Raw genomic sequence first — 72089 nt, 5'->3', positions numbered from 1 at the left:
GTGTGTCGCTATGGGCATAAATAGTGGCAGTCGTTTTAATAAAGTGTAATCATAATATTAATAATGATTATGGGTGCGATAATAAAGTGTAAAGTGATATTTCTCGGCCTGTTTACGATCCCTATACGATTACGGCTCGCGCGGCGGCCATCTTAAATTCATTAATGGTCATTTGGATTCACGCAGGGACAACCGAAGAACACTGCTCGTATTTCCATGGAAACCTTTTTCGCTCCGGTAACGCATCGCCTTCTCCGCGACCCTCGCCAGAAACAGAATCACCCCTTCTTCATTTAGAAATTAAATCAAGACAGAATCTTCAATAAATTGTTCACAATAAATAATTTAGTTGTCCTACTATTTTACCATGAATTAGGAAAAAATACAAATTCTTTAAAAATGCATTTTTTAATTAATAAACAATTTAGGTGTTCTATTTTTATAATGCAGATGGCATTGTCAATTTACTTTCATTATTTTATTAGTTTTTTGAAAATCATTTTTCCTTATTAATTATTTCCGTTTTTCAAAAGTTAGTTAACTCGCCCTTTGTTTTTACGAAGAACGAAAATTTCGTTTTTTTTAGTATTAAATAAAATTATTCTTTGTGTACTTTAATCAATTATATATTTTCCATTTTCTCCGAAGACATTTTGCCATCTTTCTGCGCTCATAGATCTTCTGGTCCTTATCAGAAAAAAACTAAACCTTGTACGATTTCAGGTCATCATAATTAGTTGGACACCCCAACCTAGCTACACAAATATGTAAGGATTTGTATTTTTTGGCCATTTCTCTTTGATTGCTTCGTTCCATTTTGTTCATTAGATGCAGCTCTAAATACAGGTATCCCCCGACTTACAAACAAATGTCTAAAAGCTCTAACTTGTTTCAAGGAATTATTAATCAATTTAGCTTTCGATGTACATGCTCATTGCAAATACTTGCACTGTTATATGTCAATCCGATTCAATTGTGACTTTCATTTAGTCATCTTCATAAACTTCAGTAAGTTGATCAGAACGTTGGTCATCTTTGAGTGAATAATCACTAGAATGGATTTTTTTAATCCTATTCTTAAACATCATATTCACATATTTCTCTCCAGCAACTTTAGGAAAATACAAAAGTAAAATACGTCAAAAACATTTTCCTGTTAAAATTTTCGTGTTAAAATAACAGATGCAAACAAAAATACGCAATTTTATTCCAAAGCAGCCTAAAATTGACATCTTTCAGATGACAGAAGGAAAACGTCATAACAATGATAGATAAATTGCTTAAAAACAGACATAACGCTAATACATTTTTGTTTAATTCAACTTTTGTATATTCTACAACTAATTGATCTATTTAGTTAATATTTTCTAGATTTATTTATTTTTTTTAAAAACAAAAACTAATTACCCGAACTTGTATATAGTAATAACAAAACGATAATATAAATATAGGGCAGAAAGACCTATATTCAGTAGCCCTTTGCAACAATTCAATTTACTTTTACTTTTCTTATGTAATTTGGTTAAATTTGTATTATGGTTGTTGCAATAAATATTAATATTATTATAAATATTGTCATTCAATTTGAAATATACGTATTTTCAACATAGATGTCATTATCTATTTCATCTAAATTGATAATATTGACATTAATTGTATTGAAATTATTACCTAAGAATTTTTTTTCTGAAAATCTTCAGTAAATCTTTAGTAAATAATAATGTATTAATTAAAAAATATAGATTTGTTACTTATGAACAAGCTTATATTATATAAATAACTAAATTAATTTGTGTTAATTCGAAATATCTATAAACAATTGTCACTTTCAACATTTTCAATATAGATGACGTCATTCTCTATTTTATGTAACTTATCTGTGACTAAATTTATATAATTTTCACTGAATTTCTAACGTATTATTATTAATAATAATAAAAAAACTTGTTGATGCCGAAGAAACTTTTATGGTTTAATCTGATGGATTTATTGAGAAAAAAAATGATTCAAGACAGTAAACAGATTCGTTCGGATAAGCAAAGCACTTTCCGCCGCTAATAATAATAATTGATAAACACACCAAATTTCTACGACGAGAATATTTATCAAGATTTCAGCTTCCTTAATCCAGAGAAATGAAAATTATAAAATAAAATCAAAATGCTCGATTTGTAAGTATAAAATTTATTTAGTTTTCTTCTTTTTTCTTTCACTAGAATGCGATGGACCACACGCACACATCGAGTAAGAAAGATTAAGTCCACGTTCCTCCCGTCGCATCCTCGTTTAATATTGATTTATCGTGTTTACCTTAACTCCTTTAACAGGAAGAAAAAAAATGAGAGAAAAATAATGATAATATTTATTGCAACAATTACATAAATAATTACAGACAAATGAGAAAATTGAAAAAAAAAATCATGAATCATTTCTAAACTTTGTAGAAAAAAATTGTTAGAAAAAATTCAATTGAAATTAACAAAGAAATACATAAAATCTTATATAATGAGAAAAACAAACAATAATTACAGACAAAGAAAAATTATAATATAAATATTTTTTATATGGAGGCTCCAAAGTTCGCGCCAAAATTTGAATTTGATTTTGGTGAGTGTATAAACATCGTAGATCGTTGCTATAAATTAGTTTCGTGTATGTGTGTGTGTGAGAAGGCACCAGTTTTCGCGTGCACGTATAAATATGTATAAAAATACCGGGCGAGCCTCGTAAAGTGCGAATGCCGCGAATATTTGCGTTTTAATAGTGAGCCCGATCATAAAGCAATGGTCCAGGAAAGCTGGCTCATTAAAGCCATGTTTAGTGATTGGTAATTTACACACATGCATACGCGCTCGCACTCCTCTCTCTGGTCCTTCACTTTCTGCCATGAAGATGAAGAGTGAAATGGTGCGTTAGGAATTGAAGAGGAAAAGAGTGAGATGTGCGGAATGAGTGGAGAAGAGATTCTTCGTTTGGAGAGGAAAGGAGGAGCAGAGCAGAGAAGGTTTTCCTTTTCCAGGCTGATTAATAACCGAGCATTTGAGTCGCAGGCTAATGTGAACATGTTATTAGTATGTAATAAAGTATATAGTTATTCACTTGGGCAGTAATTCTCGCGGCGGGGGTCGCCAGATCACCTGCTGCTAAACCTCACCTTTAATAGTATTATTTATGTCGGGTTCGAACCCCCCACCGTCGTGACGGCTCGACGCGCACTCCGATGAAAACATATTTGCCTGCTAATCATTTCCAATGATATCACCTATCTCCCTCACACAGTCACATAAACACGCATTTTTTCCCATCATCTTCTTTAATCTAAACTCAATAAACTTAACGATCTTTTCAATATTTTTTTGTATACAATTTTAGAAAATTATTAAATTTAAAGGAAAATACTCAAGAATACTACAGTTATTAAATTTATTCAACTTCAAAAAAGTTTAAGCAAAAACGAATTACCAATAAAAAAAAATGTAATATACAATTTTTTTACAACTACAAATACTTAAAAAAAGAGTAAAACTTCGTTTAGTGCGGTTTGCTGGAAACCTGTAAAAAATTCATAATTTACCCAGATTCAAATTATACGATTATTCCCGAACAGGTAGTGCTCTGTTTCCCCATAATCTATACTTGTTTGAGATGTAGATGATCAGGATATTAAGGAGTAACTTCAGGTTTCTGGTGAGGCCTTTACCAACGACGACCTTCAAGAAATGGCATAACAAGGAATTGAAGAACGCGAAAATAGTGATTCTGTAGATGATGAACCAAAAGAACTTGCTACAGAGTTTAGAAATTATAACCGAAATCTTTGATCAAATTGTAGCGAATGATCCAAATTTTGACAGGAGTGAAAAGTAATAAGAGGAGTTTTGGGTGCAATCACCTGCTATAAATATTTGTTTAATGAAAGGAAAAGAAAACAAGAAGTGACTCTAAACAATTTTATTGCCTAAAATATCAGAAGAGCTAGGACCTTCGTCACAAAAATAAACTTAATATTTCTGTGTAAAAGTGTTTGTGTTATATAAAAAATATATAATAATGCAAATTAGTATAAATACAACTTAAAATTTCTGTTATCCTATTTGCTAAGCGTTAAAATGACCTACTATAACGCTGTTTCGTTTGGCGCTCTGTCTTCAGGAACGCATCTAAAGCGTTAAACGAGGTCTTACTGTACTATAATTCCAAAGTAAATATTGCCTTTATTACATACAGAGAAACATTTTTTATACAAATAATACTATAATTGTTAAATATTTCTATTAGTGTTTTTTTAATAACCAACTGGCTAAGGAGCTGATGCATACTGCAGATCATCGTCGACTGAAGAGGTTTAAACCGCAAGATTTACCAAACCGATTTTAATTATTGATTATTAATGTGTGCAAGTGCATAAACAATTATTGTATAAATGAAGTGGGGTTGCTGGATCATCTCTTCATTCATTATTATTATAGTGTCCTTTTTTTAATTTACTTTTACCCCATTTATAAGGCTTGATATCAATGTCAGATGATAGATTGCTTTAAAAATATTAAATTAAAATTTAAAAAAAACATTACATTTTTTTCACTAATTATTTCTACTTTTCGAAAAATCAAATAACTAATATGCAAATTATAAACAATTCTAACATATATTGATTAAGCATATAATGCACAAATTTTGCTAGAAAAGCAAATGTAAATATTACTGTTATTATTTCTTTATTGTTTTAAATCAAGAACTTTATTAAATTTTTAACATAGGAATTATTTTTAAAAAATAATTTGTTCTAGATGTCCTCCACATTCCTTAATGTAAAACGTGCATGTAAATAGTTCTTTAACGAAAGGGTAACTAGTAGTTCAAGCAAAAGTTAAAAACTGTTTTATGACTTTTATCCAAAAGTATGAATCAGAAAGTATGGATGAAATGAACTGAATCCTAATTTTAAGCCATTTAATACAAATAATGGGATCAACGCTTTGGTTTTGAAAACAAGTACCGAATGATGATTTTTCGGAATGATAGTAAAAGAAACAAATTAATATGCAGCAAAGAAAGTAGTCTTTAGTATTTCTTGAATTATTTACTAATTAAACAATTCATAACTTTATATTTTAATTAACAATGTATTTTTTTTGTATATGTTAATTTAAACCTGCATTTATTGTTAATAAGTGACATGTTTAGGTGACCATTAAAATACATTGGAACCTCGCTTAACGTGCATAATCTGTTCCAAAATTTCTGGATTTTTACTCACTATATAAACTAATGTAATATACGATAATGCGTTCCATTTGCCAGTCATTTTTCTTACAATTTATTTTGCTCGTTAAACGAAATACTCATTATGCCAGGTATTCGTTAAGCGAGGTTCCACTGTAATTATAATAACAGAAAAAATAATTAGGTACATTTTATATGAATATGATAATTATGAAGTAATTGATGTTAATTCAAGTAAATTTGTAAATTGAAAAAAACTACTTAGTTTTTACATTAGTTTCTTATTAATTAATGTTTATTAATAAATAACGATAATTAGTAATAAAAACTAATTTATAATATAAGTATTTTTCAAATGGAAACTAATTTATTTAAATTTATTCATTATTGCAATTCAGATATTCTAATAAAATAATTCTATTATTTCGCATAGTGCGGATAATCAGTATTCCTCACTTTTTAAAACCGCACTAACCAAGGAATTTAATATAAATCTGACTGACCGAAGACTTATATATAAAATAATACAATTAACAAATCCTTATTACTCTATGTGAAAGTTATTGTATACTTCTCATTTGCTCATCGTAAATTTACATTAATTAATTCCATTTTCCAGAATGAAGACTTTTTTTTATATCACTAATTGAATATTTCAATGTACACTCAGTATATATATATGTGAGCGGTATTGCGTGTGAGTATTTAGTACATACTAAATAATCGAAGTCAATAATTTCGTGGAGAATTAAAATTTGTAATTAAATAAATAAAATCGTTTCTTCCGATGTCGACTAATTGGATGTTGGAGGATGTGGTGGTACAGCAGGTATTCCAACTCTCTTCTTGCCTCTCCCATCACCATCATCATCATAATATCTATCTCTATCCTAGCTCTAGAAGGAACCCGATGGGACGGGAGGGAATTTTATAAATATTTACTCGTTTATAATTAGTGTTTGTAAATATTATAAAATATGGAAACGCTCTTGGTGGTCCCTAAGGACGATATTTATAATCGCTCCGTCCTTCTCACTCCTCGCACACTCACAGAACGAAACCCATTCTTCGATTCATCTCTTTCTCTCTTTCATCTTCTTTACTTTCCCATCTTCATCTCGCCTTCATTCAATAACTTTTTATTGCATCAAATTAACGCGCATTAATAGAAATTGAAGATGATTTACCGCGCGGATAAAAATAAAATGAGCGTTCGCCCATAATTTACATTATTATATATATACAAACACACACACAGATATAGTATGTTACATAACTCACGGGCAGCGAGGATAGAGAAGAAACGGACACAAAAAATAATAATAAGCAAACGGAAAGGACACCGCCCGTCGTTTTACATATTCTGTTTATTGATTTTTAATCGTTCGCTAAACCGTTGATTTCAATTTACACTTTCAATAAAATATCATTTTCTTTTATACAATTTCTAATATTGTAGGTTATGATATATTATTTAAGATTTTAGGTTAGATTTAATAACAAACGATGTCATACCAAACGTTTAAACTGGTCTAAGAAAAAAAAAATCTAGAACTAGGTTAAAATATGTTCGTTTAGATCAGTGATTCTCAAACGGGAAACATATTTGGAAGGTCGTTGAAAAAATTGATGACAGATCAAACCTGGATGTTTTTTTTACATAGACTCATTCTTCGGGAGGTCGAAGAAATTTGTTTAAGAACAAAAGGGGGTCGCGGACCAAAAAGTTTGAGAAACGCTGGATTAGATCAGACTTGGTTTGATTAGCTTAGATCAGGTTTACTCAATTTAATTTACTCAAGAAAATTGAACAGAATATTTTTTATCTTATACAAATTATTTTTTATTATATAAAATTCTTTTCTTTGTGTTTTATGAATGAAGAAATTTGTTGTCATTTCATTGTCAAGGTTTACATTTTTTTTAAATGAAAAGTTAAATATGCAAGATTTCATGTCAAATAAAAAAGTAGGTTCAAGTATTTTTCCTTGTGGAACTCCGGACACAATGAGAACGAGCGACTGAAATAATATACAACAATACTTCGCATAGCGTGGTTTCGAACAGTTAGGATATACCTTAGTCCGGTTTGAAACTTTATAAACAAACTAAATTTCAATTAAGCCCCAAAAAAAAATTAAAAAAATAGTACACAACTCACTGACATTCATAACTTTTTAGAAGTAAACTGAACAAATAAGAACTAAAATAGATAAATAAACTTTCTGATTTTACTTAACATTTTCAATTACAGTTTATAACTATTTAGTAAATTTGGTGAATAATAGGAAAAATAGGCTCTAGAACCCTCCAAAGTGGAGTATTAAATGTAAACTTCTATTATATTTTCGGTATGTCTGTAACTTATTTTATAAGATTGGTAAATACAAATACAAAAGTTTGCTGAGTTGGCTGAAAAAAAACCAATTTTAATATATTAAATTTTCATCCTTATGTGATTTCTCTACATAATTTCCATTTATTTCAATACATTTCAATACATTTAGTAGAGCCACCTTTCAAAACATTACAAAATCGGCTTTTTGGAGCTTTTCTACATATAATTAATCTCTTCATTGAAACTGAAGACTCTTCATTTCAATTTTTTTTAATTTTTGGAAACAGACAGAAATCACAAGGTGCTGTGCGAATTTCATTGATGCCAGAGAGCGCAAGAAAGTTGTTGGTTATTTCAGTAGTGTGAGTGGGCGCATTATCGTTTCCCAACATTTTTTTTTTCGAGTGAGATAGCAGCTACCACTTTTACCCTGGTAGAGAAAATTGATATCATCACTTTTGTTGCAGATTTTTGTTGTCTTGCTGTATGGATAGATTTGCACCTTCTGCGCTCTATACCGTGGACTGCTGCTTGGTTTCCGGGTCGTACTTGTAGTACCAAAGTTCATCACCTGTTACGATTTTACTAAAAGTTTCTAAGAAATATTCGGCAAAACGAACACGTGCCTTTATTTGGTCGTCATTTAAAAATCCTGGAACCCATCGAGCGGATTTCTTCGTGCAGCAATGTTTGCCTTTACCAGGGCTAAATTTGTATCATTGGTTGAAGATTTTGGGGAACCTTCACTATGTTCGTCCACCACAGAAAAATGTCCGGTCTGAAATCTTTTAAACCACTTCAAAATAGTCACAAGGGATGATGCATTCACTCCATATATTGTAACGTGGTAAAATAGACAACGCTGCAAGTGCGCTCTACGTTGCAACGGCGAAAGAAGACGGTTGAGGTCTCCAGTTGAGAAGACATTGATATATATTTGTAAGCTCCAAGAGGACGGTGTTGGTGCTCTAGAGGAGCTAAGGCCCACCGTCGGAGAAGAAGTGTGCTGATCTGAGAAAGCAATTATAAAAGTTCTTCCTCTTGATAAAAGGAAGTGGCGCCCTGAACCTTCCCACGTCACGGACTCACGCCCTAGCCGGCTGCAGATTTGTATATCTTGTTTTTTTTTGTACACGAGCCCTATCGTGTTACAATATATTTTGGCATTCCTGGGAAATGAATTAATGCCAACTTAGCGAAGTTTTGTTAGACCCTACGTAATAGCAAAAATAGAACCTAGTACACTTTCTTGAGGAACAGCTGTTTATATTGAAACTAGAGAAATAAACATAAATTTTTAGTGCTTTTTCTTGAGGAACATTTTGCTCTATCCCAAGTAAAGCAATAAATGTAAATTTCTATTATATTTTCGATACATCTATAACTTCTTTTATAAGATTGGTAAATAATAGCAAAAATAGAGCCCAATATAGTGTCTTGAGAAACACTTGTCTCTGTCCAAAGTACAGAATTAAACTTACATGTCTATTATATTTTCGGTACGTTTAGAACTTATTTTATATGGTTGGTAAATAATAACAAAAAAATAGGACCTAGTGCACTTTCTTAAGGAACACCTGTCTCTATCCAAAGTAGACCATTAAACAAACGTGTCTATTACATTTTCGGTACGTTTAGAAGGTTTTTGTATAAGATTTAGACCTTCTGTATAATATAAATAATCACAAACTATTATCGAAAAGAACGTAAAATTATGTAAACAAATCTTATACATTTTTTTTTGCACTGTTTCCTCTCATTCTGTTTTCACTTCTCGCGCTATTATCCCACATCTCGCTCCTCCCGTGTATCCGAATCGTCGAATTTATTTATTTTCGGAGCAATTTATTAATGGCCAATAAATTGCGAACGCGTTTATTCGCGCATTAATTTCGGCGCTTTTCGCATAAACAATAATCGCATTGCATAATAGAAATCTAGCAAAATGGTATAAGTAATTACGTATATATTAATTAATGCACGCATAATACAATAATTGCAACAGTTTTGCTCAATTGATGTTTTTTTTCTTGTTATTGTTGCTTCGGGTGTCCAAAATGCGATGATTCAATCATTCATTGTTCGATCCATCGATTCAGAATTAATTACCATAGCAATAATATTTATGTAGACCTCATTTATCGCCGATTAACGCTGTTGTTGTTGTAGTAGTATTTGTTGCGTTGCAGTTCGAAATCGTGAACTGCACTTTCATTGTGTTCATCGGCGACTGCGCCATTTATCTTTGTAATATTTGTTTGTTCTTTTTCGAATGCAATTGTATAACTACAGTACTATTCGCGATGTGAATAATTAAAAAACGAATGGCTCGATTATTCATCGTTTATAATAATTTTCTAATACGATTAACCCAGTCTTTAAAAGGTCACACAAAATGGATTGAAACTGAGTTCAAGTAATTGAATTAACCTGAAAAATGTAGCACTAATGTTCTAATATTTTCATATATAGAATCCATATAGAAACAAATTTAGATGAATTGTTTATAATTAACAGAAGTTTTAAGGAACATATAAATGTTATCATTAAAAATTGATTTGAAAATTGGAATTATAGGTGACTTACAGATTTAAACAGAAATGCCAACTTATAAAGTTCAATAGAACAACTTTTCTAACCTTAAAAATGGTTCAATTGATTTGAAATTTTGAATGTTTTAAAGTGATTAACAAATTGAAACTGAAATATCAACTTATAAAGTATTGAAGTATAATTACAAACCAATAAAACTACTTTTCTAACCTTAAAAGCAGTTCAATTGATCTGACTAACTTAAATTATGAATCTTTTAAGGTGACTTACAAGTTGAAACAAAAATACCAACTTATTATTATAATCTCAAAAATAATTCAATTGATTTTAAATTTTTAAATTATGAATGATTTAAGGTGATTTACAAATTGAAACAGTATTATCAGCTTATAAAGTATTGAAGTATAATTACAAATTAATAGAACTACTTTTCTAACCTTAAAAATGGTTCAATTGATTTGAAAATTTGAAATTATTGATGCTATTTATGAACAAATTAGTATAGACAATATTTGTCTGTACAAGTAGAACTACTAACCTTAACTACTACTAACCAATTTGAAATTACTATTACAAAATTGTAAATAATTGATTATTTGATTATTTTCACTTACATTGTTTTCATATAATTATTAAATAATTTGCAATTTTGAGTGTAAGTTAAGTGCATTCACAATTTAACCAAAAAAGTCATAAATTCTTATTAGTAATAAATATATAAATATATCAAGTAAAAATAACAATTTAAATAGAACACAGCAATAAGCAATAATGAACAACAATAAATCAATTTACAAGTACAAAATAATGAAAAATATGGTAATAATTTTTCATGTAATTTTTTTGATTAGATTGTACAATATCATCATAATTTAGATTTGTAGCTAAATGTATTTAAAATATAAAGAAAATTAAATTCTTATTTCTTTTAGTAATAAATGAACCATGCAGAAAAAAAGTTCTAAAAAAAATACTAAAATAAAATTATTTATTTTTCGAAAAAAAAAAAAAAATACTTTTAAGTTTATTTGTGCACATAGATTTTTGATAAAAAAAAGTTTGATTTGTTGCAATTTAAAGAAACTGTTTCTTAGGTGATACAATTATTTTTATTTTAAAAAATTTAAAGAGAATAATAAGTTAAGAAAATTTGAGTAATCCTGCAGATAGTTATACTGTTTTTCTTTTTATAAAAAGACATAATAAATGTTTTAATTTTGACGGAAATTGGCTCGGATGAGATTGTTTGTAAGAGAATGAGTGAGAACGAGAGAGAAAGAAAGAGTGAGATTGTCGAGAATGTGGAGGAGGCGGAGGGCGGAATGATTATTTATCAGAAAGGATATAAGCGTTTGAAAGATACTCTGCACATGGTGATTCAGACACCGCCTTGAATACAAGAAGCAAAACCCAATGAAATAAATACGAGGTTCCACGCTCCTCCCAGACTCTCGGCTCTCCCGAGTCGCGTGTTGCTCATTACACTTCATTAGTACTAGATTAGTGACGATTAACTCGAGAGAGTGAGAGGATCGATGCACCTCTTCTTCGACGACGACGACGATCGAACGCGCACCGCTCACACGCACACACCTACCACACGCACCGTCGTCATCTTCAAGACCGAAGACCAACTTCTTCAGGAGGAAAAACTCTTTTCAATTGAAATTAACAATATAAATTGAGCGATGAACTCGTCGAGCGTCGACGCAAATTCGCGTTCGGCGAAATTGAAATTCGGCATCGATAGGCTGCTGAGCTCTGATAAACCTAGTGGTAAACATCATCTACATCAACATAGACACCTGGAGCAGTACGGATACGCGAAGAACTCTTCATCATCAACAAACGTCGTCTCCAACAGTTCTGTGATAGTGCCGTGCTCGGATTGCGTTACGTCGATGTTCAGGTGCTGCAGTTTGAGTCCTAGCAACCATCACCATCATCACCATCACCAGGACAACGGCAGCGCGTATCCCGGAATGCCGCCAGGAAGTGTATACACGATGCAGCCGATCCGACCGTTCGCCACAAGACCAACAGGTAGACACACACACACACACACAAACATAATTTTTACCTCCTCTTTCGCTGCTCACCTCAGCAACTCTTCAACTCTCTTTGTCTTTCTCTCGATGGTTAAAAACGACAACAATCCGACGCATCCAGTGCAATTAATTAAGCACAATTAGGAAAGCATCCATCGCGAATTATCGATCGGTTTTGTGTAATGATATCCCCGGCATCGATAACTGCAAGACAATTATATAAAGATAACAAAACAAGAAACGTATCAGAGCAAGAGCCGCAACAGTTTCGCGGAACTGCGCTAATTTCGCATTTTTAAACTTCAATTCCCAGCGACGCAATTCAATTCAATACAAAAAGGAAATGTTAAGTAAAACTGCGCAATAAATGTAAGTAAGGGAAAATATTCATCTAATTCATATTGAAATAATGCTTGAAGTAAAACAACAAGTTTTATACTTAAACTAAAAGAAACACGTTACGAATATTATTTATTTACAAGTTCTACTACTTTATAAGAATACAGCTTCATTTAAAAAGAAATTAAACTAGTGAAGATACTGAAATTATCTTAAAATGTTTACTTATGTAAGTAAATTTAACAGAATCTAAAATATTAAAATTCTCAATAAATGTACTTACACATGTGATCAGTAATCAACTAATCGTGAATAAACAGCTTAAATATTGTTAGTAAGTGTAAAAAAAATATAACTTAATTAGATATGTGAAACTTTAGGTTTAGTAAAATTACATTTAATGCAATTATAGTTTAAATACAAACGTGTGAAGATAATTTTGGTAATCACATTTATTTTACTAAATCGAACATAACTAAAATATATAGGAATATAGATGAAGTTTTTGTTCAAAATTCCAATTAATATCTTATAAACAAAATCTTGTTAACTAAAACTATAAATACTAAGCATTAAAGTTTTATTATTATTGTATAATAAATATACTATTCACTTACGTGTATAATATATGTAGTTAAATATGCAATAAAGTAATGAATTTTGAATAGAAATCAAAAGCGCTGAAGTTACTTTTATTTTCTAAAATTTGCTACATTTATTCTTCAAAAAAAAAATAGTCATACTTAAATCAACTATCATAAAATTACTAAAATATTTGGTATGAGATAATATGAAAACACACATAAATCTTTGCCGTATAAATATATTATAAGAATGAAATATTCCACTTATTAAATATTATTTTAAATGCGTTATGTTATATGAAAAAATGTATAAAACAAAATCAGATGTTTACATTATCTCCATTTTTATAGTAATTAACTAAATACAAAGTTAATTAAAATAATATATATTAGGTAATGTAATTGCTGCACGAAAATCATTTAAATTCGTCGAAAAATGATTTATAATAATTATTATAAACATTGAAGTTGCGTTGATATTTAAATTAATAAAATTATAGTATGTTTAACAATTGAAATTATTATAGATGATTAATGTGACATTTATAAATACTTTTTAAAACACTTGGTAATCGATTAATTAAAATCACGTGTTAGGAGGTATTCTTTAAACTAAATACATTTAAATGTAAATGAGTGTTGAAAGACTCGACTTTCTATCAAAATATAATCCAAATGTGACTTCGGTTAAAAAAAATCGACATTATGAATTTAGTAGGTTACGTTAATTATTGAAACAAATGAATTTTCAATAATTATTCGTTATTTATTAAGTTAAATAAATATTTCAAAATTAAACAGATTTATATTGAATTGATGTCTTTAAGTAACCATTAAATGAAGAAAGAGATTTGGTAAGGAGGAGGAAGTGAAAACAAGATGAATAATGATTCTTCTATACGAAATTTGTTATTGTATATACATATATATTTGATATTGTAAGATTAATGGCCGCCGATTACCATAAATCCTTTAGCGAAAATTTTTTTTTTTGATAGAAAATATGTTACGAAACGCGTCCTCCAAACCACATTCGCCATTTCGCATCCATCAATAAATTCACATCGAAAATAAATTATATACATTCTTCTTCGTCTTCTTCATCTTAATCCTTGTCTTGTTCCATTTATTTTACATCGCATATATTACAAGCTAGAATCAATAAATTCGACGTTCGTTTTTTAATATCAATTATAATACACAAAAAACATGATTTAGAAACGATATTTCAAAATTTTAATAATTAAAGTTGCAGATGAAATCGTTTTGAATGTTAATTGCTAAAACAAGCGTTGTCCACATGCGGAGATAATAACATTTTTGACAGATGTTCGTTAATTAGCTGTCATCGATGATGGCCATTAGGTGTCGCACCGTAACTACATTTTTGACAGTTTGCTTGGATTGCTTTGATTTTAATTAATTGGAATCCGGTGATTTATCTTTATTTATATTTGTTTGTCTTTTTGGTGCGTCAACATGCAACGTTCCCAATTACATAACACATCAATGATTCCATCAAGTAAACGTGTTTTAGGAAGAAAAAATCATTTTAATTTTTGGAAAAAAAAATCGAAATGATTCTTTAATTATCATTAGATTTGTTTTTCAAAAGTTTTCACAATACTCGTACTTTCTTTTAGGAAAATTACTGATTGATGTTGTTTTTCTTATTTCTTGTGTAACAGTTTTGTAAACTAAGTGCGAGATATAAAAACAAATAATAATAGAGATTTTGAGCATTTCTGACGTGTCAATGAAAAAATGTACTTAAAAACTGTCACTGTAGAAACTGTCAGAAAGTCTACCAACTTATAATAATGTTACTATACTTCGATGAACGAATCAGAATCTTTTTTTTAACTGTCAAATCTATTATGACAACTTTGACAATTGAATACAGCAGCTGTTGCATGAGTGCAAGAACTTAAATTTAAGTTACTATATTTAGTTACTTGTGAATACCTTTATAACTCATTTAATGTACCTTAAATAAGTTTAATTTGACATCTTAAAAATATTGAGTAACAGGTTATCCTCTTATTATAAAGTAATGTAATTATAAAGTAGAGTATACTGAAAACATCTGTAAGCAACTGTCAATTTTATTATGACAACTGAGACAAATAAAGGCAGCTGTTATGTAACTGCACCAACTTAAGTGTAATTGATTATACTTAGTAATTTGTGAATAATTTTATAAATTTTCAAATTACTTAATAAATTGGATGATTGAATTTTAATTATTAAAAAAAAAAGAATTTAAGAACACGTTTTATCCCTGAACACAAAAAAATATAATTATAAAGTGAATTATATCTCTAGATTATTATGACATCTGATAAAAACTGTCAAATTTATGATGACAACTAAGACAATTAAATTAAGGTGTTATATAAATTTAAGTGATTATAATTTGTAACTTGTATGGTTGCACCAATCCAATTTGACAACTTGAATAGAAAATAATTTAGTAACAAGTTTTGTCTCAAAGACAAATCAAGGCAGCTGTTATGTAAATGCACCAACTTTAAATTTTAGCAACAATACTTATTAATTTATGAATACTTTTATCAAATATTCGAGGAACTTAATACATTGTATGGTTGCACCAATTTTGATAACTTGATATCTTGAACAAAGATATTATTATGACATCTGGTAAAAACTGTCAAATTTATTATGGCAACTGAGACAATTGGAGCATTTGAAAATTGAGGTTTACTATCTGGTTTATTTCTATCAATGTCGTTGGAAATACAGGATTTAGTAACAAGTTTTATCTCAGAATACGAAAAATTGACAAAGACAATTGAAATATTTAAAAATTCAGGAAAGTGGACTTTATTTCTAATATACGTTGTTAAGAAGAATTTAAATTGTTTTATAAGTGCAGTGTTTGTAAAAAAATCCAAATCGTATGTAAAATTTAGTAAGTATAAATTTAAAAACGTTTTATTTTTTAAATAATTAAAATTAAATCGAGTGTTTCGAAGATGATTAATTAATAATTTTGTATTTTTTATTTTTTGAGCTTAAAATGTCGTTGGAAATACTGAATACTCTAGTTTTATTGATATTAAAAAGTCTACATCAATCTTAGTTGGAAGAAAAAATATAATTATGATTATCACATGTGGTAACAATTGACAAATTTATTATGACAACTTCTCATATTAAGATTTTGAAGAATATCAATTGTTTATTAAAAGTACTGTTTCTAAAACTTTTGACTTGAAATCTTTAGTAAAATCAGATCTAATTTTGTACAATTTTTAAATTTGACTAAATTTGTTTACACATATATTAATTACATTTTGAGTTACTTAAATAATGAAGATGAAGATAATTAATGAAATGTTGGTATAAAACGGTTTTGGAAACACTGGCCTTTTGTGAATTGTATTAATAGTAGCGGTGATTGAGGACAGCGTAGATCTCTGCCAGAAGAAAAAATATATCAAATGGTTGTAAACAAACGGACAAGTTGTATAAATCGATGGGATGTAAGGAGAATACACGAGTATCTTCATTAGCAACGGAAGGTAATCTAATTGCGTTGTTAACATCGATGTTTATAAATAAAGATGTCCAATTGAAAAGAATCTTATTTTTCTTTTCTTCTCGAAGCTTTTTTTTTTGTTGTAAATAGGAAGAAGGGAATCGATTCGATTTCGTTCCGAAAACCAAAAATTGTAAATAGCCGATGAATGGTCTTCTCTTCTTGTGGATGAGGATGAGGAGAGACGGATTCCTGGCGGCGCGGATGTGTTAAAAGTATAAATCCGATGGTTGAGTAAACAAAGAGGATAAAACCCGAGATTTTCGGCCGGGATTTTCGTTGCGAAGGAGGAGAGGATGAGGAGGATGAAGATTATTATGGATGAGGGAAGGATGAAAATGTGGTATACGAGGAGCAAATAAAAACCAAATGTTCTCGATATAGATACACGTCTATTAACAATTTCCAAACACTTAACGCTCCTACATAAACAAACTGAAATACTTAAACCCACTACTGTAAACCAAGAATACATCCATACATCTCCCTTTATCCTTTTCTCTCTTTATTTCTCATATATTCCTCTCTCTTTCTTGCGCAATGTGTGTATATGTACGAGCAGTAAAAACGTCTCGGCTCTCTCATCTCGCACGCTCTTTTTGACTCCAGCATTTATTTGGGAGGAAAACACGAAAAATATGGAGACGTCTCGTCCATCAGCAAACTCCAATTACGCCGTTTCATAAATAATCTGCGATTTTATTAAATACAGGATATTGACTAATGACTTCTGGGCAAATAAATAAACGCATCTTTCTCGCAGAAAAAGAGCAGCGAGAAAGATTCGTGTGTTTATGTCTCACAGCAATTCTTACTGGAAAATTTAACCATCAAAGTTATAACAACAAAAATATGTACATTCTCATAGTGCGTATTCGATCAGTCCGGATTAATTATAATTAGTTTTGAATATTTCAAAACAAACAAAATTTTACTGAAGTAAAATACGCTATATACCGTCAAGTTTATTTTTAATTAATTCCTCGATTAATATGATTTCCAACAAACAAAACATCCACACTATCCGTGGTATTAACATACATTGTTCAATTCAGGAACTTAACATTCTTGTATACCAATTTAAATTACATCAACCAATAAATGTTTCTAGTATCTGTTTTATTGAATTTCATAAAGTACTAAATAATTACGCAATAACAAAGAATTAAAAAATACAAAAAAAAAAATTAATATTAAAATTTATGAATATTTAGAGAAACACTAGAAAATATGAAATTTCTTAGAATTATGCAATCTGTAATTAAAATTATCTATAGTACATGACCAATCATTGATGATTGTTAAGAATTTGAGAATTTTTGCTATAGAATTTGATGAAGTTAATTATTTTTTTAATTCTAATTAAAAATGTTTCATTAATAAATTAAGTAAATTTCATGTTATATTTAATTTCCACATGACATATGTTAATTTTGACAGTAAACTATTTCAGTATTAAAGTTAAATTTTCATTTTAAATTTGACAAATTTGACAAATCAAAAAGTTTAGTTTATTTTTATTTTAAATAATAAGTTTTATAATTGGTAACAAATTTTGTAGACTTTTTAAGAAATATGAGAATGTTGACTGTATAAGAATATTGTCAAAATTTTTCAAATCGATTCCCAAATATAAAGACAAAATTAAAAGCAATCAAAAACCAAATATTTAATTTTTTTTTTAATATATTTAAAATCTTTCCCAAAATTATTATCAAATATGATGATCGCGGATTTATATTAAATAATGGAACTAAGATATTAGGAAACAATTTTTGTAATTGCTAAAAAAATGAAATTTAATAATTAAATTAAACAAACTATGTGTATAAATTGAAATCTAACAAGTTATCCAACTACAAGTATATTAATAATAAGGCAGCTATTTGATTGATAATAAATGACGTGATCGTAACGTTACAAAGTAACTCGATTTTATTGCAACCGATTCTCGCACCTTCGCCATTTGCCAAAGCACATAAACAATATTTATGAACAAACACGCATACATTTCGTTTATTATTTAACATTTCGTTAAAAAATTCTTTATATTTCTCTCGCTCTTTCTTAACCCAAATCGCGTAACTTACAAACATTTAAACAACGAACGAATAAAAAAACTATATATATATATGTGTAAAGAAAAAAGTAACAAGCATAGCGATAGTAATAAAATGCACGTTAATTTCACGCTTATTTATTCATAGCCTAAAGGATTCGAAGAACAAATAGTTAAAAAAAATAAATAAAACATCGATTCACAATTAAAACGTCACCGGTTTACTGATTGCGTCGCTTTATTACGTTTTTTTTGTGTCGTTGTGTTGTCATTCCCTGGACGTTTATTCATTTATTTTTATTACCTGTTGGGGGACATAAAATTAAAGTGTGCCTCGATTGAGTAAGCTGTGTGTGTGTGCAATTCGAATATGACCGATAAATATGTCTTAAACGATTAATAAGAGAACCAGATTGAAATCTTTACATTATCAGAAGAAGTTTATACTCAACACCACCGTCTTCACAATTTGTCCTTTCTTCTTCGTCCATTTCCACTTAACGACTCATCGCTTTATGGACGACACCGTAAAACTCGTACCCTTCATTTATACAAATATGCATGCATTCGTGAATACGTTATTGTTATCCGCGTTTATGCACGTTCGTTTTATTCGCTTTGCTTTTTTGCTTTCGTTTCTCTTCTCGAGAAACAATAATAAACTGCGTGTGTCACTTGGGTTTCGATGCGTAACGAGATTCGGTTTTAATCTGAAATCTGGAATGCACCGATCCTTTTGTTCTTTGTTGTTCAAATATTTAGTTGAAAAAAACTTTAATCTTAATACTATTAAGATCACTGACAAATTTAACTGATGTCTAATGAAAACTTAACTTTAATACGGTAATGGTGACAGGTTACCCGACATACAAACTCCCGGACTTACGAACAAAATTCTAAAAGCTCTAACTTGTTAGAGTGATAAAACAATTAACTGTCTAAACAGAAATTGATAATTTATTTAATAAAATATAATAGTTTTGGAATATGTTCTATCTGTTTTCTTGCATTTGTTTCTTTTGTCGTTTTTTTTATTAAATAATTGTGATGTCTACATTGAAAATAACATTTGTAATAAGTATTTTGTAATACGGAATTTGACATATATAAAAGTAAAAATCATGATAAAGTGGTAAGATAAATATATTTTGAACTTTTTAAAATTTCCCGACTTAGTCGGAGGTTATCTGTACTGTCAAATTTGACAGATGTCATGTGTAAAATGAACATATATATTATAAAATGAGTATATAGAGAGAAAATGTACAGTACATATATAAATATCTTCATTTTATATTGATATTAATTGATTTTCATTATTCAATGTTAATAATGCAGTAATATCGACAAAGAAAACCACGAGATTCGGTTTTAATCTAAAATGTGGAATGCCTTTTCTTCTTTCTTATTAAAATATTTAGTTAAAAAAACTTAAATCTTGTTACTATTATGATTACTGTCAAATTTGATAGATGTCATGTGAAAATTGAACATAACTTTTACTTAATAAATTAACTAATTACTTATTTTATAATAAATTATGTAATAAAATTAATATACATATAGAGAAAAAAAACTGTCTGTATATATAAATATCTTTACTTTAAAACAATAATTGAACGTGATATCAACAAAGAAAACCAATTCACTAACTTGTGGAAAGTAAAACAACAATATAATAATTTGTTTTATCAATTTTGTTCATAGTTAAATTTTTTTTTGAAAATTTATAATTGTCGAATTTGGTACAAAATGTCATATTCATAGTTTATATTCATTATTTACTTATGAAACAAAATTCCTTTAAAGAATTATAATTGAGTTAAAAAAAAACCTTTAAAAATTTATAATTTTTAATTTAGTATACAATGCCATTTTCATAGATTAGTGTTTCTCCTGTGTTAAGTTTTAAAAAAATTTCATAGTTTGTTATTTACTTAGTTTTGAAGCAAATTTTCTTTGAGAAATTTATAATTTTCGAAATTGGTAGAAAATGAGATATTTATAGATTAATTTGTTTATTAATAAGTTTTTGAAGAAATTTTATTTTGAAAATTTATAATATTTCAATTTGGTCTAAAATGTCATATGTATAGCTTATTTTGTTGATTATTATGTTTCAGAAGAAATTTCCTTTGTGTAATTGAAAATTTTCAAATTTGTTGGAAAATGTCATATTCATAGTCTAATTCGTTCAGCATTAAGTTTTTAAACAAATTTTCATTAAATAATTATGAATTAAATTTAAAACAAAATACAAATTTAATCAGTGTTTTCAAACACTGCTTAATATGTTGATGTTATCTAATTAATTGTCCCCATCTATTGTAACATATGTAAAGTGTTCTGTTATCGTAGATCTACATGACGAGGAAGGCAATAATCATGTGCAAAACGGCGTTGAAAAGTGCTATAACGGATTCGAACGAAACCAACAACAAAGCAATAAAAAGCAAAAAAAAGCAGAGAGAGATAGAGATAAACTTGTTGGTATTCCGCGAAAAGAAACGATAATTGGTTAACCGAACTAATAACTAATCCAATTTGTTTTGTAATCATGAGATCCTTTAACTGAATCTCGGTTCCGGGCGCAATACCACCTTAATAACATCTCAAAAAAATAGAAAATAACTATAAAGAAATTCACCTATTTTTTGCTCTTAAAAAATACAGTTATTTTTCGTTTAAAAAAATATTATTGCATTTTTTAAATTATTTTTTTGATATGTCTTGAAACTGTAATTGTATTAATAATAACAAATTCCAATTGTGGAAATTATATGTGAAGATGTGTTTGGTTTGGATAAACGTTCTTTGAATACTCAATACTAAAGTAACTTGAGCCTTGTTTATTAAGTGAGACTTGTTTACGGTGGTAAAACGAAATTTTAACGACGCACTTTCCAATTGCTATATACCAAATAAACTGTAAAGCTGTAAGAATTATTTGGGGGGCAAAACGTCGGTTGTTGAAGTCAACATTCACAATTGAAATCATAAAACAAATAAGCGAAATACAATTACTTAATCTAATTTCAAATTGTCAACATTATTATGATGTTTGATGTTAATTAATTTAAAATATATTGAAACTATAACATTAGGAATTGCAAATTTTATATGAACATTTTATTGTGAACATCTACCGTCAAATTTGATAGGTATCAAATATAAACCTAACATCTCAATATTATTAAAATTAACTGTTTTATTGAAGTCAGAAGTATTGAATGAAAGTATTGTAACATATTACAAATGTCAATATTGTTAAGATTCACTATTAATTTTGACAGATGTCAAACGAAAACAACCATAATACTGTAAATACAAATATAATATGAACTATTGTAAAAATCTTCTAACAAATTTGATAGATGGCAAATATAAACCTAACATAATCTCAATATTTTTATTTAAATTAACTATCAAATTGTATTGAAGTCAAATGAAAACATAACCATAATACTGTAAATAAAAATTTAACATGAGTTATTTTACAATAATGTCAATATTATTAAGATTCACTATTAAAAAGATGTCAAATGAAAACATCCATAATACTGTATATAAATATTTAACATGAACTATTGTAAAAATCGACTATCCAATATGATAGATGTCAAATGTAAACCTAACATAATCTCAATATTATAGAGAATCACTGTCAAATTCGACAGATGTTGATAACCTAATCTTAATACTGTAAATGTCTACAGTCAAATTTATTTGACAGATGTCACTTGGAAATATAACATATTTTCAAATTTTGTCAAATTTGACATACGTAAAATGAAAATTAATCATCAGTTTTCATATTTGACGAAACAAAATGTCAATGTTATATAAACGTGTTTATTTATAAAAAAATTAAAAAAATGTTTCTGTTCAAAATTTAGTAATTTTCAGTGAAATGAGTACGTTATTAATTGTATATTGAACATACGATAGAGGTTTCAGAATTTCAGAACTGCGGCGGATGAAGGCGAGGCCCCCAAACGAAAACACGTAAATGCGATCATTAAAATCGGATCGCTTATTTGAACAGCCCACTTATTTTTAGTACTCCGTAAGACTCATAATATTTGCTGCACTTACTTAACTAATTCTCGCACGTAAATGCCCAGATTTTAACTACTCCGATAATCGATCCAATTAAGTTAGTTTTCGTTTCGTCTTTTTTGTTTCTTTCAAATCTAATCACAACGTTAAAGTTAAATTTAAATATAATTTAAATGTTTATTACTTTTAACTGGTCCGCGTTATGCAACCATCCGCACCACTATCATAAAGTTCAATTAAGCACGACGAAACTCGTATTTTGTATGTTCCGCTAATTCATTTAGCTTTTGCCATCGGTTTTCTTTTATGTTCTGTTTCCACATCTTTTTACTTCTTCGACTGAGACTGCTAAAGCACATAAAATATATACACGCTGCACGCAAATAATGCAACATTGTCGTGTAGTTTATGCGTTACAGTTCAACGATTATAGGAATTTTATACAGTTTACGACGAAATTATCGTTCAGAATTAATACATCCGATATGCAAAGTAACGAAATTACTTGCGCAAAATATACTATACTTATACTAAGTTGAACCCAACAATTTTGACAGTTTGTTTAAAGCACTGTCAAATTTGACTTTTACTTTACAAGTAGTTTTTATTTTTTTTTTTGTGATTTTAATAGTATTCTGATAGTAATCAAGAAATAAATCATTTCAAATTACATCAGATATGCAAAGTATCATAATTACTAACACAAAATATACTATACTTATACTAATTTAAACACAATCATTTTGACAGTTTGTTTAATGCAGTGTCAATTTTGACATTTACTTGTCAAGAAGTTTTTAAAATTAAGATAACATTATAAGAAATAAATTAAAATTATATAAATATTTATGTGAGTCGTTTTGAGCAAATTTCTCGAAAATTACAAACTTACTGTTAAATGTAAAATTAAAGCTATAACTATAAGAAAAGTTATTGAGTGATCTTATTTTTTTGTTAAGTTGTTAAATTGTAAGTTATTCGATACGATTTGGTGTTGATGCTAATTTTCCGAATTATAAAATAAACGGAGAATCGAATTCACGTAGAATTCAATAAATATGCGAAGTGCGTGAGGAGTTGGATATGGAGACGGTGGCGGCGGCGGCTATTTGGGGGCCATCCGTTTTATTTTTAAATCATATATTTAATATAATATTGGCCGCGGTAAATAAACAATAAAAACCAGTTAAAACCAAATGAACGTTTCAGCGTGTTTGTATATTATGCATATGGCCTGAGAGGGATCTTGCACAGACACCCGTTTTATGGTGTTTATTGGTGTTGAGGACATCCTGTTTGCGCCACTATTTAGAATATCTCCCGGCCAGAAGATATACACAAACAGAGAGAGAGAGGCTGCGCCCGGCGGCGGAGGATGAAGAGGATGCTGTGGAGGAGGAGAGAAAGAGAGAGAAATACTTGATGAGAGCTTCTTGTTTAAGGAATCCCATTTTAGCGAAAAACCATTTACTTTATCGCATCGTTTGCATCCGAAGAAGCATTAAACTTAATTAATTGCTCGTTATTGCCTTCGGTGCATCATTTTTTCAACTTCTTCATATGAAAATATTTTTTTTACTATTTTGTTTTTAAATTTATTTTTTTTTATCTCCGTTGCAGTTCGAGTGCCTTTGCCGCCTTCTTCGCCGCCGACAGTGACGCAACCCAATGGGAAACGGAAACGCTCCTGGTCCAGGGCCGTCTTCAGTAATCTTCAGAGGAAGGGTCTGGAGAGGCGCTTTCAGCTGCAGAAGTACATTACGAAGCCGGACAGACGTCAGCTGGCTGCAACCTTAGGACTCACCGACGCTCAGGTGAAGGTATGGTTTCAGAACAGAAGGATGAAGTGGCGTCACACCAAGGAGGCCGGTAAAGGCTCCAGCGATAGCCCCGCCGATTCGACGCAGGACGAGTTGCTCATAGATGTCGATACCGTCTCTGAAAACGACTGACAGATCACCCGTCTCGCACAGAATGCCATCGACAAACTGTACAAACGCCAATCTTCCGCCAAGTCTTCTTCTCGATTAAATCTTAAAACTAAGTTATACTTAATTTATACATTTTATATAATACAAATAAACCACAAATTAAGCAACTCTTTCAATCTTCATTTCTTTATGCAACTTGACATACACCAATTATAACAAAATATAGAAAGTATCTTTCCTTATGCAACATAACATATACTAATTTCATTCTCTAGGCAACTTTATATATTCCAGTAAATTGACGAAGTAACAAAAATTAAATTAGTCATATTATTTACTTATTATGAATTATTCGCAACACTTGTACTAAATATCTTCAATACATCGCATAAACATATTTAACGTTAATTTTAAAAATAACAAAAATGGGATCTCAACACAAATTAAATTAGATTTAATTTCCACATTTATTTATATTTCAAATTAATTGAAACAATGATTTTTTTAATTTTTTCAATATTAGATATTTTTAAATAGTGACTAATGTTTGATAATTACGATTTTAATATTTAATAATTTGTAAAATGTAATGTATGTATGTTTGGTTACATATACAACATGATAAATGATTTAAATTTGATCATGATCTGCAATTGCTTTGCTTAAAAAATATACAGAGAAAAAACTTGTTACTAAAACAATAAAATATAATTTTATTGTATTAGTTCATTAATTAATTAATACAAGAGAACATGGCTAGAAATTTAAATATTCTTAGTGATATATTTAATTTTCTTAAAATTTTAATGTTCGTAATTCATTTATTATTTTTTTGTTACTAAATGAATAAAAACTATTACAGTATTATAAAATCATATTTAGTTTTTTTTTTGAAAAATATATTTTTTTATAACTTTGAGCAATTCATCTATTTAGTTTTTTGTTCACAGATGAAATTAATGTCATATAGTTTTTTTTGTACATTTATATTATATTCACAGAAACAGTTAAATTCTGTAACTTGTGGAAATTATTATAAATTCATAATTAATAAGTAATTATATTATAATTACGATATTATTAATTAAATCTTTTTTTTAAACGTGATTAAATCTTCATTACAAGGCTAAGAACCTCCGATGGTTAATAGAATCAGTTTATGCACGGAAGAATCCGTGTTTACTGCTACTTCAAATTGAACAATTTGATTAAAACCGGATTCTTCTCTACATACAGAAAAAAAACCGTTCTGGTTAATTTTTTTTTCTAATGAATGCTTCGAGGCGTTAAAAATCGATGCAAACTCGCATGCAACGCTTCCAAATGCAAAGTCGCACTTATTGTAATTAGTTCAAATGTTTGTGTTACGGTTAATCGCGGATGGCGTAACTGTAACTGAATATCACACATTGCCACTTTTTATTACCTAATCTAACACAAAAAATATGTAAAACCAACACACAAAAATCAATAATTCATAAATATTTACTTTTTTCTATGCTTTAGTTTTTGTTGACATGTTATTACTGAACAAATCAATAAATAGATAACATAAAATGTGGACGAAAAATAAGTAATTAATATTGAAAATATCGTCAATTAGAATAAAAAAAAAATCTTAACATTTTTATAGTTTAATATCAATAGTAGACATTCATTTATCATGAATCAAATAAACGGATCATGCGGATTTCCCTATAAAACAATTTTTTTTCGATAGAAATCTGGTTAGTAAATATGTACTTTTTATATTTATTTTGGTAATTGTATTTGCAATATTTAATTTAGTAAATGTATCATCTGATTGAAGTCTGTTTTCCTTGGATTTTCTATTATTTTTTTGAATTAGGCTGATAACGTTTTATCTAATCGCTGATAACTGAAGGTAATATGTATACTAGGACGCTCACAAATACTAGTAGTTATATTCGAACCATATCGATTGATTGATGTGGTAAGTAACGATTTCGAGATTATTTCTTTATTTTATTATTTATCTAAATGGTTATTTTTGTTAGGCAATGAACGTTGATAAACCTATAAACCCGAGGGATTCTATGTCCGGTTCAGATTTCAGCCTGAAAATCCTGAAAGAGATCTTCGGACATCCAATATTGCTGCTGTACATACTGGTAGTGACATTGGTGCTAGTGTTGAGTTTGACCATTGCGTTGGTAGTGAAGTGCGTTCGAAAGTCAAGGAGAAATGCTTTAGATGAAGATTTAGAATTGAGCGGCGGCGACTTTGACAGTCAATCCCTGCTGGATTTTCTGGACGCAAACGACATTCACTTGAGCAGGAACTACCTGGACACTCATTAGGTGGCGCCTGTCAATTTGACATTAGGAAGATACATCAAAAATGGTGACAAGTGTCAAATTTGACGTCTACTGGGAATCTCGCAATTTGGAACGGCCCCTCGTTCTCGTTTCGCCTTTAAACGTTGTGTAATGTATGTTAATTAATTGAAATAGAAACAAGAGTGGAAGACACATATACAGAGAGTGCCACTTCCATCGACGGTGCGCGTGTTTATTTTGGTCCGGCGATGATAAATATTATGTGTACTAATAACTTTAGCAAGTCAGTAATTTCAGGACAAAACTATGCGTTTACTGTTAGCCGGCGACCACAGACGAGTGTCCGTTATGTCACAGAAATTGTTAAATCGCACATCGCCGGAGCGTGCGCTTGCCATCAAAGCCAAAGCCAAAACCGAAAAACCATCGAAGCCTAGGCTCGCTTTAATAAATGGAACGTTGCAGCAACAGCGTCATAATGAGAATTGGAATGGAGAAATGCCACGGAATTATATGATACCACAAAACCGGAACACACATACATCATGCACACGCTCGAGCATTCTTCCTCATCCATCCTGCATTGTTCGTGCGATCTTTCGCAACAACAATCATCATCGGACGCAACGTAATCAAAAGAACGACTGTGACAGCAAACAAGAACAATCGAAATCGTTCTCTTCTATTCCGATTCTTACCACTTTTCCACTTTTGTTTACGTCATTCGTCAATCTCAATTACACAACACACGTTAATTTGACAGTTACAATCATGATAGGAAGATAAACATGTTGTCAACTGCCAGAAGAAAAGTGATTGCTCCGTCTCATTATGATCAAATTCTACTTATTTTGTATCTTTCCAACCCTATTCAACCTATACATCAACTGACAGCAGCGTTACGACGATGTACAAACCTATCTTACAACCTAATCTATACATCAACTAACAGCAACCTTATAATCATTTTATAACCTATCTTACAACCGTTCAAATTTAGTTAACCTAACCTTTAAACAAATTGACAGTAGCCCAACGATGATGATCTAACCTAACCGATATACCAACTAACAGCAGCTTTACAATGATGATCTAACCCAGGGTTTCCCAAACTATGTTCCGCGGATGAAAATTAATAAGTGTTCCGTGAATACCTGGAATGAAATAATTACTAAATAAATAATAAATGCTTTTTCTCATTTTTTTTTACAAATAATATGTGTTATTAACTACCCTACAAAATAAACAAGGCGTTTTGTAAAAATTTCAAAATTTACAAAATAAAAGAATAGTTTATAAAACCTTGATCTAGTCCTACTTAATCTAACTTAAACTATTCTAATTCATCCTGAAAACCTTACCCAACGTAAACTGACCTAACCAACAATTGGCAGCAGTTTCACGTCAATGATTTAACCTATTTTACAACCTTACTTAACGTAACCTATAGACGATTTAAAAACAGAAAAAAATGAATGATTAAACCAAACGTAAAATATACAACTGCAACAGGTTATTCTACAGGAATTATGTCACAGTGCGCGGTGGAAAATATCTATAAATAAACGGCATTTGCTTCTTCGTTATTAAAATTTGGAGCAAAGCGGATATACAGTTACAATAATTATACGAAATGATTAGCGCGCGTGTGAAGAAGTTTTATTTATTTATTTTATATTATATTTCTTTGTTCATTCTTTTTTTTTTGGGAAAATAGAGCAACGAAAATCTCCGAAGAGAGCACGGAATTCTCGAAGATTTCAAACGTATTATAACGAAAAACTAATTGCGATCACTTTCTTTCGACGTACGCAAAATGTCGGGAGAGGACAGCGCACCTTTCTGATACACTTTCCATCGAAATTTTTATTACTCATTTTTTTCGGTGCGATTAGTCATTGGAATCTCGCGTTTCCTATGAAAAATATCATACTTTCATTACTAATTAATCTATTCAACTAATTTATTGTGAACCTTAGAACTCTTTTCATTCATTTTTTTATTAAATTGCATGTTGAAATAATTCATAAATCAATTACTTATTTATTGTAGTTTCTTTATGTGTCTATTCTAATATCATCTACAAACCAGTTCGCAATATGCGTACGATCTTAAGCATTTAGTATTGTTCCAGATTAAACTATATTTGTGTATCATTAATTCTTAGTGCAAACATAACTGGTTCACTGTATTACTTCAAATATTTACACGTTTTATTAGATACAACTCGGCTCACATTTGATTCAAGTTCCATTCTGAATATATATAAAAAAAGACAATAAAAAACAAATTCTTTACTCGCAATTTTATTACAACTTTGAACTCATTTTTGTAAAAAAAAAAGTACCTAAATACTTTAAATTTCAAATTAAACAAGATTTTTAGTGGCTTAATTGACAGAAAGGAAAGATTAACATTTATTTCAGTTTTTGTTCGCATATTTAATTGTATTTTTTTTGGTAGCGTTACAATTTACTTTTAAATATAACCAAAAACTAGTTTACATCAATTAATTTACAAGAAGAAGAAAAAAATAATAATAAACATATTTAATTAACTTGTGAAATGAAATAATGAAATAATAATATGTTTTATGATTTAAATAAAAAATACAATCTCTTTTGGTTAGAATGTTGTTAATTTGAACATTAAGTAAAATTATATAAAAAAAATGATGCAAATTACTATCAATATATTGGTTTATTTGTAAAATCATATCATAGATATGTCAGAAAATAATTGTTCCACAAATACTCAAAAAATATTATGTTTATTCAAAGAAAATTATACATATGTCATGGTAAAAAGTACAGATCCAGGTAAATTTATACATTTACCGATCTTGTAGGTAAATGTAAGTATAAATCTGACAACAGCGTCACATATCTACTTTTTCCGATAAATGTTTACATTTACCTATGTATATCGGTAAAAGTTTAAAATAATAAATATGAGATATAGTTGTTGTATATCAAGGTTAGGTTAGGTCACTAGCAAACAATGTGTTAGGTTCAAAATAATGTAATTCTGTGTATGTGTGATTTTTTGGCGTGACATAACTTATATATTTTATTTACCTATATGAACTTTTACAGACGTCATTGGGTAAGTGTATACATACCCCGGTAAAGCGGTAAATGTATACATTTAGGGATTATGTACTTTTACCGCAAATAAACATTGTTAAGAAGCATGAATCATCTTCATCTATTCTTCTATCGCGGAATGAACCAAACTGGAAATTATTGCTTATAATGCTTATAGTTTATTATTTATGATACCTAATTCTTCATAATTATTTTCTTTATTCCTTTATTGCTTTTTCTTCAATGACATTTTTGAAAGAGTTTTTAAGATTTGCATAGAAATAATCACACATAATATGTATGAATACAAGTTTGGAAAATTATGTAGCAGGCACTTTTCTCCTCGTCACTCGTTATGCAAGACATAACTCGTTAATCGGGTCATTTTTTGTTACAATTTGTTTTGCTTGTTATATGAGGTTCTCGTTAAACGAAATTCCATTATATATACATTAAATATATATGATTCAAATAAACGTAATTATTTCATCATTTCTTTTCACTTTTTTATCTTTATGCAAAAATATCAAAAAATTTAACATTGTTGAAATTTTTGGTATTATGTGAATATATAATGAAAAAAATATTCATTATTTGTTTAATGTTTGTTTACTTCTGAAAAATATAAATGTATGAATCCAATAGGACTAATTTTAACAAATATAATATTTGTTCCATCAAACCGAGGGCTAACTGTACTTAAAAATGTTGCGCTATATTTGAATAGGTGAAAACTGTTTATTTTATGAAGAAATAACACTTTGCTAGAGTTTCCTTATTAAAATTCTTAGTATATTTTTTTGAATATCAAGATCTATCAAAATCAATTAACAATGTTAGTAGTAATAACAGATGCTGAGGACGTTACCCTTTGGTATACAGTTTTATTATTCTGTAAACCGCATTTCTTTATCCTATAAGAAAGAAAAAATAAACTAAGAAATTAAGGGAATTTTACTGTTTAGTGTTGATGAATTAAATCATTTTAATAAGTTACGTTACTATTTTATTTATTATTTTCATAAAATTAAAGATAATTTGTTAATTATTATCAACTATTTTTATGAATATATAAATACCATTTTATTAATGTTATTTTTATTAATATTTGAACTTTTATTAATATTTTGGATGGATTTATTATTTTAATCTTAAAATTGTAATTTTGAGCTGATAATAATGATTTTTTTTTTAATAAAAAAAGAAGTTATAATGTCTATAATCATTATTGAAATAAATTGCGAGTAAAATAACACTTTTTTTTACATTGTAGAAATGTAATAAGTTTCGGAGAAGATAGGCTCAGGTACGCTCGTCGTTGATTCGTTCGTTCGTGCATCTTCCTCAGGTAAGTGGGTCATAGTATATAAATACAAGTTCAAGGTATTACCGAGCCATTTCGAGTCTTACTTCTGGTCGCGGTGTTAGCCTCCAACAAGCAAACAACAAGCACGTCCAAACGTCCCGAAGAATCGAAGAACCCGAAGGCAACTGCAAGAATAACACGTACACAGACATTCGGAAAAGAAGTGCGATTTGTTTCGAGCGAATTCCCAGAGATATTTCAGTAATTCATACATTCATTTGAGAAGAAAAGCAAAAAAAATACAGGTGAGTTGTTATGGTTAACACCCTAAAAATAAAAGGTTGTCGTCCGATTCTTCGTTATCGCAAAATGAGTCAGCGTTTGAGAATGGTCGAAAAAAATAGAAAATTGTAGATGGAATGCTACAGTTTTTTAGAAAATCAATCCCGTTTAATTGGTATTTTCCTTCGCGATCTTTTTTTATTCTTATTAAGAGAGATGAGGTGAAAGAGACGAACAGGAGGAGGAGGTTAACGCTCCGTACACTCCATCTGTCCTACTATGCATTTCGTGACCTCCTTTAGCTTTCTTCAATGTTGCGAACAAAAATAACAACAAACTATGGTGAAAACTAAATATAGAATTTGCCAGAAAAAAAACAGTCAATAATATGCATTCAAATTCAATGTTAAATATAATTCGTATAGAAACTGTTTATTTTATATTACTTATTGAACTTAACGATTAACATCCTCCAATTCACTAAATTTACGTAAAAAATAAGACTTTAATTTTAATGAGTTAAATCACGAAATGTTCAAAAATTTTAAGTCAATCGTAAATTTTGTTATAAAAACTTTGTTGAAATTTACTTTTCAAATTTAATGAACTAGTAATTATTGTTAAAATTTAATATTTAAATCAAATCACCGTTTTTTTTTTCTTCAATTATAATCTTAATTCAACAAATTTGTTTATAGAAAGTTATTATATTAATACTAACTTAACTGAATTATTTTTTTTTCGATTTATTATATTTAATTTTGTTATATTTTTTTTAATGAATTGTTCTGATTTGAACTTGCATTTGCCTACTTTCGATTAGAGATTCTGATTTGAACTTTATTAATTTACAAATATAAATGTCTTTTCGGCTAAATTTTAATATTGAGAACAAATTGAGAAAATGAAAAATGTTGATTAAATTTCATGATTAAAATTAGTTACAAAAAATATAGTATTTTAGTTAATCCTAAATATAAAATCAAATATCAAATCATTTAAAAAAAAATATGAAAATATTCGTTTTATATAGTAAAAGTTGAAACTTTGTATCTGATTTCAATTCAATCTTGTATCAGATAATGCTTGTATGAAACGTATATAGAAAGTATAATAAAACGGTTCTAAAATCTAATGAACTGTAAAAACGTTTTTGGACATTATTAAAAATCGTTCGGTAAAAACAGCATTAGCATTTCCGTTCCATAAATTGTGGAGAAAAAATAAGGAATTGGTGTCATACATTTGAAGAGGAGGAGGAGGTACAAAAAAAAAGGAGAATGAACAGCTATTATTTGTAGCTGTAACTCGAATTGGAGCGACCGATGAGCGACGACGACACGAAAACCGAAAGAAGCACACGAAAACATAACGGACCTAATTATTGTCGGTATGCAAAACGGTCTTCATTTGTATCCGATTCCTGTGTGAGCTGGAGCGGAGAAGGAATCCGAAAGACTTGCAAATAGAATACAAAAAATAAAATAAAACTTAGCTGGAAACCGGTTAATTGAGAGAGCTTTTACTAACTGTTGATTTGACTCGAGTTATTTCTCTTTCTCTCTCTTCATCTTCATCGGTATTTTCCTTTCCAAAGTGGAAAGATGATGATTAGCGAGCGCGATTTCATTTCGTTTCGTCCGCACAAAAGAAACAGTTTTAACAGATTTATTCCGCAACACTTATTAAGCACCGTACGGCGAAGCCATCGAGAAATTAATTTAAAAAAGAGTTAATTGTTCGATGACCGAACAATACAGTTTCATTTCCGCTGATGAAAGATTATGATGATGATGATCATCATCATCATGAAAACAATGCTACCAAATTTAATAAGTTGTGCAATTGTTTAATTTTTATACAATAGTAAATACGCGCATTGTTGCCAACATCGCGCGCTTCGTTTATTATTTGTCACCTCGGGCGGAAGAAACGCTTTGCAGGATGGTGAGAAAGTTCTGCAAATTTCACCTTTCGTAGCGACGCTTTTCGATGAATCGAACAAACAAACAAAAATCTAATACAACTTTCGATATCTTCTAAATAACATTCATAAGCAAATCACAAACTGCGTACTTTTTATTCAAATTTGTACATTTAGTCTATTCAAATAATTAGATTCAATTTTTATATAAGAATTTGAATAAGTCAAGGTACATATATTGTAGTAATAATCATCATCATCACAATGATCATGTCCTTGTATTTGGATGTAATATTCAAATATAAGTCATAAATGCAATATTTTAAATTTTGCATTTTTATCCATTGAGATCTTAGAAATTGTGTATGTAATTTGCAATCAATTTTTTGTTTCTCCGTTAGAATTATTTAAATTTTACAAACTGCGTCTTCCAAAAGTCTTGTTGATATGAAACCGTCTCGTTTCCTCTTTTCATTTAAAATAAAGTTATTATCTTTTCGATAATATTAATTGCAACTAAATAATTATAATTACCTTCTTCACTATGAACTTAGGCCACTTGCAAAATAATGTATTTAATTATTGAACTAAGTGTGAAAATGTATGTGTTCAAACTTAACCGTAAATTATTGTTTATAATAACATCAAAATATAAACGTTACTACACAAAGTCTACAATAAAAAAATGAAAAATGGACTTAGAAATACCTTCACCTTCAAAATAAACGAGTCATATAACCTCTATAAACAATAAATATATTTCTCTAGTTTATACCAAAATTTCGTATAATCAAATGAGTTTCTCTCCCTAATGTAATAATCAAATGTCTACAAAAGTATACTGTTTATAGCAAATTTCAATATTAGTTGAAACGATTATTTCGAAGAAAGTAACGAATTTTGTTTGTTTTTCTTTCTTTCAAAATTTCAGTTTATCAAATTATTAATTTCTGACAATTTGTTTAGATATTTTGGTATTGAAATAATCAATATATATTTCAATACCAAAATATCGAATTGTCTTAATTAATAAACCTTTTTTACATAATTCAATTTAAAAATGTTATCAATTTAGTTTCAATGATGAAAATGATTAATAATAAATTGAAAAATAAGTATAATTGATCATCAATTTAAATTGAAAGGGAATTTATTTTTTGAAATCAATGAAATATTTTGTAAATTTAATAAAAGTAGTTGAAAAATAAATCAAAATTTGTTTTATAATCAAATAATTGTAATATCTTGTATTTGTTTAAATTTGATTGTACAAAATTTGTATCATTTATTTTACGAATAATCGAGTTTATTTTGAAAAGTTTAATTTATTATCATAAATTTAATAAATTTACGAATTATTACGAATTTATAAATTATTTTTATTAAATTACTTGTGCTTTAGGCGATGATAAACTGTACTAATTATTGAGGATGAACGTTCGCATTAAGAAAAAAATCAGCGCATTCGTTAATTGAAACGACTAATTACGTTCTCCTTTCTGCACCGAAGGATAATAATCAATGTTGCGTTAATTGCATGGTTAAATTGGATTTAAAGTATGAAATTAAATTAAATATTGCAAATTAAAAACGCGGTGGAAGAATTGAAGATGAAAATTATGTCTGTATAAAAAAATGAACAACATTATTTCATAAATAAAACAGAATGAATCCGGAAGAAAACTCGTTTCGGAGAAAAGTAAACTTCTCGATCCGCATTCTTAGTTTAGATCGAGAAGGTCGGTCGGGGCTGTGTAATGTGTACCAACAACAGGTTACAACAGGGCACTAGGTCTCTCGGCTCTTCAGTATAACCTTGTAACAGTTTCGATCCACGATCCGTTAGTTCATTACACCCGAACCGACGAACGTCTTTACCGTTAAATAAAAAAAAAGCGCCGATGAATGCAATCCACGCAGCTGAGAAGAATACTAACTAATCATTATTTACACGATTATTATCATCAATCATTCTTTCAAAGCCTTTTTCGTTCACATTCGCAACCAATTTGCAAATCGGAAGCCAGAACATTCCGATAAATGTCCTGAATTTACACGACCGAACGAAGAATTCATAAATCCGGGTCATTCAATGCCAAATATATTTTTATTAAAAATAGGCATAACAATAATAGAAATTTGAAAAATTATTGTTTTATAGTCGCAGTTTTTACGAACTCTCATCTCCACGTGTATTCCGATTAGTTTAGCTTTCTAATTTTGGAATCTGGATTCTTTAATGAATCATTCTCGTGATGACTGCTCGTAATAAAACGGATGGAAACGGAGGAAACGGACAACAATAACAACTACAAATACATAATAATGATTGTAGTGGATGTAGCGAGCAATTCGAGAGGAATCAGAGCAAAAAGATGATTGTTCTATGCTTTCAACCATTATTATTAAATATAAAGCAGAACTAATTCATTTTAATTTCGATGCGTTTTATGCATTATTACTTTGAGTTAAAGGATTTAAAATCTTAGATTATTGTAAACAATCAATCTAATTGATGAAAATTGTAAACTTTGGACTTTATGATGTTATTGTAATTAATGATTTAATGATTACAAAAATATTATAAATTAACAAAATTTTCTTATTCTAAGTATTGATTGATTCATATCTTATATATTTAAAGTGGAAATATTTTAAATGGGAGCTAATCCTATAATTATTGATTAATATAATTAATTAAATAATAATCCAGGAAGTTCGATTAGATTTATGTAATTCAATTTATTTATTTGGATTTTTTCGACAATATTAAAAATAATCAAATACTTTCATTTCAAATTTTATATTATGTTAATAGAATTATTATAATTTGTCTGCATTTTTATTTGTTAAAGCAATATTTTTGTTGAAACTGTTTTTCATAGTAAAAAAAACACAATTTCGGTTAATCGAATTGAAGTTATTTTATATAAATACCTCGAATAGTGCGGCTTTGATCCGATTTACTATAGTTCGGTTTGAAAATTTCAAAACAAACTAGACATGAAACCAGCAAAATAAAAGATACATTCTAAAAAAATAGTAGACATAAAATATTTTATAAATATGTAAATTATTGTTTTATTTTCTCTACACTGTCAAGTGCTGTTTACTTTTATTATGTTTGAGAGTCCTCGATTAGTCCGGTTTCAAAGAGTGCTGTATATTTTTCATAAATAATTTTGTTTTTTTTTAATAAAATCTCAAACTTTAATTATTTTTCGGATTAAAAAAGGTAAACATACATTTTTGAATCGATTATTTTTTTTCGGATAAAAAAAATCACTTTTTGATAATCAAATTGTATAATCAATGATTTCAGGATAAATGTAAATTATGGATAATCGAATAACAAAATAAATTGAGATAATTATTAAAAAAGAAAGAAAAATAGAAAGTTTGTAAATTTCACTAATACTTCATCGATAATAATAATAAAAAAATAGAGTGTTATTGAAAATTATACTTTGAATATTCGTACTAATTTTGTTGAATATTGTTATAATTGTGCTATTTTCTGATGTTAGATTTTGTTTGTTATAGAAATGCAGAAGATAATTTTCGGTTGGGCGTACGTCGCCTTGATCTGCTCCAGCTGCATCGTGAGCACCCTCTCCTACCCGAACGTAAAGTACGAGAGCGGAAGTTTCGTGCCGGCGAGGACGCCTCAACTTCCGTCGGTGAGGATCGAGCGGAAGTTCGCAGAAAAACCTAATGCAATCAAGAAAGTCGCTTTGGACGATCTCGACGACGTGAATACAAATTCCATTCAAGAGTCGTCCGGAGGATTTTCCTGGTCGAACTTATTAGGTAAGGAAGTTGTTGGTAAGGATCTAAGGTGCTTGGTTTCCAATCGGACGGGCATATGCATACACTTCCATCAACCAGAACATTAATTAATCAACTTTGCTCGAATTCGTCAAAAAAGGTATGGTCATGCAGATGATCTTCAACACGGGCGGTAACCAAGTTGGACCGAACAAATCCGAAGGATTGGACGACGGCGGTATTGCTCCATCCCCATGGGCAAATCTCCTTTCAGTCGGTTTGAAAATCATCACCGCTATTCTTGGAGGCGGAGGCGGCGGCGGAGATGGCATTGATAAAGTGGACAACGGATCACCGATGCAGGTAGTTTAAGCATCATTTCTAAGAACATCCCCTAAAAGTAAACTAAAATAACCAAAAACCCAAATACACATACAGACACCCAACAAACAAATATGAGAAAAGATTATGAGGAAAACGTAAAGTTTTATAACCCAGGTTGTAAATACAACACTAATTACCGGGTACCCACTCACCCTTGAAATATTTTAAGAATTTAAGAAAAACTAAATTAGCTTAAAGGCTTATTAGATTAATCCGAGAGAGGTATTAATTGATACACCCTCAAAAAAATAGTGTAAATATTTTACTCTTCCCCAATATAAAAAGAACTCCCCAAAAAAATCTATAAATAGTTAGACTATGCACTAGTAGTAGCTTCGCTTGCACAGGGAATACTGGCGGCAGTTTTATCGGCGGTGGTCGGATCCCAGAACCCGGATCAGGTCAACATGATGGCTAAACAAGCTGGAGAGGTGTGTATCCTTAAGAATTTAACCATATATTTATAAGTACAAACAACTAAAATATTCATCTACTCGTAACGGTTTTAAACAAAGTTACACAATCGCTGAAAAATTGACTTCGTTCGTCAACAGTTCATCAACATCGTGGTCAACCTGCTGGATGCCCTCAAAACCTCGTTCTCTCATCGATCGCTCTTGGCTAGGAACATTGGAAGGAAGGATACGGTGAGCGAAGCCACGGTTGCAGGAATCTCGATGATGAAAGGATACGTGAGATCGCTTTCGACAGCCAGCAGCAAATGCATGCAGAAGTATCTGTGCGATGCGAACAGGGAATGCACGAACGACATCGGACAGACGAGCATCTTCTGCCAATTGGGAACGTAAGTTTACACAAAAAAAATACAACATATTCAACATTCTTCAAAATCTGTATACAATCAAGTACAAATAATTGATTTAACCTTTTGAACTCAATTTATTTTCAAAAGAAAAAATTGTTACTAGACAACAATAATTAAGTTCAATGATTTATTTATAAATTATTATAAATCCAAACTAAGTGTGACATTTAGGAATGTGGTTTAGCATTATTTTGCTAGATTTTGAATTGGCTACTACCAATAGGCCATTTTTCCTTTATCGCGGGAATTAGAATCTCTGTAATTGTTCCAATATAGACTTTTTGCTTACGTTTTGCAGATCGATATTGCAAAACTCTTAACTCTTTTCCATTTAGTAGGTTTGTGTAGTTTATGGTTGACGTTACGTCACGATGACGTGACATACGAGTACAAAGGGTTAAAGAATCAAATTATTTCGATTAAAGAAAATAATTTTAAATATCAAATTTAATTTTCAATTATGAATTAATTCCCTTTTTTTATTATTATAGTACGGTTTCGTTCAGTCTGAATTCACAATAATCCGGTTTTTTTTAATTTTCAAAACAATGATTGTTTTTTCACAAGTCTCGTTTGTGGTGAGGTTTGTTTCTATTTTATTTAGTTAATCGATTAGTAAAATTTCAAACAGTGCCGCACATTGATAGAACCTATTATCGTATATTAGATTAGCTTATATGGGGAAAATTGTTTCACTATACGAGTAAAAATCCGGAAATTTTGGAACAAATTATGCTCGTTAAGCGAGATTCCACTGTATTTGTATAAAACTGTATATTGCACTGAAAATTAATAATTAAAACGTACATATTTTCTTTTCATGATTCGATTCGTTATGTTTTTCTTTACAGTTACGCGACGAGTTTTGTTTTGGAGAAGTCAACAACCGGAAACAGTTTCGATTTGCTGTACGAGGCCGGAAGGAGGGGCAGATCCGGCGACAACTGTCACCAGGCATACTTGGAATGCAACGAAGTCTAAGGATGACAACGACGAAGAAGACGAGCCGCTAACTTAATAATTTATTTTGCTATCATTATTATCCTGTTTTTAAATGTGTTTTTATTTTTTTTTGCAAACGAATTTTTTCCAACAAAATTACATTCCTCCAAAAACATAAAACAACAGAAAAGAAAAACAAAGGAGAGTCAAAAAGTAAGAACATTTTTAATGTAAATAATTAGTTTCAAGTTATTTTTTTCATTAAATATTTTATTTTGTCGCGGAGATTACTGCTGTTAACTCATTCAAACTAATCCATAATGTTTCAGCGAGATGTCGCTATAACTTGAGTGATTGGTAGTAATTTCCAATGACGATTTTCAAATTAAGAAACTAAAAATTAATAAAACAAAAAAAAAAGTTGATATAACAAAAGATGAAGAAGAAGAAAAAAACAAAAACACACTGTTAATGAATGTCGAGGTTAATGGAGCTCTTTAGTAAATTTAGTTTGAAAGACTGTGCAGTGAACAAGAGATTTAACAAACAAAAAAAAATATATAAAGATATATCTACGAAAGAATAACTAAAAAAAACAATATTTGGTGTGCTTTGATGGTTGCGTCGAATGAATGGAAATGCGTGTATGTTCGGAGAGTTTATAAATCTATCTTTATCACTTATTTATATAAAGAAAAAAAAATATATGATTATTGTGCATCTTGTTTCCGATCCTTGTATAAAAAAAATTGAAGAGAGAAAGAAAGAAACAATGGAAATTTGTATTTTGTTCTTATATATTATATATAAAAGAGAAAGCAAATCGAATGTTTTATATTATTGATTTATTTATATAAAAAAAAATTACAAATAAAAGAAAAATAAATTATACAAAAACTAATTTTATTTTCATCCTTATTCCTTTTATATCATATTCAATATTTAAAACTTTATAAATCCACGAAAAATTATATTCAACATTTGAAAATTATAGAATTATTAATATATTATTTAAAGGAATTTCTCCATCGTCTACTTTTTTACCATCCACGCTTCATTTAGCTTGCGCACAGAGCACAATTTCGATAGTTTGTTTTTATTACTTGTAGATTTAACTGATTTAGCCTGTGTCGCCGTGATCAGGGTACAAAAAAACGTGTTAAATGACTACAGAAATATCAGAGGCTCGCCTATTCAGGATGATAGAAATGACTTCAGTTTTTTATTGATATATAATACGCTCAGAGCTGTCGACTGAAGTATTTAAGGCTAAAAATATTAAAAATATTAATACATAATAATATATAAGAATTTCAAACAGATGAAAAATGATATTATAGATTTATCAGTTTTTTTATGTCGTAATAATTTTATTCACAATCTGTTCATCAATGTGAACATTGAGTAAATTTAAGATCGCGGTTGACTTTAAATGGATAAGCTTTCCCGGTGGATAGTTACCATTATGATGATCTTGAACAATAATAATTACTTAAATCTATATGCTAAATCTAGTGGTTTGCAACGCTTCAGCCTGTTTGTGGTTTTATTGTTGTCGAGTAGGCCAATAGCCAAAACATTAGTATATGACTCCAGTCTATCTTGGTATCTATTACTATATGTTGGTATTGTATCCTCGACCATAGATTTATCAATGAATTGTTTTTATTGATAAGTCAACGTGGTTGCATATACATGTTAAATCAGTTTTGAACATATTTGAAATGTCTTTTTATTTTTAATATTATAATAAATAAAAAATAGTTTACAATTTTTTTATACGTACATGATTAATTTTTTTCCTTTATACATTAAAGTTTTCATTATCTAGTTTGCATGCTTTTTATAATGTTTTATGTTTAAAAATAATAACAAGTTTAATTATTTGAATATTAGTATAATAAATATAACAACATAATTATTTTTTATAAATAAAATATTACGTATAACAATTCGAACATTTGTAGTATTATTGGTTGCCTATGCCATTAACGCTTTGCTTGAAGTTTGTTTATTTGTCATATATTTAAGCTATTAATATAATATTTATTACTTTATTCTGGAAAATATATATGTTATTTTACACAAACAATTTGAAATTTTCTAAATTAAATTGATTTTTGAATTCAGTGTAACATCGGTTGCCTACTATTCAAAGAATCATTGGCGTACAAACTTTTTTTTCAGAATTATCTTATTAGTAATCGAGCACTCAATATGAAAATGATGAGCTATCTCCGAATGTTGTCATAGTCACCCCACTTACTGTCGAGACACCATACCGAGTTTTTCTAGTTTTTTTTAGAATTTGCACAGAACCCGGCCTTATTTTCTAATGGAGAGGAATCTTGGTATAGGGACCACAGTTGGATTCGTAGTACTGTGGAATTCTTACCCTAAAACCTCTTCCTAATTTCTTCGCAATGTTTATTGTCATCCCTTAGATAATTGTTGTTTGTGTTGGTTAGTAAAGAGCATCTGATATCTTGCTATGATCTTCAAACTCTCTTGGCTCTTCAGTATTTCTCCAACCAAAGTCTTTGATTCTAACAGTTTATCAAGAAAAGAGTAACTATAACTGGCATCAGGTGTCGACATAGTTAAGTGTAGAGAAGTAAATTAATATGAAGAAACAATTACAGTTTTGATTGTAAAACTTGTTGTTCGTTTATTCTGTTTATGTAATTTCCAATACTGTTTTGCTTCGATAATTTGAAAATTCAATCAATTGAAATTGCATCTTGGAAATGTGACTAACTCGCTGCAAATAGAAGTGACGCATCAAATATTAAAAATAAATACATGTAATGTTGTGAAAATACCAGATTTTTTATATGAATTCACTGAAATTATATTTACAAACTTTATAATTATATCTATATAATTTTCGTGATTTCATTTTTTAATGATATCTTATTTATTATTAAAATTTAATGAATTTTAGTTGTAGTAAAAATAATATTTTATTCGATATGATATGAGTGTTGACTGATTCAAACGTATTTTTTTGTCTTAACTAAAATTTAAATCTAGCAATTGACATAGACATTTTTTGTTTGAAAAGAGCAATTTCTTTTCAAGATTTCTATGAAAGCACGTGAAACAATTTTTGTTTTTTTTTCTTATGAACAATTGTTTTTTTCTAATTTCTAAGAAAGCATGTCAAACAATTTTTGTTTTTTTTTTCAAATGAACAATTGTTTTTTTGAATTTCTATGAAAGCATGTAAAAAAAAAATTGTGTTTTGTTTCTAATGAATAATTGTTTTTTGAATTTCTATGAAAGCATGTCAAACAACTTTTGTTTTGTTATCATGCGCAATTGATTCTCAAGATTCTCATTAAAACAAATATGTATTTATTTACATAATTTTTGTTTTATTGCTAAGAAGCAATTGTTTTCAGGATTTCTATTATATTAATTAAATAATTTCCTTTTAGACATTTTCGACAATTTTGTTTATTTTTAGCAATTGTTTGTCTCGATTTGTATTAAAATATGTATTTGTTAGTCATTTATTTTGACTTTTTAAGGCAATTTTTGTTTTGTTTGTAACGTGCAATTGTATTTTATTTTGTTCATGGAGTTCTGCAATTTCGTTCCGACCGTTGGGTTTAATAGCATGTAGAGTAAAAAGATCAATCGAAATGCATAATGAGTGCAGGAAACGCGAGAAATGCGACGAAATGGCAACAATTATAAATGTTGCCGTTTCGTCCGCAGTGCGGATCGAAACTAATGCAGAAAACAGACCTTCAACAATTTTTTTTTTTCAATTTATTTACGTAATTGAGTGTACTGAATGTGGGTTGGCCATAATTCTCCAACCCTTTTTTTTTCAACACAATACAAAACAACACACACATATACAAAGCCGATACAGCCTATAAATATTTCCGCATCGGCGCAGCCGTCGCGACGCTCCATTCGAAATATGTATAAGTATTATAAACGGCGTCAGCGTCGGCCGTTCCCATCCTGCGGCGACGCTTCCGAATTCCGTCCAGAAACGGATCAAAGCCGGTCATCAATCGATTCAATCCCATCGAAAGAAAAACGGGAAAGAAAAGAGAAAAAAAACAAAAGACGTAAAGGAAAACAACGGGCGACGCAAAGCAAACTTTAAGGGGAGAAAAATAATTGAAGAAATAAAGAAACAAGTACGACGCGAGCGTATATGTTTATATATAGACGAAAGGATAATTGATGTTCGGATTGGAAAAGCGATGAGCGCGTGACTTATTTATTTAGCGTGGTCGCAATGAGCGGGACAGGAGCGACGGACGAACAGGATTCGAGGAGCATCTTGGATGATCAGAGGGTGCCGACGTCGCGACGCCGACGCTTCGTCTCCTGCTTCAAGATCAGACTGAAGGCCATCCTCATGTTTCTGCTGCCAAAGAAAATCGCCGCTTTCTTCGAGCCGAAACGAGACGTCGTCAAAATCGAATCAGGTAACAAATTATGAGTATATTTATTTTGCTTTCACATACATAATTGTTGTCTCAACAAAATATTTTACAAAACTTTTCATACATTTTCTTGATCATTAAATCAATGAGAATGTAATGATACTTCAATAAAAACTCAGTTTTCATCCTCATAAATAATCAAAAACTCTTTAGGTTACGTACGAATTTTACTAATCTTCAAATTATTGTATTGAAAGTAAATTAAGTAAAACTAAATAGACAAGAGAAGTGCAACATTCTGGACTTATTAAATATATTTAATGTAGTCCAACATATTTACAACATAAGGATTGTCGGCATATCAAAATATACGTTGTCTCTATTTTTTAGTAAATTTAAGTTTTAATTAATTTATAGTACAGTAATCAGACCAATAAATTTATTTTTTTCTTAATAAATATAATATTTGAAATAAATTGAAAATAATATACTAAATGTCTAGTCAATGAAAAATTGCAATTTATTATGTTTGTTATCTACTGTAGTACAGTTTGAAAAGTTCTAAATAAAGTAAATATTAATTGAACAAAATAAGAATGTATTTATTCAAAATTATTTTTTCTACATAATTGATCGTTTTATGTTGTCTGTATATAGACACGTTCCTTTATGTGCGGTTTGTTCTTGTATGTCTTCAATTCTTCAATTTGTCCAGTTACAAACAGTTCGTTATATTGGCGGAACAAATTACCCGCACTATACAAGCTATAGCTTCATTTGCACATTGATGTCTTTTCAATGATTAATTTTCAATAATTGGATTGATTTTGAGGAATATAAAATACTAATTAGATTTTTATTTACTTATTAAAAATACATCATAATAAAATAATATTTCATTAAAAACTTTAATTTATTACATTGTTTTCTGTCTATTCATGTTGTTACCTAATTACAATAATTATAGTGCATATACTCTGGAGAATGCAACTTTTATAGATTACTTTTTTCATCAATTTAATTAACTAATTAGGTGTTTTAAGAAACAAAGCAATTACTTAATCACAAAATATAATTTAAACATATTTATTCATCAAAACATTGACCAAAGGGCAAGATCTCATTATAATTCAAGTTGATAATATCAAAATTCATAATTGTGATATTGTTATTTTTATTGCTTTTCCTGACGTAATTTATGTCAGCGTATAGAAATTATTTACATATTTTAAATAAAATAATATTAAAGTAAAAATAATTATGATAGGTTTTGTTATGCAGGAAAGTGTCCAATAAAAATATAGGTTTTTTAATATTATTGATATGAACATGTAATCAATGTTAATAAGTTGCTTTAATAACTTTTTCTCTTCATGATGCTTTAATATTGGTTTGGCAACAAAATATTTTCAGTATTCACAAATAGATAGTGTTTATGTTTGTGTTATTATATTTTCATTTAGTCATTTGAAAGATGTGCCTTTCAGCTTTCTTTAGAAGACAATTGTGTGTAATCTATACCGATGTTAGTTTAGGGCCAATTTTAACAAGAGTGCAAAAAAGAATTTGTTTAAAAAATCATTTTTCGACAGCTTCCACTCAAAGAAAATCAAAGTTTTAATTGAATTGTATCGTCATATTAATCAAACAATTGGTAAATCGAGTTCTACCAAAACAATGCAAATCCTCACACAACTTTAGTAACTCGTGGAAAATTATTGATGCTTGGTTGGGAAGTGATGTCGCATCCCCCATTTAGCTCTGACCTTGTTCCACCAGATTACCATTTATTTCGAAGTTCGAAAAATCCTTTGAATGGTAAAACTTTCACTAATTATGATGACTTGAAATCGCACTTGGTTCAGTGTTATGCTGAATAATTAAGTTGCCAGAAAGATAGCAAAAGGAAAAAATGAAAATTATTATATAATTGATTAGTTTTATTTCATACTAAAAAAACCAAAATTGTCGATTTTATATTATTTTAAGTGAATTATTTTAAAATAAGATAACTGAAATTATATTTTAATAAATATGAAAAGTTTAAAGAGACTTTGGGTATATTTTTTGAATTTAAAATATAATATTTCCAATAATAAAATTTTCATTAATTAATTCTCTATTCTTTATTTTTTTTTGTAATATAACGTTTTATCGTAGTATAACGAATTTGCATTTTTTATCTTTATCCAGAACTATATTAAATATTCATTTTGTCTGGATCATTGAGTTATATTTGGAGAACAAAATTTAAATTAAAATTGCTTTTTAGTAATTAATTAAACCTCTATAAAATGTAACTACGGTGGATGCGCCTGGCAATTAAACTGAAAACAAATAAAACCGTAACAAGTTTAAGGTCACTTATACCGCATAGATAATTAAAAAAAACGTTCAATCCAATTAGTTTCACACAATGTGGAAATAATCGATGTTCAATTAAGAATGAAAAAGTAATTAAAATCATTTGTAACAGTTTTTTCATTGCTTCTCCTGTCTTGATTAGGATTCCCTTTACGACGCTCTTTTTGTTTAATTAGATTTCTATTGTTTTCTTGGTATCCTTGATTTTTAGCACCCTCCGTTCCAGTTAATTGAATAACGTCGCAGCTAATTCTGTCCTTCACGTTTCAGCCATAAAATCAGCAATTCTCATCCAAAGATGGTACAGATTGCATCGGGCCTCATTGGAGCTGAGGAAACGTTACACTTGGACGATTTTCCAGAGGATCGAATATTCCAGCGAACATCATCAGATCCAGGTAAAATGCAAATGCAAATTGGTTAGAATTCAACAAACAAAAAATAATTGCACAGAAAAATGAAAGCATTATGGAATTTGATGAGTTTCGTGGAAAATTGCTCGTTATATTTTTCAATTACGGAATTGAAATGGGGAAGGCTTTTGTTGTACTCTTTTTTTTTGGTGTGTGTGTAATTTTGTTTCGTTGTTGCTAGGTACCGCGTTTCCTGGCGCGCTTTGTTACTTTTTAATATAATCAATGATCCTACGTCCTACGTTCTGCCAGGATACGACGCGCCAAAAGGTTAAGCAGACCGCCGTTCGTGAACCCACGAAATGATCACGACCCATTTATTATTCATTCATTTATCATTATCCATTATTTCAGGCGTAATTACGATTTTTCATGCTTCCGCTTTCATCACAATCACCACTTTGCTTCTTGACATTAACAATGACAAATGACGAGGAAACAAATTTCATTCGAAATTGCTTACTGAATACTTGATTATTATTCGAATGAAAAAAACTATAATCAATATTAATTCAAATTTAATTCAATTCAAGATAAGTTACATTTGATTTAGTTATGTCACATTGTGTTACTTTTTATTTGAAGTGATGCTCAATTAGTTAGTTTTGATGAAACAGTGATTTTTAAAATCATAACATTGTAAAACAGTTAAATATATAATGTCATGATGATATCAAACTACGTCACAATGACTTTAGGTTTATGTTCTTACGACGTCGCAGATCGACGTCATAGTGACATTAGGTTTTCTTAATCGATGAACGTCAATATTCTTGGAGAAATAAAAAGAACTATTACGTCGATATGTCACAATGACATTACGTTTACGCTATCTTGAGGTCGATGAACGTCAATTTCTTTGAACAATAATAATAATTATGTCACTATGACGTCGATGTCACAATGACATTAGGTTTACGTCATCGTGACGTCAATAAACATCAATATTTTTTGAGCAATAATAAAAAATATTTCATTATGACATTACGTCATTGTGATTTCAAAAAAGTCAATATTTTTCGAGCAATAATATGAATTATGTCACCATGACGTCAATCTATGTCATAATGCTATTAGGTTTATGTCATCGCGACGAATATGAACGTCCTAAGAATATGGGCAATAATAGGAATAATGTCACTATTACGTCGATCTATGTCACAATGACATTAGGATCGTGACGTCATAAAAACGTCAATATTCTTCGAGCATTAATAATAATTATGTCATGACGATACAATGACATTAGGTTTACGTCGTCGTGACTTAAATAAAGTCAATATTCTTCAAGCATTAATAAGAATTATGTTACAATGACAATAGCAATAAAATAAATCGAAATATTTTATGAATCAAGAGTTAATTAAAAAAAACAAGTTAAAAATTTGATTGAAATATTTTTTTATGTAATGTGGACTGATTATTTACAATGTGAATGAAATCTTGTTTTAGGTTTACAACTTTTACCGATGTCTTCTGAACAACATTCCGATCGTCAAACAACTTGCCGAGACCAGAGTGGAGAACGCGTCGATAGGTGAGATAAAACTAATAATTAGATTCGATTTATTTTTTGTTTGTACTTAGATCTGCTCAACATGAAGATGTGGAACGATGCAGAGGCGCAAATCCGCGCCGATAAGAAGTACAAGGGAATCCACGTAAACTTCCCAATGCGGAAGGCGGACCTGCACAACCTGATTCAACACTTCAACGATCGCAAAGTGAGTTTGTCCTTGTTGGGGAATAGAGGGGAAATCGATAGGCCTCAAAGCGCGTGGGTCTTCGTTAAATACATTAAATCGCATTAACTATCATCACTTCCCAGAAGAAGTTTCTTATTTAAACAGAATTTACATTTATAGAAGCCGAAATTGCACGCTTGCTATGTCGCCAAGATCCTGATCGAAGCTGTATTCCATCTGAGGAAACTGCCCAATATTAATGTACTTCACATGAACGTCTCACAAGAATTCACAGTGTGCGGTGATATTCACGGACAACTCGATGATTTACTCCTTATCCTGCAAAAGGTTTTTGTTTCAGTTCATTTTTCAACAATCCATCTTATATTAATATTATTTGTTTTAATATAGAACGGTTTACCGTCGCAGGAGAATCCTTACATCTTCAACGGAGATTTTGTGGATCGCGGTAAATGCGGTTTAGAAGTCCTTCTAATACTTCTCTCCTGTTTACTGGTATTCCCCGAGGGAATGTACTTGAATCGAGGAAATCACGAAGATTTGGCCGTCAACGAGCGGTGAGAAGCATAACCTTAATTCCATTACATTTCATTACATGTATTGCAGATACGGATTCTACGCGGAAGTCGAACTAAAATACCGGGTAAGAGATCACATTTTTTTATTTCCACAATTCTCACTCACCGAAACCCAAAGTAATCGGAAACAAATTGATCGTCGTTACCAATAGCGACACAACAGCAATCTGTTCAAATTATTCGAGGAATTATACAGATGGTTGCCCTTAGCAACTGTCATCGATGATCGAATATTCGTGGCGCATGGTGGGATTTCCGATCGCACCGAGCTCGGCATCATCAGGAATGCCAACAGGTCCAGGGTAAATCAATTTGACAGTTCGCTGTGAACCTAACTTAACTTTTTATTTAATCCGATTTAGTTCGATTCCATTTTGAGACCATCGGAAATGAGCCAAGAGGATATGTCCGAAGAGGATAAGAAGATTTTCAACGATGAATGGACACAGGTAAATTCAAAAATTTTCCAAAAAAGAAATTATGAATTATCAAAAGAATATATTGTAGGTCAGGGATTTGTTGTGGAGTGATCCAGCTTCTACAGATGGTTGTGCTGCCAATAAGATCAGAGGTGCGGGAACGTTCTTCGGTGCGGACGTTACCGAAGAGTTCCTCCTTCAGAACGATTTCGATCTGCTGATCAGATCGCATGAATGCAAGGCGGATGGGTTCGAGATTACACATCGGAACAAAGTACGATATCCATTACAAAATACCTGAATCCGGATCTGTAACATATTCACCTGCAGATTACACAAATTACAGGTAGCTTCAAACTTTGGATTCGCTCCAAAGGGTGGCGCGGTATCGAATATTTCATTTAAGCACGTGCAGATGGCTCGAAGAATTAAATCAAATTCGAAATTTGACGATACAAAATGAAGAACAAATTCAAAAAAGTAATTAATTTTAAAAGTACACGATAAACAATGACTGATAAAATAAATTTATTGATCAGAAAATTGTCAATATTGACCAATCATACATGATATTGCGCAAATGAAAAGAAACATGAATTTCATATCTTTAAATAATATCTGATCTAAAATAACTTAGAATATTAATTATTTTTAAATCATAACATAACATTTATAAAACTAAGTTACATAATTTAAGAAATGTCTCTTCTTGTTATGTTGTTTGGGTTGCCTAGAATGAATATTATAAAATATTTTTATCTAAACTAAATTAAGTTATTAATTTAATTAAATTTTCAAAATATTATTATTTAATCACTTTAATTAAAACATAAACAAATGAATAGTAAATGCATTGATAACTGAATCTGAGGTTTGGTTATACTTGTATAGATGTCGCCTCTTGTCCGAAATTCTATTGAAATTTAAAATTTGAATCATATATATATTTGGTTTCCTTGTTTCTTAGTTGATAACGATATTCTCGGCCTCAAATTACTACTCAGTGGGTTCGAACAGAGGAGCTTACTTGAAAATCTTCGGTTCGGACTTGAAGTACAAGGTGGTGCAATTCAACGCGAGCCGCGCGAAGAGACTTACCTTCCGTGAGAGGATCGATGTCGTCGAAGCTTCGGCCATCAGAGAATTGTACAGACACATCGAGATCAACAGGACGAAGCTTCTGGTCGCCTTCAACAAATTCGATCCTGATAACGACGGTATAAACATACGATATCTTACACGAAACTTGCAAAGTTGTACTTCAATTATTACAATTATGTTACAATAGATTAGATAAGATATCTTCGTCATGGATACTACGTCATTGATAAGTTAATCGGCTTTAGTAACAATAAATTAGCTATGGTAGTCATGGAATCTACTCCATTGACTAAGCTTTAGTAGTTCATGGAAAATGTAAATAAGTTGTGATAGTAATGGATATTTGAGAAATATTTACTTTCATTTAGTAAATTAAAGTTATTGTTATTGTTTAGGTGTTATTAGCTTGAAGGATTGGTGCAGCTGCATGGAAAAAACGACGGGATTATCGTTGCCATGGCGATTGTTACGAGAAAAACTTGTTACGCAGGACGAGAGAAGTGAGATGATTCTCTACAACTCGACGTTTTCCAAGTACAAATACTCGTTGAGCGTAAGTTGAAACACCAATGATTGACATTGTCATATTTACTAGTTAATCTTGTTAATTTTAGAATAATGGTGAAGGTGTTATGGACATTTTATACGATAACAAAGTAAGATTGCAGAAAATCTTTCGAATCATCGACAAAGACAATGCAGGTAACACCAACTAACATAACATATACGAAATCTAACTTATCTTAATCTGTCAAAAACGAAACCTAACCTAACTTAAACTGACATAAACAAAACCTTACCTAGCTTAATCTAATATAAACAAAACTTAACCTAACTTAATCTGACATAAATAAAACCACACCTTACTTAATCTAGCAACGTAACCCACGTTATAATAACCTAAAATAAAATAATTTTTGTACATCTTCTTGTTAAGGTTACATTTGTTTGGAGAAGTTGCTGGATGCGTGCAATGCCATCAACGAGAGGTTACCGAATGCGGTGAGCACCGGTGATCTGGATGCGTTTTTCAATTTGATGGATACTAATAAGGATGGAGGCATCGATCTGAATGAATTCCTGGAGACTTTCAGGATAGCCAATGCAGGATCATCGACGAAAGGTGAATTACCTGAAGTCGTTGGTCACGTTGATCTGGACCAAGTGGACATCGTGGAATCTCCGTATTCCGATGAAGTCGAAATTTAAATTTGGAATCACAGAATTAAGTCTTTTTAAGTATATAAAGTCTACAAGTCAATGGGCCAATTATACCAAATATTATCTTTACCTTTATTAATTCATATTTATATATACAATATAGTGAACTATTCAATTATATTATACTAAATACATAATATGATATTATTAAGCGAAATAAGTGATTTTGGTATGTAAATTCTAAATAAATCAAATAGCCTAGCCTAATATAACTAAATCTAAGCTTACTTAACCTAATATAAGTTTTCATAAGCTAACTAAATGTCAAATAATTTTATCTAAGCTAAGTAAATGTTTAAATCTAAATTAATTATAATGTGATATATTAATTATCTTTAAGTTTAATTTTAAGTTAAGATTATTGAATAATAGGAGAAATTAAAGGAAGCGAACCGTTCGGAGAGAAAAAAAGAAAGCGAGGAGAAACAATGATGCCATCATTTGGTGCGATGTTCCACAACGCTGAAAAATAATAATGGTAGATTAGCGGATCATTAAGAAACCTTTAATTCCATTCCTGAATCCTCTTCCGTTATCCGTGCTCCTTTTCTGAACGGGATTTCCCATGAATTCCGTATGCAAAAGAACAAAATTGATGAGGAAACTCGGACAGTGGGAATCGGCGGGTTCCGATGGCGATGCTTTCTAAATCATTTACCATTTACAATCAAAGGTGGAGATGATGGTAGGAGGATCCGGACGAAGAGAAGAAGCTTTGTGAATGGTTACATCGTTTCTTCCGCGAACCGAGGACATGAATATTCACGTTCGCATTGTTCCGTTTATTTGGGTTGGAAACGTTGGCTTGGTTTTATGGAAATTATTAATTGCCGAGAAAAGCGGTAGTGTTTTCGTTTTTGTTTGTTGTTGTTAAACGACGTTAATTTCAATCGGACCTGCGGCAATCCACATAACAATGCAATTCCGAATATGAAACGGCGGTAACGAACTGCAGCTTTATTGAGCAAGCAGACTACGGAATGGAATGGTGTGGAGAGAAGAACAAAAAAAATAATCGAGGAAGTCTTCGTTTATCCATTGTTGCACAAGGCGCAATCCGATTCGATTGTTCTTCGATGTGCACGCGTTTCTCTTTCTCCTCAACTCGTTGCATTATTCAACGATGTTCCGATCTCAAAACGAAAAAGCATATTCGCATGAGGAAACCTTTGCAAAAAAACTATACATTATTAAGACATAATCGAATGATAATTACAATAGCAGATTGAATAGGTTAGGTTATCACACAGTATCCTTTCCAGGTGTAGTCCCTTTCAAAGGTACTCTCCTTTAGAAAAATGATATTTAAGTAAGATGACGGGCGACTTAGCCGAATGGTTAAGTCGCCCTATCCACGAGCTAGTGGGCGCAGGTTCAAATCCTGGTCAAGCCAGGCCCTTTGTGAGCCCCTCGGTGCTTGCAGCAATAGGGCCATCGTTCATCACAGATGGATAGTGAACTGAATGAGGTTCAGCATATGGACCTTCAGCCAAGTCGATGGACAATGACAGTATTAAGGATAGCAGCAGATTCACAGTGAAAGGAAATACTGGTATACTACGGAAGTTAACCTACAGGACCACAGCCAACCTACAAATAAAAAATCATCATAATGGTAACTATCCACCGGGAAAGACTACCTACGTAATGTCAACCGCGATCTTAAATTTACACAATGTTCACATTGATGAACAGATTGTGAATAAAATTATACGACATAAAAAAGTTAGATAACATGGTTTCATAATTACAGTCAATTAACATGAAAAACTTATAAAAACATTTCTTGTAACATTTTGTTAAATTAAATAACTTGCAGCATTATAAAAAATGAAAACTCTAAACATTGTTGTTTCATGCTACATTTACTGAGATAACATAAGCTTAATTTGGGTTTAAATCAAGTACACATTTACAAATTACATAATTATTAGAGAGATTATTATTATTCAAGCCTATTGGACAATATGCGATAAATAATTACAATGTCTATTGGGACAATACATCGCAGATACGAGATTAATTCTCACACAATAAATAAAAACAAAATACCTGGCTATTTTTATAATTTTGGAAATAGATTAATTCCCAAAACATTAATTGTAATCATTTCTATTTAAAATTAATTAAATTATCAAGGTTTAAAGTGAAATAAATTAAAATTTAGGTATCTCAATTTCAGTATGTCTCCTACATCGTTTGTTTCACATTGCTTACTATAGCTTTTTCATGACACATTTTTTGTTTCGTTCATATAGACTTAATTATTTAAAGAAAAAATGAAATTTGGAAGACAATTTTTAATTAATTTTATTTCTATTATTATAATAATTATAACTAATTGAAGTTTTTGATCTGTCAATTTTTTTTGAGAAATTGAATTAATCTAGTACAGTAAATCCTGTTTTTGTGCGGTAGATAGGGACCGTATAAAAAAAATCTCATTGTACATATGAAGAAATTTTCATAGTGCACATACGTAATTCACTGCTATTCGTGTTAATCCAAAACGCGCATCTTCTTGCGATGAATTGGTTAAAAACCGACTAACAGCATCGTTTGAGCACGCTGTACATATCCACACTTTGAAAACATTACACTGGTACCAACCCCGTTGGAATTGGTTGGATTTTATATACCCCATAAAAAAAACCGTAAAAAAGGACCGCAGATTCTACTGTATAAATTTACTTATTTTTTGTTGTACTTTACTTTAAAAATAAGATATGTTGTTATTGAATATTACGTTTTAATATAAATAAATGGAATCTAAATTTATACAAACTTCTTTATTTTCATTCATTCGATTATTTCAAAATGAAATTTTAAGTACAAAAATATAATTTGGAGATTGAATAGGTTTCGCAGTTCTGTTTCAGCTACTCCTTCAAATATGACATCTTATCTAAAAAACAAAGGATATTCGAGGTTAGATTTTTAATAATTATATTCAATTAGAAATTAATTATTTAATATAACAATATCTTAAATTAAATAACTTATCTTGATTACACAACTTTAATTTGGGTTTAAATTAAGAACTCAATTATATACTTGCTTTTATTTGCTTAAAAGCTTATTTTCAGTCTTTCTTTTTTATTTTTAACAGCTTTTTCACTAAACTTTTTTTTCATAAACAAAACTATGAAATGTTTATTTTAATTATAACATTTTTCATTATTCAAAGAAAAATATTTAATTATTTTTAGCTATAATATTATTATAATAGGGAGATTATCAATCGACCTTGTTTATCTATCAAATTTTGTTTGTTTTTAGAGAAAATGAATCAATTTAGAAATGTTGTAGATTCATTTTTTTTCTATTATGTCATAGTATATTTAATTTACAATATTAATTAAATCTAATGGCGTAGACATTTGCTTTCTGGTAAACTTCATAATGGAAGTTTTTACAATTATATTCTTCTGTTGTTGGTTGTTGGTTGGCTACCGTCTTGTAGGTTAACTTCAGTAGTATATTGATGCTCTGCGATTCCACTATTCCCTTTCACTGTGTATCTGCTGCTATCCTTAACACTGTCATTGTCGATCGACTTGGCTGAAGGTCCATATGCTCTTTCATTTGACTGTCCATTGATGAACACACAAATTTTTGTTTGGCTTTGAGGATCGGACGTTGGTTCGTATAGGATTTTAGTGATTATTATTAAATAAGTTATAATCGTTCATATTAAATATTTCATAGAATTTACATTTTTTTTTTCGCTTTTATTATTCATTCACAACCTGCCAACATATCTGGCTATAAGTTGAATGTTTTTGGCCAAGACAGAAAAAAAAAGAAAATAAAAACAGAAAAACAAAATAAAGGCATGAAGCGGAACGATTTCCCATCGGCAATCTTCTTAAGAATTTACATCGAATGTAAAAATGATTATCATGATTTGTAAGTTATATAAACTGTCACATTTTCTTATTCAAAAACGAAATATAAATAATAAAGAATGCAATTGTTTTGTCTTTTTGATAAACAATAATTGCAATAGTCAATCGTTTGCTGGAAAACAAATGAAGTTTTGTTGTGTCACCTAACAGCAAACCGCGTCGATATAATTGATCCCCTTGCAACACACACGAAGGCGATTAACGTTTAATTAGGAATTACGTGCGTTAAACGGAAAGCACAAAGGTGTCGTTTTGATAATGGAAGGAGGAAGGTTAGGATATCTTAACTCGTGGAATTATTCAACCAATTTATTTTTATTTTTTTTCATCTCTGTCTCTCTTTCTCTCTATTTCCTAAGCAATTATCCGTAATAAGTGTTAACATAAGAATATTCGTTAAACATTTATAATGAGCTATTGCGATTGCGACACCGACGGAAATGTACAATTTACTTGGCAACACGATATTCGTGACACGACGGACGACTTCCGCGTCGACGAAGAAAGACGGGAATCTTTCAGAGTTTTCTGGGCATCTGCGAACGTCGAAAAACTCGAGACATTTCCACACACCTGCATTTCCCGAATTACCAGAGAAAAAATAATTTGTTAATCATAGGGTTTCTTCATTGCTACCATTCGTCGCGTGGAATGTTGTGACGATTGAAAGGGAATTAATAATAACCACTAATTGATACCAATTTGGCGGTGAAACGTAGGTAAACACCCGAGGCACTCGAAAGCTTTCGCTCATTTTTTGTTTCGTTGATCATTTGTTTTTGTCGAATGCTAATGTTGAAAATACGGCAGACATCGGGGGTGGCTCTGAACGATAAATAAATGAATCGCCATTACGTAATTAAGGGGGTGAACACGTCGATACGTTTCCAGGCTCAATAAATTAGACTTAATCAGGGGCGTTTAGCATTGAATAATGGAGAGATGCCCGTCGGCGTCTTCTTCTTCTTCGGCGTGCCTTATTTCTTTTTTTTACTTTAACTCCTTCGGACACCTGCCAAAAGCTACATTGTTTCGTCATCATCATCATCATAATCATCATCGCCGCCTAAAACAAAAGAACGGAGTTCCAGATATTTCACCTGCTTAGAAAATGTATAGGTTTGTGTGTGTTTTTTTTGTGGTTGCGTGGATTAGAGGCATTTCGTTTACATAAAATTCCCATAAAGCGAAAGTAATTTTCGGACACAATGCAAAAATTATGCACGCGGAAAGATTAAATTCATAGCAGTTCGCTTTTCAGTAAATTTCTTTTTTTATTTTTCTGTTCGTTACGGTTCACCTCGTTCGGCGGATTTCTTTTTAAAGGAATCGATTGTTCCTCTCCGATCGATAAATCCGCTTCCTGTCATCACTTTACGTCAGATTCACCTGTCAACAAGGAACGCCAAATTTTTGTTTTGTCATCTGTTCACCTGTTTATTATAATTTTTACATTTTAAAAATTCTAATCCATGTAACTTTGATCTTAAACTAAAAATCTATTATTTATATTAATTTTTACAAAAGAACAACTTTTTTTTGTCAACCTTCACCTGTTTCTTCTATTTTTTTTTAAATTTTTGAAATTCTAATCCGTGCTACTTTAATATTAAACAAGAAATCTATTATTTATATGAAAATAAAACTTTTTTTGTCATTCTTCACTTGTTTATTGATTTTTACATTTATAATCTATGTAAATTTGATATTAATCTAAAAATACGTTCTTTATATTCATTTTTGCAAAAAAACATTTTTGTCATCATTCAAATAATTATTCTAATATCTCAACAAAACATTGATATTAAACAAAAAACAAAGATTTGTATACAATTTTATATCTAAAAGTAAAAAGTTTATGAATATAAATTAGTCTCAATAAGCAAGAAAATATATTTAAAAACTAAAAAAAAGTGAAATTATAAGATAATTTTTACAAAATCTGTACTTTTTTTTAGCAATCTATTTTACAAAACAATAAGCTGAATTGGTACATGAAAAATAAGAGAAGTCAAGCGTTTCATCCACTAATATAAAATAACAGTTTAAAATTCATTGAAATGTATGAATAAGTGATAATAATATGTCGGTTTTCTCACATTCGGACAATCAATTGTAATGATTTAACGGATCTAATTACGCAAAGTGAAACAAAGCGGAAACGGATAAAAGAAAAAAGTAGCCATAAACGAGGTAAGAAAAAGCTGAGAGCGTTTCGGAATTACAAATTGAAATATCATAAAAATTTCATGCACTTTACATTTATAATGGGTTCTTTATATAAGTTTCCATTATACTTTTATTATAACTTTTTTTTATTTCTTGTTCTTCGTTTCGGCTGCTAGTCATTCTTTCGCTGCTCGCGGTAGTCGTCCTTTTTTTTTGTTTACTTAAATATTTATAACCGGAAGGAAGGAGTCGACCTCTATATAAATATAAACGAGTCCCAGTTTAATTGAATTTAAAGTGTGTGTGTGATATAAATACAATGGGAGAAGACCGTTCGTCGGAAAAAGGATGGGACCATCATCGTCGCAACAACACCCGATCGCATCAATCTTCCTCACAGTCGTCTCGTTTTGCTCTTCTCTTTTTGTTTCTTCTCTGTCCTCCACCTGCTCGATATCCGTCATAATCACCGAAATATCCGTACACTTTTCCTTATACAACATACACACACACTTTATTTATTTTTTATGTATGCATACAGTGTATCAACCGTTATTTTCTAATCACGATGCTATAATTACCTAATTCATATTCATATTTCATCCGACACGTATTTACTTAATAGAACGCTTGCCGCACGAAACGCCTTTCAGCTTACCATGTGCTCTTTTTAATTGGAATCATTATTCGATCATTCACATATTAAAGTCAACTTAACATTTAACCGTGTCACATTTCATTTGGAATTAGATTTCCTGCTTGAACGATCCAATTGCGCGGAAAATTTTATTCATGACATTTGACATTGACTTTTGCAATTATTTGAGTTTTGACAATACTTGCAAACTATTTTTTATATACTTCTAATTGAAGTATTTATTAGATAATTTGTATATAAAAGTGAATTACAATAAATGAACAGTGTTTTTTATGTTTAACATGTGCTTCAATTACAATAATTGTTATCTAATATCACATCACATTTAAAACAATGTTTTCTGATATAAAATCAAATTTCATTTTGAAACGTCAATGTCATTTGTATGTCATCTGACATACTGAGAAGTTACTGAATCAAAATTAATTTGAAATTTGAAACATTAATTTTCACATTTATCACTTGTCATAAACTTTTTCTACGTAATCTTATAATTAGAATATTAATTAGATAATTTAATGTGATAATTAAAGTGAAGTTTATATTGAATTAACAGTAAATTTTATAATTTATTTTTAACATTTGCTTTAATTGGAATAATTATTTCCTAATTCCTGTATTAAATCTAATATTCAATTTTACATTAAAAAAATATTTTCTGATTACAAATCAAGTTACATTTTGAAACGTCAATGTCAGATTGATAAGTTATCTGACATTGACATTTAACAAATTAATTAAATAAACTTCTAATTGGAGTCTTTATTATATAATGACTACTTTAAACTTAAGTTTAATTAAAAACAGTATAATATTAAAATTTCTAATTTATAGTTAACGTGCATTTACTAATAATAATTTTCGATTTAAACGAAAAATTACATGTGATATATTATTTAAAATACAATATTTTCAATTGTCAGCTGGTATTGACATTTCACAAATATTTAAGCTAATACTAGTCACACCTTTATTCGCATATCCCAATTGGAATCTTTATTACATAATTTCTATGTTAAGTTAAGTGTATTTAATTTAATCGGAATAATTATTTAATAATTCCTGTATTAAATCTAACATTTAATTTCATATCTAATTTAAAACAATATTTTTTGTTTCAAAATCAAGTTACAATTTGAAACTTCAATGTCTCATTTGTCATATGAAATTGACGTTTTACAAATACTTTATCTTTGAACTGTTTTTTTTACTAACTCTTTTATATAATACCTTTATTATATTTGTGTATTAACGTGAATTTTACACTAATTCCTGTGTTAAAAATAATATTGAATGTAGTTTAAATAATATTTGCTGATTCAAAATTAAGTTACGAATGAAACGTCAATATCAGGAATATTCTAAATTTGATATTAATTTTTTATATAATTTTCTAATTTATTTTTTTTAATAGATAATTATTATGTTAAAATTAAGTTTACATGAAAATATGAAATTTTACAATGAAAAATAGACTTTAAAATTGGATTGCGTCTTATCTAATATTCGTCTCATAAATTGGGGATGGGAATGGTCCGAAAAATACGGTACTTGAATTATATTTGTTTACTAATTCCTGTATAAAAGTTAATATTTAATATTACTTATAATGTAAAACCTGATTCACAATCAATTTGTGAATTTGTGAAAGTACCACATATGGTTGAAATTTAATAAAAAAAATATAAGTGACTTAATTCTAATGTGTTTTTAAAGAAATCCGAACATTTTTTTATATTAACTATGTTCAGGTAACAAAGGATTAAAACATTAATGTCATCTGACATTGACGTTTCAGATCAGTAACGTGTAAATCTGTAATTAACTTTTTAAAATGCAAATTGATTTTGAAATAGAAAATATTGTTTTAAAAATATTATAGGTTCTACATTAACCACAAATTGATTCCAATCAGTGGAAGTACAATTAGATAATAAATATCATAATTAAAAGATTTGTTAACTTAACTTCATATTTAACAAAAATACGTTTTATTTGAAACAATATATCTTTGTTACGAATTAAGTTGTTTGGAAAATAATAAAACACTAGTTAATATTAACATTAAAATGTTGAATAAAAGTTACTTTCAAATTTATTTTCTTTTTCAAATGTGCCAAAAAACAAAATTCTAATTAAAATATATTTTTTTATGTCGTGTAATTTTATTTACAATCTGTTCATCAATGTGAACATTGAGTAAATTTAAGATTGCGGTTGACATTAAATGGATAATCTTTCCCGGTGGATAGTTACCATTATGATGTTTTTTTTAATTTGTAGGTTGGCTATCGTCTTGTAGGTTAAATTCAGTAGTATATTGATGCTATGCGATTTCACTATTTTCTTTGACTGTGAATATGCTGCTATTCTTAATACTGTCATTGTCCATCGATTTGGCTGAAGGTTCATATGCTGAACCTCATTCATTTCACTGTCCATCTGTGATGAACGATGGTCCTATTGCTGCAAGCACCGACAGAGCTCACAAAGGGCCTGGCTTTACCAGGATTTGACCACTGGCATGTCGGTTTTGCGACTTAAAACTTCGGCTATTAGTCGCCCTTAATTAAAATATAAATAATTATTTGTTGGTTAATATTTGCTGTCAGAACTATCTTTTTATCTTATTTTTCATTTATGAAAATACAAGAATTTATAGAGATAATTATTTGATATCTTAAGAACAAGTGTCGTGCAGCGTCGTCTTCGATTATTATTATGTCTTCTTTGCCCGTCCTCGAATGCGATGCTTCGTTGCTTTTTTTTCTTCTGTTTGTTTCTCGTTTGTTCGTCTTATTATTATTATTTGGTGAGGAGTTAAAGAGTTAACAGAGGCATAAAGAATTGGAACTCCCTTCTTTATTTTCATTTTTTTTGGTTATTGTACAGTCCGGTTGGTTGTCAGCCGACGGAATTTTATATTAATAATTTTGACACAGGTTCGTTGGGTATTTTATTAAATCTGAGTAGCCTTATTAGTTCGTTATCTAGATACGACGTAGCTGCCGGCCGATGCCGTCCGTGCAGAAGAGGATGGAAACTGAGCAAAGCGATGAGTGGAAGAGAAAGAGATGAAGATATGTTAGAGCGCAGCGGGAAGTCTGAATCCTCCACCTCCTCCTCCTTTTACTTCTTCTTCTTCGCATCATCGGCGGATGCTTCTGCAGCAGCTCGATGGACCTTCATCAGATCCTCTTCCAGTCGGTTGGGCGATGCGCCTCGCTCTTACAGTTCGACCCCGCTACTGTTCTAACATTCTTCTCTTCTCATCCTCATTCTCCAATTCTATCTTTTTCTCTCTCTGACCATTCGCATTCCATCGCAACGAGATGAAACAACTTTGGAAGTGCGTTCCTTTTCACTCCCGACTTTTCTACCATTTACCCATCACCATTACCATTCCACCGAGGTGTTTGTTTTAGGTGTTTCAGAAAGCGTTCTTCTTCGTCTCATCTTCCATTGCCGTTGCTCTTACTGTTGTTTTTCTTTTTTTAGTTAACTTATTTTTCGTAATACTAATAATAATAATGATCGGTTATGAGCTGGGCAGCGTGAGAAAATATTATATACCATGACCGAAACGTATTACGACGATGATCTGCGCTCTCTCGATGCTTGCGTGTTCTCTTCTCTCCTCTCCGCAAATTGACCTTTAGCTTTGGGCACGAGCAACCACTATATTATATTATTATTATTGCTTATAACTTGAGTTTTGTAAAAGCCAGAGTTCTTATTTTGTCCACTCTCACATACACAAATTTTGTCTGAAACAATTAGAATAATTCGGTTGAGATTTCGTTACTAATTAATATATAATAATAGTTATTGCAACAAACATAATACAAACTTAACAACATAATAAGAAAAAAAACTAATTTGAATTTCTGCAGACCAGAGAGACCTGCCCTGTTACTAATTATTTTACATATAAAACATATAAAAAAACTTATTTTCTACTAATTAATTTTTTTCTAATTAACAAACTAAATGTCTTCAACTTGAATCCAAAATAAAAGGAATTTAATATTAAATATGAAATGTATTCGATTTAAAAAAAAATGGATCTACAAAAACTTTAGGTTTTAATTGTTTTCTTCTTACATTTCCAACATTTCTTTGTAGTAAATAAACAAACATAATAATTATACAAATTGATTCGTTATTTTTTCGAAATAAATTTTAATATTGAGAACCCTTGATTTCTCTCAAAATAAATTCAATTTAGATCTAAATTATTTTACAAAAGGTTATTATATAATTTTCATTTTACAAAATAATCTTATAATTATATTATTTTATTTTGAACAGTCTTCATTTTTTCTAAATCTTTCATATATTTTTTTTCAATATTTCCCTACAATTTGATACAAATTGAAGTTTAGCTGTACCTCGCATAATGCGGCTTCGATTGGTCCGGATTTTCTATAGTAAATATTTCAAAATTGATCTTTTAGTTTATATTAGTTTTTCCCACCAAAACCTTTCTAAAAGTTAAACTTTAGACGTGCCCATTTGCAAATTGCCCCACTAAACAATCAAGTTTATTTATCTGATGTTTATGTTTAAGTGATTTTAAAGTTCTCCAATAGTCCGGTTTCAAACAGTGAGTGTATTTTGAAATAATGTATGGTATTACTTACAAATTATTGTGTAAAGATAATATCTAAACTATTTATTGATAATAGTCAATATTTAAAACTAAATCGTTGCGATTCTTTCCCATTATTATCCTTGTATTTATATATTTTCGATAAACGTTTTGAAGTCTAATTAAGGTCAATCGTGAAATTGTATACTTCCTCGAAAGTGAACATTAAAACAAGAAAAGAAAGGTTTGAAGTAGAAGGATTAGCTGCGGCACTAATTTTATTTTAGTCGAAGACGGATCGAAGCAGGTGTACTTGTATTAACTGTTCCTCCCTCTCTCCAGACGATGATGAAACAATGGGTTGGCAGCCCTGGACCCAGGTGATATCAAGGCTCGCGCTAATTTGTGAGGAGGTGAAAATAACAGGTCGATTATCATATCTTCATCATCGCATAGAAAACAACGCGTTATTATAATAATTTTTATGTTTCTTTTTTTCTATAGCCGATTCAAAGTCAACACACGCCTGCCGATTATTTATTACACTACCAATTCGATATTGTTGGTGGTGGATGTTTTTTTTTCTCCATCTGTACACACGATGATTTCCCATCTATTATATAATCATCATCATGCTCGATACGCTGCTCGCTCGGTACTTAGGCCCACCGAAACCGCTCATTTCATACAAATCCCTGCAATCCGATCTCCCTTCAACCAGTATAATTTACCGCACAAATTTATTACCAGTTTAAGTGTATAAGTTTGTAATATTGTTTGTTTACAGGTAATTGAGTTAATTGGTATTTCCATTCATAGAAACACAATTTTTCTAAACATCTTATTTTTTTCCAGAAAAATGTTACCAACCTACAAAAATCAAAATGTTACTCATCATTTTCACTAATACAAATGAAATTACAAACTAGCAACAAAATTCTAAGGTTGATTTTTTTTTTATTTATATTAAATTTTCTTTTAATAAACTTTTATATTATTTTCTTATATAATTTGTCCAATCACAATAAATCATCCAAATTTATTACATGGTAAGTTGATAATTTTATCTAGTGTTCTTTAATTATTATATCAGTGAATACACCTTGGCATTTGTTTTTAAACACTCTTTTATTCACATATGTTATAGCAGCGTTTCTCAACCTATTATATTTGTTTGTAGTTATTTTTTGTACCAATTTTTCGCTTTGACATAAGGTGACAGCTGTCATTTAACTTTTTTTATATAATAATATTTATTAGTCACAATGCGACCAAAGGAGTATGGATTCAATCTTTTTGCTCAAACTTTTTATTATTTTTCTTTTTATTAAAATGTATTTCTTTTCTTTCTATCTATCCCTGTTATATACAAAAAGTTTATAACAGGTAGTGATTTTTATTTAATACAAACAATTTAAAAAAACACATTTTCAACAGTTTAATTTAAATTAATAGAGGCAGTTTTATTTTTATTTTTATTGATTCTTTTATTCGCATACTTTTCAAAATCATCTTTTTTTTCGTTCAATATCTTTCAAATAGTACATTTCATTAATACCGGTGATTGCCACCGGTCAATACCGTCAATCAAATTCCCGACGTTCGAAATCCCGACGTTTGAAATGCCGACTGTATCGAAATCCCGACAACTATAATCCCGACTATATCAAAATCTCGACTATATTAAAATCCCGACTATATCGAAAATGTCTACAATAATATTTTAAAATTATTTCGGAGCGTAATCTTTTAAATTGTTATTATTAATAAATAATAACAATTAATAATCTAATTGTATTTGAGATTATTTAATTAAAAATGTTATTGTAAAAATGTTCGATATAGTCGGGATTTTGATACACTCGGGATTTTTATGTAGTCGGGATTATGGCTGTCGAGATTTTGATATAGTCGGGATTTCGATACAGTCGGGATTTCGAATGTCGGGATTTCAATAGACGGTCTTTCGGTTGTCGGGCTTGCTATATAGACCCCGTTAATAAAGTACAATAAAAACAAAAAAGGTTGGTAACATGTAATGAATTTTATTTTCTAATACCAACAATTTAAAAACAAAACAAACTATAAATAAAATCAATAAAAAACAGCTGTGCTTTTGTCTTCATTTACTCTTTTGTTCATATACTTATTAAGTAAATCTCGTTTTCTTTTTTTACTTATGTTGTTCTTGTTTTTATTAAAACTTATCTTTTTTATTTGGTAAATACATTTTCGTTCGTCGATTCGCTTTTGCATGTAACGAGCGAACAAATTCGAAACGCTGCTTTTCACATCGATTACGGCTTGGCCGGTTGCGTTCCGATGCCTTCCTTCCTTCACCTTCTTTCTTCGGTCGTCGTCTCCTCCACCTCTTCTACCACACAGTTCGGTTTCTTTGTGAAAGGATTCCCTTACCAAATATCAGAGATGTATACAATAAGAGTATACATTTTAATATATTAAAAAAAATGTAGAAAAAGCAGGAAAAATGTACAAAATTGTAGAAAGAAACTGAACGAATAAATAAGAATAAGGGTTTGATTTAATATCATGCATGGAATTACACTGTATTATTTTTTAATTATTGGAAATTAATTTATAATTTCAAACAAAAATGTTACTTGTTTGTTTTTAAGTATTTACTAAATTGTATACAAATTAAATAAGAAAATGTTAATATTTGATAGAATGTTAAAAACATTTCTAATTAATTAAAAAATAATAGGTTTATGTACTAAAGTGTACATATATCTATATTATCTCGTCATAAAAGAAGCGTTACTTTTTTGCTGTTTATTTTTTTTTTACTTGAATCAATTCAAATCACCAAGTCTATCCAGTAACATATGTTAATTATCGGGGGTGGCCAGACTTTTTGCAGCAAGAGCCGCACCTAAACTTTTTGGTATAATAATTTTTAAAAAATCTCAATTATAATATAAAATATATATAATATTTGTGTTTTGTTGTAACTCAACTAGCCATAACAAGACTCTTGAAGAGCGAGCCATAGTTTGGCCACCATTGTTATATATATTATATACTTAACTTCTTGAAGCATTACATGGGATGACTAGAATCACACTATTTTTTTTTGACATTTGCTGCATGGTGGGACAACAGCGATTCCACTAAAAAAGTTAATTATGGAGAATTAGAAAGGCAACAACATATCTACATTTTCAAAAATAGACAGAAACTTGATGCAATTCTTATAAAAGTTATAAACACGTTTTGTATTCTTTATGTTATTTTGAAATTTAGGTGGGATTGTAATAGTCACTATTTATTCGGTATTTTTTTCTTATTATTAAAATAAAATAGAATTTAATTTGTTTTTTTAAAGCTTTATATCTTACTTATGAATTTCGAAATTATCTTACTTATTACGTATCTTACCTCACTTTATCATGGTTTCTACTTTTATATATGTTAAAATCCGTATTACTAACAGCATAAATTTGAAAAAATAAATAAAAATAAACAAAATACTTACTTAGAAATAATTTTTAATGTAAACATTAGAATTATTTAATAAAAAAAGTCAAAAAAACAAATGCAACAAAACAGATAGTACATCTTCCAAAAATATTATATTTTATTAAAGAAATTATCAATTTTTGTTTGGACAGTTAATTTTTTGATCACTGGATATCTCCTTGTAACAAGTTAGAGCTTTTAGAATTTTGTTCGTAAGTCCGGGAAGTTGTAAGTTGTGAGAATATTACTTTTTTTATTTGACTCATAATAAAAGTATAATCATTGATTTTGAAACTTTTAAAAGGAAAAATAAATAACTACTGTTTACAGCTATTATTTTCCTTTTATTATTCTTGACAGAAATCGAACGTCCTAACGTCCTGTTATTTGCGTCTGCTTGGATTTTGTATGAATAACTTACATTTGAATCCAACTTTGTTGCATTTACTTCGCCTGCGTAATTATTTCGTCGTCGTTCGACGTAACGAAATTACAGGCTGCGACGGCTATTCTTAAGCGACGATGAAGACGACGACTAAAGAACAAATGGAGACAAGGACAAAACCGTAGAACGGTCGAAAGAGACATACACGCATGCAGATGTCGAAGAAATCCAAACACTTCCATATGGTTTCCCTCGCTCATCCCGTTTCCAACTCGCTCCTCCAACATCATGCATATTATTTACATTTACCTACAAATTACCGACACACATAACAAACATTTCATTACACGCTTTTTACCCTCCTCACCCATTCCTCTTTCTTATTTATTCCGTTTCTTGTTTCACCGTTTCCTTCTTTATATGCATTTTTTTCGGCGTTCCATATTTTCGGTGGTCCGCACCCCGCAATTTCGATTTCGGTCGTTAAAGACGGACAATAAACACTCTCCAACTGCAACAGAAAGAAGAGGTATACACTCACTCACATATACTCCATAAAAAATAAACAATATAAACAGTCTCATTATACTTTATTATTATACTTATCCGGAGGTTCGTCCTTTTTTTTCCTCTCTACCGGACAGATTAAGCTCTATAAAATGCGAGTAATTATGAACCTCCTGATCCGCCCTCTTTTTCTCTCTCCTCGTTTTTAACGTAAAAGGTCCGAAATTAAAAATCTCCACCCGTTGCATGTCTCGGATCTCTCTCTCAATTCAATTCCATATGCTCGAATATATATAAAAGTATATATTATTTTTTTTTTTTGAAGAAAGTTCGACAGGAATATATTTCTACCCAATTTTTTCTCATAATTAACTTTTAAAGGAAATATTTATATACAATGGAAACAACGAGAAAGTTATTTTTATTCAAATATAATCATATATTATTTTTATTTTTTTTATGGATTTGTCAAAATCAATTTTTTGTATAAAATATATTTTTTTTAATTTAAAAAAGAATTCATTAAAAAACCTACCATTTCATAAAAACTATTTCAATAAAAATCATACATTAATTTGAAAAAAATATATATATAAATTTGTTTTGTTCTTGTTTATAAATTTGTAATTAATCTTGATAAATGGATGTAATAAGTTAGAAATGTTAATAAATATTGTAACGTTGTAAACTTCTCTCCTGAGAAGAGCTGAAAGAAAAGGAGTTTTTTCTCTGAGAAAAAGGAAGTCATTCATAAATTCATGCTAAATGATTGCATTTGGCAGATTGTAAATAATAAATTTATTATAAAAAAATGATAGATTAAGAATATTATTTTATAAATTTATAATAATTCTTGAGCTATTTTTTTAATAATTTTCAAAAGTACGGTCTTAGTCTTTGAAAATATGTCCTTTAGCAAATAATATTACAAGGAAAATAATCAAATATTACAGATTACTTTTAAAAATGACTGACAAAAAAAGAAACTTACACAATAAAAATGATAAGAATATATCATACATTACTTTTATAAGTAGGTTTACATACATACTATACATACAGATTTGAAAATATATTATTGTATTTAAATTAATTATGTTAATTTGAAAAAAAAATATAATACTCAATTATTAAAAATATAATAACAAAATTTATTGCAACACTAAAAAAAATATAAAAATAAAACCTTAATACAATAATAAAAAAAATAACATAGAAATTTAATTGTTGCAAAGGACTATTGAGAGATACAATTATATTTTTAAAGTTTTATTAGGAAACTTTATAACAAAATATTTATTTTAGGATTCAATTTCTTTTACATTTGTCTCAATCAGCAATTCCAATAGTTAGCCATAAAATTAATTAGTAATGTAAATTCAAATTGTTTTAAAATCTAAGAATTATCAAAAAGAAAATTATATAATAAAGTGTGTAGTAAATATGCTGATTATTTAATTTGAAGAAATGTGATACAAATTGCAGATATTTGAAGTTGATGATGATGGTAATGAAAGTATATCTTTTTTTTCAATGGCGAAGCATCTGTTTGTTGACCGGGGGCGGCAATTAGGAGCGAATTTGCCTCCCTAAAGTGGAACACGTGCATGCGAACGGCGATAAAGGAGAGTTGTGAAGAATCGAAGAGGAGCAGTAAATATCGAATCACGTCCACAACTTATGAGACACAATCACAATCTGCAAAACCTCGAGCACCGGAGCAGCCTTCTTTCCGCCATACTCTCTCATCCCGTTTTCTTACTTCTCTCATCTCCATGACAACTGCCTCCTCATGCGTTTTGTTTGTTGTTTACGAGAGATATCGCATTGCACGTCCGATGCCCACTATTTTATTATTTTGTTTTGTGTAACAGAGATCCATGATCACAAGGTTTTTCGGCAATTTAAGTGCGGTAATTTCGCACACGGCAGACCATCCTCATCCACCTCCTCCTAACCACAGAACGTTTCTTTTGACGAAGATGTATGCCCTAAATTACGGTCGTCCGCTTTGGAATCCATTAATATTACTCATCTGTAATTATCACGGACTGCTTGAAGAAGAGATAACAATCCCCGCGATCTTTCATTTTTATTTTCTTCTTTCTTTATCTCTCTCATTCTTTTCATTGTCGATGTTCGGATGCGGTTTACACCTTTCGTTGTTCAGATGCCGGAGATACCGTAGTTTTTGGCCCGCGGGACGTTCTCTGCCCACCAGATTCTATCTGGAAGCGCCACATAAATTTTGTGGTTCGATCCTCCTCCTCTTCCTACTTCTCCACCTCCTCGACAGACGCTTTTCAATGGTTTTCCTCGCACTTGACCTTATCTTAATGTTCGGCCCGAAACGGCTTTCAACACTTTCGGTGGAAACAAAAATAAAACAAAAAAAAGAGAAGAAATAAGTGAGCTACGGAGAAAAAGTCGAAGGTGAAAGGAGCACTAATTCCGATGAATTTAGATAATTCTATGAGTAATTTTAATTGACAAAATTTAATCTATGTTTCTATATAATTCATAATCTAAATAACAACAGTAATTTTGAAAGCAAATGAGTATTTTTTTTTTCTAAGAAAACAAAATCATATAATACTTCGCGTTTTTTTTAATTTAATTAATTTATACAATAAACTAACCTATTCCATATAATTAAATTGGGGCGACTATTAGCCGAATGGTTAAGTCGCCCTACCTACGTGCCAGTGCTCACAGGTTCAAATCCTGGTCAAGCCAGGCCCTTTGTGAGCTCTCTCAGTGCTTGCAGCAATAGGGCCATCGTTCATCACAGATGAATAGTGAAATGAATGAGGTTCTGCATATGGACCTTCAGCCAAGTCTATGGACAAAGACGGTGTTAAAGATAGCAGCAGATTCACAGTCAAAAGAAATAGTGGAATCGCAGAGTATCAAAATACTACTGAAGTTAATCAACCTACAAGACGATAGCCTACATACAAATTAAACAATAAAAAATCATCATAATGGTGACTATTCACCGGGAAAGTAACCTAATGTAAACCGCGATCTTAAATTTAGTCATTGTTCACATTTATGAACAGATTATAAATAAAATTACACGACATAAAAAGAATATAAAAGTACAACTAATTGTAGATTTTTTTTTTGTTAATAATTATTTTATTTTATCTAATTAATACTAATTTTACTAATAATGTAGATTTTAATACAAATTTCTTACATATACAAAACAAGAAATAAAATTAATTAACTTTTAAATCTTTTTAAAAAGCAATAAGGTGAGCAGATTTGCGTTTTAATTTTTAAAGCTGTAAGTTTTTAAAAACAGGACCCACAACAAATCGCAAATATTTAACGGTGGTGGCAGCAGCAGGAACAGCAGCCAAAAAAAGTCGACAGCAATTACGCAAGACGATACAAGTGGCAATTACACGTGGAAGTATCGCATATATACATTTTTTTTTCTTGACCCGTCCAGTATTTATGTCCAATTAAGGCGAAGCAGTGCATCTGCATCAGTGAGGAAAGATTGCGACCGGAATTGGGTCACAAAAATTGATGGCGAGAATAATAATTAAATTTTCGGTTTCGACCGTGTAAACGCCGTACATAATAAATGCGTGCGTGAAGCTTGCATTTTTTGTTTTGTTTTGTATCTGCAAACGAAATCGAGAGTGCTTCGATTTTTAGCGAAACGAGGTCGCAGGCATCATTTTTGTTTTTTTTGCAAATGAAACGTCCAGGTGTTTCCTAACAGATTGAAACAAAAACGGCACGAAAGAAACAAGCAAAAATAATAATAATAACACATTAAATTCGGTTTTGTTTACTGCCGGTTTTCCAGGTGTAAATTTGTACACTGCAAGAATTTGTTAATGTTTTTTTCTTAAATCAGTTTTCCGTACATGAAATACACCAATATAATAAAATATCGAATATTGTATTAAAACTTTTTTAAATTCAGCTGAAATATATCTATTTTTAAATATTATTAATATTAATTCAGCAAATTACAAAAAAAAAAAATACTAATCTAATCCTAATGTTAATAACAAAATATAATTATGATAATTATAAAAAAGTTGTGGCCCAGGGATGGAAAATCAGGTCATTGTGGTATGTTGTCTTCTGCTATTTGATGTAGAGTTTTAGGGTTGGGAAATTTGAATTAAATTCACTTGGTTTTATATAACTTTATTGTTAACTGGGCTAGTGTTCTTCTCTTAACTTTATAATTACTAATATGTGGTTGTTATTCATTTAATATTATATTTGAGACTAATTTAAAATACATAATTTACATGATTTGTGCACTATGCGTCTTGTGTTAATTCATATATATATAAAAAGACATTACTCCTTTCGGTATGTACTTTTAATGGTTGAACACAACAGTGAGGAGTTTGATGAAAAAATATAACCAAACATGCAAAACGACAGCTTGCCACATAATAATCAAACAAATTAGTACTATACCTTTACATATATTATTTATAGTATTAAAAGCATTACTGAACATTGCATAATACATAAATACAATTATTTATCTTACGTCAACTACTTTTTTATTTATCTTTAATTGGTAATAAATGCTCACAAAACTAATTTAATATTTGAATCTTACGGAATTATTTTTTAAATATTCTGCGTGAGATGACAATTATTTAACATTAATAGA

At 29.8% G+C, this 72089-nt stretch overlaps 3 protein-coding genes across 4 annotated transcripts; all 3 read left to right on the top strand.

Moving 5' to 3' along the window:
* Positions 1-11453: 11453 nt before the first annotated feature.
* On the top strand, positions 11454-24813 carry LOC108561904 (homeobox protein H2.0). Its single transcript, XM_017920020.1, has 2 exons — positions 11454-12160; positions 24389-24813. Exons 1-2 carry the CDS (start codon positions 11806-11808, stop codon positions 24718-24720), a joined length of 687 nt encoding a protein of 228 aa, XP_017775509.1. The 5' UTR covers positions 11454-11805; the 3' UTR covers positions 24721-24813.
* Positions 24814-31502: 6689 nt separating this feature from the next.
* LOC108561902 lies at positions 31503-39557 on the top strand. Of its 2 annotated transcripts, none has more exons than XM_017920018.1 (6): positions 31503-31696; positions 37141-37422; positions 37526-37728; positions 38097-38180; positions 38304-38554; positions 39427-39557. In XM_017920018.1, exons 2-6 carry the CDS (start codon positions 37143-37145, stop codon positions 39554-39556), a joined length of 948 nt encoding a protein of 315 aa, XP_017775507.1. In that variant the 5' UTR covers positions 31503-31696; positions 37141-37142; the 3' UTR covers position 39557. The 2 variants fall into 2 exon arrangements, with proteins under 2 accessions (XP_017775507.1, XP_017775508.1); XM_017920019.1 differs by having other exon boundaries at positions 37141-37407; positions 39427-39556.
* Positions 39558-43458: 3901 nt separating this feature from the next.
* LOC108561907 (serine/threonine-protein phosphatase rdgC) lies at positions 43459-51779 on the top strand. Its single transcript, XM_017920025.1, has 14 exons — positions 43459-43971; positions 46564-46691; positions 48159-48243; positions 48294-48430; positions 48572-48739; positions 48803-48969; positions 49019-49055; positions 49143-49292; positions 49353-49439; positions 49498-49683; positions 50377-50626; positions 50906-51063; positions 51125-51212; positions 51448-51779. The coding sequence occupies exons 1-14, from the start codon at positions 43779-43781 to the stop codon at positions 51717-51719; spliced, it is 2106 nt and encodes a 701-aa protein (XP_017775514.1). The 5' UTR covers positions 43459-43778; the 3' UTR covers positions 51720-51779.
* Positions 51780-72089: the final 20310 nt, after the last annotated feature.

This window comes from Nicrophorus vespilloides, unplaced genomic scaffold (genome assembly GCF_001412225.1).
Source record: "Nicrophorus vespilloides isolate i.1.1-1 unplaced genomic scaffold, Nicve_v1.0, whole genome shotgun sequence".
In the NCBI taxonomy this organism is placed as follows: Eukaryota; Metazoa; Arthropoda; class Insecta; order Coleoptera; family Silphidae; genus Nicrophorus; species Nicrophorus vespilloides.
This window is presented reverse-complemented; position numbering and strand designations above follow the sequence as displayed.

What these genes read in the sequence shown, in the direction of transcription:
- LOC108561904 (XM_017920020.1), top strand. Translation starts at nt 11,806, where the DNA reads ATGAACTCGTCGAGCGTCGACGCAAATTCGCGTTCGGCGAAATTGAAA. An exon ending in GTTCGCCACAAGACCAACAG is followed by an intron (nt 12,161 to 24,388) that starts GTAGACACACAC and finishes TCTCCGTTGCAG; the next exon opens with TTCGAGTGCCTTTGCCGCCT.
- LOC108561902 (XM_017920018.1), top strand. Translation starts at nt 37,143, where the DNA reads ATGCAGAAGATAATTTTCGGTTGGGCGTACGTCGCCTTGATCTGCTCC. An exon ending in TGGCTAAACAAGCTGGAGAG is followed by an intron (nt 38,181 to 38,303) that starts GTGTGTATCCTT and finishes GTTCGTCAACAG; the next exon opens with TTCATCAACATCGTGGTCAA. An exon ending in ATCTTCTGCCAATTGGGAAC is followed by an intron (nt 38,555 to 39,426) that starts GTAAGTTTACAC and finishes TTTTCTTTACAG; the next exon opens with TTACGCGACGAGTTTTGTTT.
- LOC108561907 (XM_017920025.1), top strand. Translation starts at nt 43,779, where the DNA reads ATGAGCGGGACAGGAGCGACGGACGAACAGGATTCGAGGAGCATCTTG. An exon ending in AACACTTCAACGATCGCAAA is followed by an intron (nt 48,431 to 48,571) that starts GTGAGTTTGTCC and finishes TTACATTTATAG; the next exon opens with AAGCCGAAATTGCACGCTTG. An exon ending in TACTCCTTATCCTGCAAAAG is followed by an intron (nt 48,740 to 48,802) that starts GTTTTTGTTTCA and finishes GTTTTAATATAG; the next exon opens with AACGGTTTACCGTCGCAGGA.